The sequence below is a fragment of the Impatiens glandulifera genome, chromosome 1 (genome assembly GCF_907164915.1).
Source record: "Impatiens glandulifera chromosome 1, dImpGla2.1, whole genome shotgun sequence".
NCBI classification, from domain to species: domain Eukaryota; kingdom Viridiplantae; phylum Streptophyta; class Magnoliopsida; order Ericales; family Balsaminaceae; genus Impatiens; species Impatiens glandulifera.
The window spans coordinates 152,013,575-152,064,975 of NC_061862.1; the positions used below are offsets into that span (position 1 = coordinate 152,013,575).

Here is a 51,401-nt window from a genome sequence, read left to right on the forward strand (position 1 = left end):
CGTGGCCTCAGAGGAAAAATAGGGTCCCACCATCTGATCCAGCAGCTGTCTCTTCTGACATTTTTCTCCCTCTTCTCCAGCAGTTGCATACAGACAAAAAAACATATTATAATATATTATTATTATTATATAATTCGAATGATTTAAATAAAGAATTATAAGATAATGAATAACTAAATAAATATAAAAACTAGATATACATAAGAAAAAATATACAACATATACTTCAATTTTAATATAGGAAACACTGCCCCCACAAGTAATGATTTCATTTTAAGATATTTTTAGTATGAATCAAATAAAAAAAATTATTAAATAAATTAAATTCTTCACAAATATAATATTCTAGTAAGTTATTAATAAAAATAATAATATATTTTAAATAAATAGAATAAATTTTAAATTAATCTATTAGAATAGCTTAGTAGTAAAAGTAAGTGTACAATTAACCAAATATTACTTTATCAATTTTTATTTAAAATAATTTAAATTTAAATAAATATTATTATTTTGTGTTCCTTTTAATTTTTTAATTAAAACAATATTTTTATAATGGGAACTATATGATTGTTATTTAATTATTATTATTATTATTATTATTATACAAAACCACTCATAAGAGCGGTAGAAAAGGACTCGTTTGATCTTTGGGTTTTTGGGATAAAACCCAGGTTTTATCCCAAAACCCAACCTTCCCATCATCAATCAAATCAATCATTTTATTAATTAAAATACCCAAATTACCCTCTACTTAAATATTTATTTTTATATTAATAAAAAATTATTTTAATATATATAATATTTATTTATATTTTAATTATTTTAATATAAATTAAATTATAAAATTATTTCATTTTAAATAATTTTATTAATTATCTCAAATAAAAATAAAATCACAATATAAATTCAATTATAACATACCCTATTAAAATTTAAATAATTCAAATAAATAAATAATTATACTAAAAAATAAAATTATTATATTTGAATAACATATATTAATTAATTTATAAATATATCTCATATAAATTAAATATTTATAAAGAAATTTATTCTATTTTTATATATATAAACTCATTCTAAATAAATATATTAATTAATTTAAGTTAATATTTTTTTTTAATTTAATAAAATCAAAATATTATAATGTAATTTAAGAAAATAATAACAATAAAATTAAATGACATTTAAATTATAATTATAGACCAATGAAACTATTTTATTTAATTTTTTTAATTAATTATAATAATTAAAATAAATTTATAATATAAATAAAACTATAACATATTATATTATCTCATATAATATTTAAATTTTAATAGTAATAATTTATAAAATTAATATTTATTTAAAATTTTATTTTTATATTAATAAAAGTTAATACTATTATATGTATAGTTTTTAATATTTATTTTATTATATTTTAAAATTTAATTTAATAGAAATTAAATTATTTCATTTAAAAAAAGTATTATTAATTATAATATATATATATATATATATTAAAATTTTATTTTTTATTAATAAAAGTTAATATTAATATATGTATAGTTTTTTAATATTTATTTTATTATATTTCAAAATTTAAATTAATATAAATAAAATTATTTTATTTAAAGAAAGTATTATTAATTATAATATATAAATAAATAGAGTTTTTTATTAATAATAATATTAAAATATTTAAAGTTTTTTAATATTTATTTTATTATATTTTAAAATTTTATTTAATTTTATATAAATTAAATTATGTCATTTACAAAATATATTATATATATATAGAAAGGGTAAAATTAGTATAAATTTTAAAAAACCTGGTTTTTTATCAATTCCATCATACAAGGGTTATTTGGACAAAACCCAGGATTTATCCAAATAACCACTTCCTCAAACGAGCTCTTAAGTACATCCAAAGCATTTACTATTGTTGAATATTCTTGGAAACTCATTCAAACAACACCTTAGGGGTTATTTGAATAAGAGAAAAAAACAATAATAGTTAATAATTTTGAAAATATATATATATATATATATATATATATTTATATATATATATATATATATATATTTTTTTTTAACTTAAAAGTCTTTATATATATAAATAAAAGGTGTTTTAGTATTCTAATTAATGAATGAAATTATTTAATTTATGAGAAAATAAATAATGTTTGATTTTTTTATTATTTAAATAACTTATAACCATTAACCAACAAGGCCTTAATTTCTCTTTATTCCAAGAGCTCATAATTAGTTTTCTACTTATTCATACAAAATAAGGAATTATTTATTATCCATTTAGGTTATTTATTATTATTATTTTTAAATTATAAATTATATAAGAAATAAGTAATTTGTTCATTAATAATGAACCATTTATTAAACAATGAAGAAAATGTGAAGACGAGACAGGTGACAATTAATTTCGTGGCATTTTGTTCTTTTTGGGTCCCACCAATTGTTCCGTACATATATAATTAAAATAAAATAAAATAAAAGGAGATGGTTTTGTTTGACTGATCCAAGAAAAATAAATTGGTCTTGCTCCGATTTCCCATCAAAACCCACCTCTTCACTTTACATGTCTATCTTTATTCTCTATTTTTCGGTTAGTTTTTATAATAAATTTTATTAAATAAATTAACATATTTAAATAAATATAAACTTTATTCGAAGTTAATTTGATAATTTACAACAAACAAATAAGTGTATAAACACAACTAATATTAGTGTTTTGATCAATTATATATATTCATCGTTTTATGAATAAGTTTAAGCAAATTATATGAATTAAACTTGTAATTTGGTTTTCCTTAAATCACATCATTTGTGGTTATGAATATTAGAACTAAAAACATGTCAAGTGATTGTTCGATTAGAATTATTTAAATAAAAATAATAAAATAAAAATTGAGTTCGAATGAATGTATTGTTGTCATACATATTAAAGTTAAATTCTACATGTAAAAAGGTTGATAAGTTTTAGGGTAATTTTATCTTGTCATAATTTTTAAAAAATATCTATTCAATTTGCTAACTTTTTGTATTAACAAAAATAAATATTGATTTTAAATGTTAACTTTTTAAATTAAAATAATATTAGTTCGATACGTTAATTACTATTTTTTTTAAATAGTTCGAAATTTTAATATTCTAAATAAAAAAAATATGATTGTAAATGATAAAATAATAAAAAATTTAGTTTAAAAATATAAAAAATATAAATATTTAAAATTATAAATTTTAACTGAAAAAGTAAAATTAGGAATTGGAAAATAACAATTGGTTCAAATTATATTTAAATTTTAATTTTAATTATAATTCTTAATCTTAAATGGTTTATCAAAAAAAAAAAATTTAATTAAAACATTTGAACTTATTTGGACGCAAATCTATCTCCCAATTTAGAAAGCGCTATCTTGGCTCCCAGTTCACGCCCAAATTCAAAACGAATATAAATTTGAACCAAAAACAAAATATAAACTTAATTACAAAAATTATTATTTTTAAATATCTTGTTTAAATATCAATTTAAATAGAAAATGTTATGAAAGTTATTTTAATTATATATATTAACAAATTTAATAATGTTTTAATTTACAATAATTCCTCAATTATTTCTTCTAGTTTAAATCTAACTAAATGTTGGACTATTTGGAAAGATTATAATTATCTTACCATTGGTTATCTAGTTATTCAAAATAAGACTAGTATTATTATTATTATGGGACAATTGGTATGGTACTTATAATAGTTTTACGATTTAGACACAGGACACGTAGTGTAATGAGGTACACATCCGAATTCAATCCCGATGAAGATTTTTATGTTATCCTTATTTACGATTCGTCGGGTACTCGATCTTTGATGGGTACCCCAATTATCCGATCCAATATTTTTAAGATTATAGAGATTGATTTTTTTTTTATTAAATAATAAATAACTTTAAAATTAGTAATATCAAAATGTTTAAAAAAATATTTGAAAATATTATATTACCTACCCATTTAGAAGTTGAAGAAGATAAAAAAAGGGTTATAAATAAAGTTAAAAAAAATATTAAAATTAATAAAATTGAAATTGAAAAAAATAATAAAGTAAAAAAAAAATATTTTGTTATTGAAAGAAAGGATGAAAAGTAATGTAAATTAAAATAATTTTTTTGAGAAAATATTAAAAAAATAAAAATTGAGTGAAATATGGATATGAATAAAATAAATAATATATTTATAATAATATTTGTCAAGATGTATTTAAAAGGTCAATTAAGTGTTAATAAGAAAAAATCATTTTAATATTAACTAGCATTTAGTCCACGATTAATAATATAAAAAACTCACAATTCGTTAAGTATCCATTTACTCAACATCATTATATATATTATATATATAGATTAGTTAGTTAAAAAGTTGAACTTATATTAATATTAAAACGTTCCGCGTTTATCAAATTTGGTGTTGAATTTACAAAATAAAGTTTTTGTAGCCTAGTTGGTTAAAGAGTTGTATTTGTTTTTGTTAGGTTGCAAGTTCGAAACACACCTTTAACATTTTTAATTTTATTTTTAACCGTTTTAAATTTAAAGGCGGGTCAACCCACAATCCGACCCAAGTATTCAAATTAACCACAACTCTCGACCCGGCAATTCGGACATTTAAAAATTAAGCATCATTATATATATAGATACGGTCGAATATCGAGTTTTACTTCGCATAATTGACAATTCTCATTCTGAAATCGATCAAATATTTTTTCCTCTTTATACCTGATTCAAACCCTAATTTAAAATACCTAAACTCGACCAATAGATACCAACAATTATATGTATACCCATTGACATCCTATTTTGACATCTCAAATTCATTTGGCTTTAAACTTTTATGTATGGTGCTCATATGGATTTTGTATTCTTTCAGATTTTATAAATTTTTTAACATATATTGTTTTAAAATTCTCTGTCATATTATTATCATTATCAATATAATTAACAAATCATTATCATTACAATCATTAGTTAAAATATAAAAATATTTTTAGTTTATTTTTATTAAATTTAAATTTTAAATATATAATTAAATATTTTAATAATTTATCTTAAAACTCGTTTGATATGAGTTTTTATGGGATTCTAATAAAATTTTATCAAGTTAAAAAAAAAATACTTTAATACATCACTAATTTCATTAATTAAACTAATAAAATACTTATACTTTATTTTTATAAAATTTAAATACAAAAAATATTATAATAATTTAATTAATTAAAATCCAAATAGCTTACTTCTACATAAATAAATAAATAAATAAATAAAAAGTTTTTTTAACAAAAGAAAAAAATTAAAAATATCCTTAAATAACTAACATTAAACAAGCTCTTAAACATATATCAGATAACTCAATTTTTAAAATAAAAAAATTTAGACAAAACTCATAAAAATCTTAAAAAAAAAAACCCAAAATCAAACAAGCTGTAAGAGATTTTTTATATTATTTTTATATACAGTTAGGCCTCGTTTGATCTTTGGGTTTTTGGGATAAAACCCAGGTTTTATCCCAAAACCCAACCATCTCATCATCTATCAAATCAATCTTTTTATTAATTAAAATACCCAAATTACCCTCTACTTAAATATTTATTTTTATATTAATAAAAAATTATTTTAATATATATAATATTTATTTATATTTTAATTATTTTAATATAAATTAAATTATAAAATTATTTCATTTTAAATAATTTTATTAATTATCTCAAATAAAAATAAAATCACAATATAAATTCAATCATAACATACCCTATTAAAATTTAAATAATTCAAATAAATAAATAATTATACTAAAAAATAAAGTTAATATATTAATAAAAGTTAATACTAATATATGTATAGTTTTTAATATTTATTTTATTATATTTTAAAATTTAATTTAATAGAAATTAAATTATTTCATTTAAAAAAAAGTATTATTAATTATAATATATATATATATATATATATTAAAATTTTATTTTTTATTAATAAAAGTTAATATTAATATATGTATAGTTTTTTAATATTTATTTTATTATATTTTAAAATTTAATTTAATATAAATAAACATATTTTATTTAAAAAAAGTATTATTAATTATAATATAAAAATAAATATAGTTTTTTTTTATTAATAATAATATTAAATTATTTAAAGTTTTTTAATATTTATTTTATTATATTTTAAAATTTTATTTAATTTCATATAAATTAAATTATATCATTTACAAAATATATTATATATATATATAGAAAGGGTAAAATTGGTATAGATTTTAAAAAACCTAATTTTTTATCAATTCCATCATAGGGTTATTTGGACAAAATCCAGGATTTATCCAAATAACCCCTTCCTCAAACAAGCTCTTAATAGAGAAAGAATTTGATAAGTTTTAAATTTCTTCTGTATATGTGCTGCTATTATATTTTAAATAGATTGAGAAGGTGCTATATTACAACAATTTAAAAATAAATTACTTCAAATAAATAAAATCAAACATAAATTAGCGTTTAGCAAATCAAGTAAATTTGCAAACAAAAAGAGATAAACTATAGTAATTAATCATATTAAAACCTTAAAATTTGGCTTAGATTCAGTTTATAAAATAATCTACCACAATAATTTTAAATAATAAATTACAGAGAAAAATAAAATAAAATATATAATCAAAAACATTTTCAATTTAAAATACAATTTACTTTCTACTCCCTTTTCATAATCTTTATATTTTTTTCTCTATAATTTTTTATTTTTATTCATTCATTTATTAATATTATTTTTCATTTATCTTTCTAATTATTTATATAAATTTATTTAATTATTAATTAAATATATATATTTATTATAATAATATAAATTTAAACAAATATATCTTTTTCTTGTAAGACAAATTTAAAATTATACATCTTTTCACCTGTTTGTATTTATAATTAGAAATAATATAATACTATTTTATTTTTATAAATAATTAATTAAGTATTTTTTTAGATAAAACAGAATAAATAATTAAGATATTAAAACAAACTCTAAATAGACGAATTTAGATATTTCAGATACTTAAAGTTATTATCAAAATTAAAGAGATTAATAATATTATATTACTTTTAGTTTTATAACTATTAAAAATATTAATAGGTTAAATTTGATAAACTTCTATCATGAATATATTTAAATTAAATAAAAATTAGACAATAAGAAAAGTACATACAAAAATAATATACAAAATTTAATTATTTATTTATTTTCTTTGTGTACTTATTTAATTTAATTTTTTAGTTAAATTTAAATTTAAAATTATATATTAATAAAAACTTATAAATTAATATTTTTTTTTTAAAATTTAAGTATTAATTAATATTTAAAATTAAGTTAATAAAAAATCAAATTATTTAAAATAAAAATATTTAAATATATAATTATTTAGTTAATTATATATTACTTATTATTTATAAAATATTATTAAAAAATTAAAAAAATATATATTTTTATATATAATATTCAATATTATTACAAATCTAAAAATTAAAAATAAATAAGTTACTTCTAGCTTAATCAAACTAACCTTTAGGGCTCTTGAATTATGTTATTTAAATAATCTAATTTATTATGTAATTTCAGTTTTTATTTAAAAAAAGGGTTGAGTGATGATAATTTAAAAAACATGAATATTCTAATTTTTTTTTTTTAGAATTTTAATAATTTAATTAATGAATTAAATTATTTTGAGTAAGGACATATCATAACTATGTTTGATTATAATTAAATTTAAATAAAAAATACAATCGAACTAGTTTTTAAAATGGAAAAATATTTAATTTCTTAAATAAAGTAAACTGAATAAGACGAATGAAAATAAACCTTATTTTATTTTATTTTTTCAGAAAGCTGTGGATGTGATGCTGCAATGGAACGAACTTCCGAGTGTCAGCCTACTCTTTCTGTCAGTTTTACTACTTATCCGATAAATCTAATAATTATAATATTTGAGCGAAGCTGAATTTTAAATATTATATTTCAAAATATTATCTTTATCTAAAATATTTTCAAGCCTATAAAAATTACAATGAAATGAAATAAAATAAAATAAATGAAACTCAACATGTCATAAATTCTTATTTGTTTAGAATGTTTTGACATAAAGAAACTTAATTTAAATAAACATATAAATTATGATAATTAAGTTGTGTAGAATTAGTTAGAAATAATTTAATATTGGGGTAGTTGATTCAACTTAACCTGAATTTAATATTCATCTATCTATTCGTGGTTCGCTTTCCAAAGCAAGGAGAGACATGTGGATGTCTTCTACTTCTTTCTGCTTATTAATTTAATACACTAAAAACAATTCAATAAAATTGCAATTCTGGGCCTCAATAATACTTTAAGAAGAAAATAAATAAGAAGAATAAATTGGGGAGTTTAATTTGATAGATCAAATCAGGTGTAGAAAGTAAGAAATCTGTTTTTTTTTTTTTTTTTATATTGTGGAAGCTTTTGCTAAAGTAGACATTAGAAATGGATAGTGATGTATAGGGATGTTCAAAGTCTCTTATTTATAAATGAAAGTAAACAATTTAGTTAAATTGCCCAAATAAATATTAAATTTGATAATAAATACACAATAAAAAAAAAATTAGAACATTAGTTTATATAAATCAATACCTCAAGACAAAATATTCTAAACAAATATTATTTTTTAGTTTGTTAAAAAAACTATCATAATACCACACAACCATGATAATTCAAAGCGTTTTCATATCTAATCGAACTTATGACATATAATATCTTAAACCGACTATTACCACGGGACTAATTTGATTTGATGGGTTAATAATATCACATTTCTCTTTTTAAGTGGAGGAGATGTGAGATTATTGTTAGGATCCAGTGTGGTTTCCAAACAAGGCTTAAAGGTTGTATTATTTTTCTGGCTCTCAACTGTCTTTTCTAACAACAGTATTTCTGAAGTGCCATTGGGCTTCCCCCTAGCCACTGTCTCCATAAAAACAAACTTTGCTCCCTTCTTTATTTCTCTCACACACACTAGTGTGAGAAAAAAAGAATAATAATAATATAAAAAAGAGAATTGTCTGGAAAATGAAAAAAAATAAATTTGGAAGCTTTCTCTTGAGCAATTCCCTACCCACAAAGACAAAGCTGCTATTATAACTATTAAAGAACCCCAACAAAACAACACCCCCACAGTTCTTTCTCTCTTTCTCTCTCTTCATGGACTTGGATATGAAGCAATGGAGATTCCACCATGAACAGAAGCAAAAGCATCAGAAGCAGCAGGATGAGTCAGACCTAGAACAACAACAACAACAACAGCCAACAGGTCCAACACCTTCTGGTCCAGATTCTGCCCTCCCTTTGTTTGTACCTGAAATCACCAACAACTCTTTGCCTCTCTTTCCTCCCCCAACCTCCTCCACCACCACCACCACCAGTAAGTGGATAGTTTTTCTGTTTTTGGTTTTTATTCATTTCCTGATTTTATGATCTGATTACTATAGAGATGATGATGATGATGCCAAGCAACAACAGCTATTTCAGCTTGACTCAATGGCAGGAGCTTGAATTACAGGCATTAATCTACAAGCATATGCTCGCCGGTGCTGCCGTCCCACCTCAACTCCTCCACCTCCTCAACAAAACCCTTCTCAGATCATCTCTCCCTTTTCCCCTCCAACACCCTTTTCACCAATATCCCCATTACCAGTCTCCTTGTAAGTAACATCCCACCCTCATATCTCTTTCTCCACTTATCTCTCTCTCTTTCCTTCACTCTTTAAATCTTTGTTTTTGTTGTTCTACAGTGTTGCAAGCCAGTGCCGCCGGACATTGGGGAAGACCAGGAGGACCCATGGATCCTGAACCAGGTAGGTGCAGGAGAACTGACGGTAAGAAATGGAGGTGTTCCAAAGATGTGGTGGCTGCCCACAAGTATTGTGACCGCCACATGCACCGTGGCCGCAACCGTTCAAGAAAGCCTGTGGAAACCTCCTCATCCTCTTCTGCAACTACTGCTAATTCCCTAGCGGATTCTCCAACAACTACTGCTCATCTCAATCAAAACAGGAGGTAGGTGTTTTCTATTTTGGAAACACAATCTAGTGATATTGATGAAATTCATTCATGTTCATGGTCCTCCTCCTCCTCCTGGTTCCTTTGGGGGACCATCTATCTAATAATGTCTTCTTTTGCTGGGCCCTTTGTTCACTGTAATTTCAAGGACTTCTTTTGATGCCCTAGCTATTCCCCTTATTAGGGAACACATAACTTGAGATGATCTTTGTCTAATTTTTTTTTTCTTTTCAGAACCTTAGAAGTGGGGACAGAAGAAAATAAGGGTATGTTTGGAATGCAGAACGAAGTGGCTGTGGTTTCTAAGGAGCTGAAACCTGCTGGGGACCGTGTTCTACGCCACTTCTTTGATGATTGGCCTAGACCACCACTTCACCAAACTGAAAATTCCGACGACACTGGTCCTGTGACCCTCTCCACTTCAACTAATGTGTCGGATTTCTCACTCAAACTGGCCACAGGGCATGAAGATGATACTAATAACAATACTGAACGAGATCTGAACCAATTGAATTGGGCTTCCGGATGGAGAGGAGCAGGACCGATGGGCGGTCCACTTGCGGAGGCTTTGAGGACCTCAACGACTGATTCGTCGCCAACTAGTGTTCTACACCATTTGGCACGACATCCTAACTGATTGTGTGTATCCAGCATGTTTTTCTAATAACAACAAACAAATGGGGGAATGTCTTTCTAAGTTTCAATCTCTTTTGAGATTGCTTTGTGATGTGTCTAATGTCAGTTTGGAACACCTTTTATGTCAGATTTTCTAATCCTAATAATGTGAATCCGGATTGGGATTACATTTGAGAACTAAATCCAGTCGTTACTGATTCATTCCTATGGTTATGAGATCAATTCTAACAATAATATGAAACCAATGTGAGAATAATGAGATTTTCAATTGAATTTAGAAAAAGGTATTCAACCATTCGATAGAGAATCATTAAATTCATGATTGCTAAGCTAAGGTAAAATATCATACGCAATTGAATGATCTCATTGCTGTAGTAATTCATACCTAAATCATAGCTGCTAATGATTTACCAGTCCTCCCAAACTGCATACTTCAATTTTGTGAATGCAAATAGTATTTCACCCATACCTTTGCATTTTCTTACTTAAAACCAACCTCCTCTCGACTTCTAAAGGCTTACTTAGGCGGTGGATTTGGTGAATCTACTGTCAAAGCATAGACAACAGCTGTTCTAGAAGGCGTGTATATTTGGAAAGATCGAGGGCGGTTGTCGTGCCATTCTTCCTGCATTGACAATGACTGGTTTGATAAGTATTCATGTTTTTGTTTGTAGGATATAAAAAACAAATCAAAACATGTGGATTATTTTTTTACCGAGGTGAAGTACTCTGCTTGATTATTAAGTCTGTTGAAGCCACCAAACAGGGTACTATCCGAGTCCAAGACAATCTAGAATGACATTTAAAAGTGATGAAATATTGTTGTTTCAAAGAACATCATATTCTATCTATGATTATGCAGGAACCTACCTTATATTTTCCTGACTTCAAGCAACCAATTCGATAATCTGAATAGCTGTTGGTCCAGTGAAAATTGAAGACAAAAACCAAGTTCCCTCTTTCAAAGACAACAATCTTATCATCTTCATCCTTCCTTGATATATATTGGTGTTCTGATGTCATGAACTGCATCATTATAAATTAAAAGAGTTGAACATTCATTTGGAAGATCATTTGTTTTTCTTTGGCTTAAAAACAAATGTCAAGAGAATTTAGGAGGCTAGATTCAAACAATAATAAGCAAATTGTGGAGGCACTTCGCATTCACACCTATGACAAGTTTGTTTTTCCAAAAAAATTAAAGTAGAGTAGAGAACTCATGACCCCTGAAAGATATCGACCAAAGCTCAGGATAGATAGGTATTTGAAATAAGAAAACATACACCATAAGCTTCTTCAAGGTGCTGCATGGCTTGGTCAAATTCTTGCAGTCCATGATATCGCAAATAATTTGCATCTCCCTGCATATAAAAAGAAGATAAGATAATAATAACCATACTAGATAAGAGAAACTACTAAATTCATTATTTCAGAACCCAAGAGTTCACTTCATCACAAGATAACAAAATTTCAATAGGTTCAATCATTCAGTGGCTATGAAAGACAAATGCATACTTACAAGATCAAATCTGCGTCGGCATTTATCAAAACTGTTGTTATTTCCAGGGATAATCTTGCCACTGGAAAGCTTTTGATCGCCCCTGGGAAAATCTATCCACTCTGAAAGGAAGTTATTGAAAAGGTTAGCTAAACCATTCCATCTTGAACTGGAAACTAACTTATTTCATGATGGTTGATAATTAGCAAATGAATGAATCTTTCTTACCAGGATGACCAAATTCATTTCCCATGAAATTCAGATAACCTTCTCCGCCTAATCCCATGGTAATGAGACGAATCATCTTATGCAATGCTATTCCCCGATCTATTGAAGGGGTAGACGGTTTATTCAAAGCCATGAAGTCATACATGTCCTGGAAGTACACAAAGGTCAATATATAATCAGATGTACAAATATGACCATGGTACACATCCTAGGAGTACACAAAGATCTATTCTATTATTAACCCTTCTTACATCTCAGGAGGTGCATTTTTGTTGTAAGTTTAAAATTGAGTGTTTTTCACTGTGCTAACATCATAATCAAACTATTTAGACGATTAAAATACTACACATTTACAAAATTTGTTGATTAACTATTCCTTGTAATAAAAGTTCCAAATCAATATTTTATACAGGGAAAGTTTCCTCGACCTTTTCCAATTACATTTTTATAGGGGATTGAAGTTCTCTTTTAAATCATTTCCAACTATAAGGCCATTGAAGCTGCAGATTTAACTTTTAAGTCACTGATTTCTAATAAAAGTAAAATATTTCCTAACCTACTAAGGTAGCTAAAGTGACAAGAGTGGGGTTACAAGTTCAATTTTCCACTCAGAATGCTTTAAGTTGAAGTGGGAGTCATGGCTGTGGGGTTCATGCTAACTTCTAATATTAAAAAAAATAAAAAATCCTATGATAGCTTGTTGAAGAAATATTATCTTTTTGTGTGAACCAGATGAGTAAGACCTCACAATATGATAAATGTTTGGGGTATAGTTCACAATAAAGCATATAAATACTTCCTGAGCTCCCTAAATTTGGGGTATAGTTCCTATATGAACTTTGACACAATATCAATCTATTGAAAGTGAATATTTTTAACTTGCAAGACTGAGTTTCTTTATTTTCTTATTATGATCTATTAACAGCAAAGTAGTTGTACTGTAGTAAGACATGGCCTATTCAGTTAGCATGGACTAAGTTAGCTGTATAACCTTGTCCATTAACCAAAATGCAATGGTCTTGTCCCCCACTAACGCCTGATCATGGCTTTCAGCATAAGAAACACATTTTTCCAACCATCTTCTATTGGTTAGTGTGTAAACAATGTCACCAACTTTCCAATCCTCATCCATTTTCCTGAACCAGATAAGTAAAGATTTTATTACTTTTTCAGCTGATATGAAGAAAACTTAACTAAGACACATTGAAAAAAAAAACATGCAGAGGAAAACAGCAGTTAACTACAGTGCGAGTGAGGATACTGTGTCATTACGAGTCCAAACAAATGAAAACAAAATGTTGCTCTCAAATCATAAATGATTCTACATGAGTAAGAGGGCTATTATGGAAGATAACATACTTGAGAAGCTCTATCCATTTATCAGCTATGGCCATATGCAAGCGATAGTCAAATCCAATGCCACCATCTTGAACAGGAACACAGAATGCTGGCATTCCACTTACCTGACAAGTAAGAATAGCTGCTGAATCAGGCAGTGATTTGATAATCCATACTGCTTACATACAATAAATTAGTGATGGTGACGAAAGTGTTATTTTAATGATGGGTGAAAAGCAATAGGTCATAGGTATTAAACGAGTATGCAAGTGTGTTCAACATTTTAAGCTGTGGGTTTTCAAGGAATACAATATAGAAATATAACATAAACATACATCTTCACCAATTGTAATAGCTTCAGGGAAGAGCCCGTGAATGAGATCATTAACCAGCATCAAATAAACCACTGCATCAATGTCAGTTGCAAAGCCGAAGTACTCGTTGTAGTTTCCTGTGAATACAACCTAATATAATTTAACAAAGTGAGAAGTAAGCACATTTGCATTTAAGGTAGTGATATTGCTAAGCTATCTAGAAAATAGTCAATCAGATTTAGAAACTTGTTAAAGACAATCTCCAAAAGATACATATGCATTGACAGGAAAAGGAGAATTTCCAAAAAGATATCACAAGAGAAATTTTAATTAGGTTTCGCAGAGCCTAAATTGACTTTGACATGAAAATATTTTTTAATGGTAAAGTGTCACCATGGTTTCTACCTGGCAAGAAATCTGTATTCAGGATATTGAAGAGCAAAATGTTACTAATATAAGGAAAAATAACTTGAGCTGTCAGATGAGAAGTACTAAAACGTAAAGTTCATATAATGAGTTAAAACAAAGTATTTTAAGTCAAAATTTCTACAAATACTAATGACTGATATATATGCTGATAAAAGATTTATCATATGATGCTTGGAGGACTAGAAGTCTTCCAACTTAAAGAGACTAAAGCATGTGAATACTAGATAATTTTCTAACGAGGTTCTATACTAGTAGCAGAAGTAGTGAATTAACTTCTAAGAAAAGTTCTATACTAGTTTGCTACACTCAAAGCTCTAGAGGAATCACCAATAAGACTGAGACTAGGTATGCATGTATATAATACATAACTTCAATAGAGAAGTTACAGTTTTAGTAATACATGAAGGACAGGAAGAAAAGGCTAATGGATGGTAACCATGAAAATGGAATTGTTTTTCTTTTTCTTTAATTTATTTTCTGGTGAAACAAAAGGTGCACAAGTCCATCAGAGAGTTATTTGTGATGAGTACGAATAGTGATAGCTGTTTTGAGGCCAAATAAAAAGAAGGGTAGAGAGCCATGAGACTAGGCTATTAAATGCTTCAATAAATGATGTGACATTCAGAAGTAAAGGTCACTATTATAACACAACACTTCGGGAGATACCTGCAACCCATGATGTGTGTACATCATTGAAGTCACGCCATCAAACCTGAAACCATCAAACTTATATTCCTCCAACCACCATCTAGCATTTGAAAGAAGATACCTTGCTACCTAAAAACAGAAGAAACTCAGGTTTTATAAAAGTGAATAAATAAATAAATTGTATATAAAATTTCTCTAGAGCGCCAGAAACATGTAAAAACATACTTCCCATTCTCCATAGTTGAAAAGACGAGAATCCCACATCCAGTGGTGACCACGAGATCCAGAATGAAAGTAGTGGCCATCAGTTCCGTCAAACATGTTCAGCCCATCTAATGTATTATTTGATGCATGACTGGAAAATATCTTATCATCAAACACTGGATCTTTAAAGAATTACATATTGATGATGACTAGAGGACAATAAAAATCAGCAAAAGACAAAATTCATCTTTAGTGAAAATGAATACAAGCAAACAAGCTGGAAAAACTTTAAAATTCCTAAAGGGGTGCCCACTAATCCTTCTCGCTTAACCTCCAGGCTGGGCCTGGACATTCGGTATGTTTTCAAGGATACTAGGAAAACAGGATAGACTGACTAATGTAACCAATAAAAATGCATATTTTAAACTTGCTTTTGGCAAGGAAAGAACACAGGATGAGTGCATTCATTAGTAGAGAAAATCTTTTCAGATTAGATATCCTTGTGCAATACCTACATTACATATAGGCATATGCTATACCTTCAGATGATTTCCCATATGGAAGAGATCTCTTGTTATTAAAATATGCAACATACCAACACGTAAGAAAAAGAGAAAGTGGTAGAAACCTTTTTCTCCAAGAACAGAAAATTCACATTTGTATGCTGTTTTCTAATGAAACCCAACACAAAATTAGTTTATTGCTTGTACAAATGTTAATATCTTCTCTCTTTCTCTCTCATTTATAAGATAAACTAATTTGATCTTAACAAAGAAATGGTGAAAGAGCTTTCAACCACCAAAACCAATGGATTAACAATGTAATAATGATAGATGTAGCACCCACCAAAAGAAGTATTACCTGTGAACTAAATCCATGAGAACAACAAGACCAAGCTCGTGAGCCCTATCTATCATAGATTTGAGATCCTCAGGAGTTCCACAACGACTCGAGGGAGCAAAGAAATTAGTAACATGATACCTATGGACAACATGATACCCATAACTTGTATTAGAAGCAGAAAGTTTTGGTAATAAACATTAACCAGAAAGAAAAATGTCACGGACCACCTCAGAATCCAATACCTTCTCTCTATTGCTCTCACCCAAAGGAGAAAGGGAAAAATGAAGGTAAGTCTAAATTAAGAAATTACCCAAAACTAGCATAGTATGAGTGCTCTTGAACGGCCATAATCTGGACAGCATTATAACCAAGCTTCTTAATACGAGGGAGCACCTCATCTCTAAAGTTGGCATATGTGTTTATTACTGGTTCCTGCATCCCAAAGGAAAATTGTTATAAAAAGTCATTAGATATTCAAATAGAACATTGGCATTGACAAGTTAAGACAAGGAAAATAATATAAAATGAGAGAAGAGATTAATGAAGTAGATTCAAACAGAAGTATAACCGTAAATAGAATTTCAGACCAGGAAAAACTAACAGGACTGCTTTTCATAATAGGTAAACAAGGGAGAAGATATCCCACTTCGCAAAAAAGTATTCAACCAATAGACCAAATTTATATCACTTAAAGCATAAATGGTCAATTTACTTTACAAAAATAGCATCTTTTATGGGAAATCATATAACTAGTGATGACAGTGATAGTCATAAGACTCCAACCATCAAGAAGAACTCAAGCCATCCTAAAATTAAGGCGGGTCCTTCAACAGAGTAATCAGGGAACTCTATGTTCATTTCCCTCCAAAATCATTCTGAAGCCAAGGGTGTTCCCTGCGGCAGAACAACAGGGAAATTCAATCCGTTGTTCGTTTTCTTCCTCTTGCGTCATAATTGATTACAAAAGAGATGCATTGATCCTCTAATTCAAGTTTCGATTTCTTTGGCGCGTGTTTGTCCAGTCCCTCCTCTGTCTTTATCTGCAATGGTGCCGCCGCCCTTTCCAATGTCGGTTCGAAGGTCCTTCTTTAGCGTCCCTTGACAAGCCTCCAACGGTTCCTTTAGTCGACGAACCTGTGAGGATCGGCTCTTAGGAACGAGCGCCATCGCCCTAGCGGGGTAGAGTCATGAACAATACCTCAAAGCCCTTGTGTAAACATAAGTTACTTTATAAAGGTCTCATAGATGTTTGATTATCTACCATCAAACCAATATGCATAACATAGCAACATGGTACAAGTTCTGGTTCAATAACATATAGTTCTTTTTTCCCACTAATTAGCTAAGTGACATGAGTGGTTTCTAAGAGAAAATGTCGCGATTCCCACTTAAAACTTCCTTACATGGAAGTGGAATTCATGATTGTGGGTGTCATTGCTAGCTTCCCATATTAAAAAAGAAAAGAAACATATAGTTCTCAAAATGGATATGATGATTCTCATGACAAGCATAAGCCATCCATAAGCTGTTGTTAAGACTTTCAGTGTGTGGTTTGTTTAATTATGTTGTTTTGCGATGCAAGGGCTACCCCTTAACATCACCATCCCCTCAAATGAAATCTAAATGGGTTGTGCAATAGTAGTTTAAGGCATTAGATACAAGAATCAAACTATTTACATGATTTTAGAAATTACATATGTCAAACACGATTGGCAGAAAAGAAAGTTGACTGGATACCAATGGCTTTTTCAACGTCAAATTATCATTAAAGAATGAAAAAGCATTGAACTATAATTTATTACGTGGAACAAAGGGTTTCAAGCAAACACACCGTGCTACTCATTCCAATGTGTGACTCATAAATCCTTAGTGACTTTGGCTTGTTTGGTCGAGGATGCTTAAAGATATATTTCTCCTGAAGAAAGCATATCAATCATTAGTAAGACTTTAATGAATGTCAATTTTCACAACAAAATGATTAATGCTACCATAAAAGGGAAATGAATGACAAGTTCCTTCTCAGTAGAGAAGTATCATGAATGAAATACATCTTCGCCTTCTTTTTTCAAGACATGTGAGATATGCAAAACCTAGTTAGATTAGCAGACACAGATGAATTTTTATGGTGGCTATCTAGTTTCCTGATGACATATTTTTTTGTTACTGCCTTCATACAAATTTTGAGCTACTAAATTCAAGTCAGCATATTGCATATCTAAATGAATTAAGGATGCACAAGTTACCTCTTCTGGGGGATCATAGTATATACCATTATAGGGAATCTCTCCAGGTGCCTGAACAGAGTATTTGATCCAAGCAGGTATAGAGTCTTTGATACCCGTAAGAGTATCCATCCGAATCTACAGTCCAAATGGGAAAATCATATCAAGCACAAGAACTGCAATGGCCTACTGATAACTGACCACGATAAAAGCTGTAACATATACATATATATCAGCAGAATGATAATTTATGCAAGTAAAAATTGCGAAAAGTAAATGAAATAGTTTTATCCTTTAAAAAGGAATAAATAATTGCATACAGTATTTACAAACACTTTGAGAGAACATGCTTCTAGACATGTCCAACAAACTTATCAGGTTCATAAGTAGTCACCATTAGCATATAGTTAGACTAAAACAAGATAGATGTATGATAATTTTGGGGAAAAATGTACTTAAAATGATTGATCTGAAGAATGAAGGAAAGGCACAAGCTTCCAGACAAAAAAAACTTTCAAAAACAATCCTAAAAATAAGCAAAATTACAACATAAATCCCTCTCAACCTTTCCCCTACCATGTCTCTTTCTTTTCAAATAGATTACCAAATTTTTTAGACAAAATTTTGAACTGCAGAAGTGTTGGAAATTAGAAGAGTTGACTACTTAAATGCACAGCCATCATGTGGGCCACATTATTAGAAGGATATGAAGTAATGTAAGTTTATGGTGGAAATGGTTGATGAGATGCAGAATGGTGAACAATGGTAGATAAGAACATCAGTTGAAGAAGGCATTCAGTACTGGGGTTAGGAGATTCTTGGTTACCTCACAATAAGTATGTTTATAGTTCCAATGCCCAAAAGACTGAGCAAGAATGAAATAATAAAGTCCTAAATGCCAAATAATGATTCTGAAGATATATGAATATTTCCAGGTGTCTTCGGTCTCCATGACCCGGATTAATAAAACAATACTTTAAAAAAAAGGATATATGAATATTTATCTTGAATGAATTTTGTGAATGTAAATCTCAAATATAATATAACTAAGTTATTTTACCTTCACTCTGGATCCATGGAGAATTGCTGGCAAGCCATCAGAATTATTTGGCAGAAACACCTCCCAGACACCAAAATCATTCTGTCATAAGTCATTATGAAACAAGAAAGGAATTAGAAATGAGAATCAGACATAGTTTCAAATTATCTTATTACGTAGGTTTACTTACCTTAGTCATGATATTTGCATCAGGATTCCAATTGTTGAAATCTCCAATTAGTGCTGCAGACTGTATGATGTAGAACGTGGAGATATTAAAATGAAATGTTATCAACAAACTACATCAACAAAAGTCATCAGGCTATGTAAATTGAAGGTGTAGTGAACAACAAAGCTCCCTTCTTATTCTAAGGAGCAATCCATAGTTTCTCTGTCACATAAAAGTTTAATAGTTTAAAAAAAAAGACTATTAAAAAGATATATATGTATAGCCTACAGGATGGTGGGGAAGCAAGAGAGTTGATTGAGTAAAGTCAGACATAGAGAGAGTGAGGACAGGTTAATGGGTAAAGGGATGTTAGGTTGTGTAATCCATATTTTATTTCAAGTGGATTTTGGTATAATATTGAGCAATCCTCACAAAATTATGCTATATGGAATGAAGTGAATGATAGAGAGTAAAGACAAGCATCAACATAACCCTCAAGAAACATAAGGCATGAGCAGCTTGAATTGAAATGATGAGAATACATTAAGTTTCCGTAACTTATTTTCTTTAGGTTATGCCACTTGACATGTATCTTGATAATGAATATCCATGTGGTAGCAGTTCATATCAAAAGGTTTTCCTATATAATTGCGACAATAGCTGCAGTCAGCTATTCACTACCAAGTAACTGGTGTAATTGACACAGAAGATCAATAAACTAACTTCACTATATCAGACCTTCTAATAGAAACAAACTAACCTTAGCTCCTGGTGCCCACTCTCTAAATGTAATGCCTGTATCACTGAAACAACAAATGAATGAAAATCATAACCAATCATCTTGTCCAATGTCATAAAATAAAAAAGTCTCCATTTTAAAGTAGCATGAATGAAAATAGCCAATTAAGAGAGTTTTTTAACCTGCTTAATTTCTTTGATGTGGCACCTAAGGAACACATTAGATACAATCCTCAAAGTAATTTAATCCTTCAGGGAAAATTTTAAATTCTCATAAAAGGGAAATTAAAATATCCACAGGAAATACTGGGATGCAGAATTTGTAGATATAGCAGACAATTAAGAAATAAACAAATCACAAATCTGAGTAACATATAGTTCCATTATCCTGTTCTAGCTTCCTGGCCTTCAAATCCGAGTGCCTTCAAAAGAACTACTAATAATTTGTTCAATACTTGATAGTTGATCTGTGTTATCCAATCAAATTCCACCTCCATTTCTTGTTTTTCTATGTCAAGATAACATGACATCATCTCTCTACTTACATACAGATATATCAGGACACATAATGTTTCTAATATCAAGATATCAGCAATGAGCAACTTGATTTTAAACAAACATTTGAACATGTCAGTGCCTTTCTTAGGATGTCAATACAGCTTTGAAAATGATCAAATGATAAGCTAAAACACAATAATGAGAATTAAGTGATGATTGATCCATAGAAACAACAGAAAGAAATAGCCTTGAAGCACTTCCTTTTTGCAAAATAGACAGTAGGAAAAAATAATTCCATTATACATACTATAATTATTGTATCTTCACTAGATTCTGTGCAAGGAATTAACATTTTCCTCTCAAGAGAAATGTCAACACGACAAGGTTACACCATTAAGAGTATACATAATATATGGAAAAACATATCCTCTTGCAACTCAGGGTTGTAAAACAAAATATGCATAAAGTATAATATATTACAGTTCTATAGATGATAGAAAAGTTATACCTGCGGGTGAAACCAAAATGTTCATATCCAGATGCAAATGCTGCTAAACCCCCTTCATGCCTATCAATTGCTTCACGCATTTTTTTGTATTGTGTATATCTATGGTTAGACAGGAAAAGACATTTGATTGGTCTAAGGTATATGTTATAATTAAGTATTCGCAGATGAAGAGGAAAATGACCACAAAAAACATTACTAGCATGAGGTAAATATTATACTGTTCTTCACACAAGGGCAAGTAGTAACTACATGGCTACAATATTGACAGCTGCATTTCACTGTTAATGAAACGACTCGTGACCTATAACGTATAATCTGATACAGTAATGAATAGAAATTAGTATCAGTAACTATCTGTGGATCAGTTTGTGAGATTTTGGTGCAAAATGGTCTCTTTAATGAGATTTCACAGATAGATACTGATCCTATGGTTGCTGTGAAAAAATAATTCTCCATGAAACAACATCTCGTAATTTAAAATTTTTAACTTACCTATAATCAAGATGTTGGCGGTGACTCTTCAAATATGGGTCTATAGCATAAATCCCTTTACCGGTACCAGGTTCTGGAATGCACCTTCTCTTAATTACTTCCCCTTCATTGCTTATATCCTCATCAAATGGAGTAGACATTTCAGAGGTAGACTCAACATTTCTGTCAAGTTTACTAATCCCACTGCCAGTTTGTGCATAACCAACTTCAGCCAACTTGTATTCACGATCTTCCAATTCCGTGCCATTGATGTCATCATGTGAAATCTGAGAAATTAACTCAAGCACTAGCATTACCAACAGTGTGATAAAAAGTAATTTGGAGGAGGCAAAGTATCAAGGTACTGACAAAACATAAAAACATAAACATAAATTAAAATTAATCACCACCTGAGGCTGAGGATCTCCTGACACAGGAAAAGTGGCTTCCAACTGATCCTTTAATGGTGATGATTCATCACTACTTCCACCAGGAACTAGGACTTTTCCAGATGCAGCAACTATGAAAGATGAGGAGTTAGAACCACACCAAAACTTACCTGCAAAAATCATCCCTATCATGAAACAGCAAATAAGTTCTAAACTATCGAATATATGCAAAGTTGAATTTCTCCCTGTTATGAAGTGTTCAATTCCATGTAAGCTTGAGCTTAGAAAACACAACTTGTAATCTCACTCTTTCAGAAATTATATTAAGAAAAGTGATTACATATATATTGACCTTCATAAAACTTCTCCTTGCTTACCAGTAAGACTTATAAACTAATTTCATAGTCTTGAGAGCAAAATATTGTATTTGAGCAAAATTGACGGACAATGAATAATCATCAATGTAGTTAAAAGTAAGCTGATCATCTAGTGCTTCATTTTGGTAGATACTCCAATTAAGCTTAAAATTAGTTAAATCCTAATTCCAATTCTCAAAATCAAACTTCTTAAAAATTCGGTTTCAATTTATAACGCTATTTCGATGATATCATTCTCAATCTAAAATTGACAGACAATGAATAATCACAAATTTAATTAAAAGTAAGCTGATCATCTTCATCTTAATCTGTTGCTTCATTTCCATATCTCGAAATCGAAACTAAAATTCATAAAAAGAGAGAGTACCGGATGAATGTTTCTTCAATAAGAACGATACACCATTTCGTTTTGAATCTCCGATTGAGCTCGCTCTTGACGATGAGTTACAAAGAAATGGAGCCGAGTTCAACCGAGTTCCTCCTGGTAAGGTGTAAGCCATTTTCCTTAGACCTCCGGATCTCCAGAGAGGAGAGAGAAAGAGGAGAGAGAAATTCAAGTATCAAGGTTTGCGAAGAAATCCGTGACAGAGGAGGAGGAGGAAGACGATGGAAGTGATCAGAGAAAGAGTGCATGGGATTAGGGATGTGGGGTCCAGGGAAAACTCCGGTTCAAGACGTCCTTTTTGGCGTGAATTACTAACTGACGGTTCGGATCTGCCGCCACGTGGATTATTATTACTAGTTGAAAATATCATAATAAAAGCTTCTTTACTTTAGTAAAATAAATGATTTAATATTGATTTTTAATACTTTATTATAATAATTAAATAATCAAGTAAAATACGTTATTTTAAAATATATATTTTTTTACATACACGGCTTGTTCAGATTGGTAATAATTATAAGAAGGTGAGATTTTTTTTTTTTTTTTTTGATAAATATACTTATAAGAATATTAATATATAAACCTAATTTAAAATAAACATAAGATTATGAGAAGATTGAAATAATTTTTTTATTAATTTGAATTATTTAATTCAAATCAAGTAATGTCCTATAATTTTTTTTTATTTAAATAAATTAAATTTAGTTTTGAATAACATATACTAGTTTGATTTGATTTTATAAATGTAAAAAAGTCCGATTATTTAATCATCTATAATAGTTTTAGGCATATAAGAAGACTAAATACGAAGGCAAGGCAGAAATATGAGCTTAAAAAATAATAAGAAAATTATGTATAAAATGAGTGTGAAATAAAAATAAATTGTTTTTTGGGTGGGCTAAAAATTCGTCCAATATTTAAATAGAGGATATAGATGAGTGATAGAGGAGGGAATGAACAGGGAATGATGTGTCACTACATTACTGGTTGGAAGGAAAAATATAAAAGGTGAGAAGAAAGAGAATAAAATTTTTTTTTGTAATTTTTTAAAAAATCAAATTGCCCACATCATTCCCTCTCTCAAATTTCTCTCAATCATTTCTCATCTAAATATTATATGTATAATTTATGTCAAATTATTAGACTTTTTTAAAACACTTAGAATTGAAATAATAAATGCTATTAAATTTATTAATATATATTTAACTAATAAAAATTATAAAATATTATTTTATCTAAATTAATATTTCAATAAGATATTAAAAAAAATATATAAATTAAAAAAAAGTTATTCAAATACATAGTTTCAGACATAAAATTTCACTAAACCCTAACTTTATTTTTAAGTAAGCTTTTAAAAGCTTACGTAAAGTTTAAAGACCTTATAATAAAGGTATATATATACCTTTTTGCAAAGCTTTGTATTAGTCTATTATAATTTGATGATGGTTTATTTACACATTTGTGCAATCGGGGAATCTTTATTAATTTTATTTTCAACTTAGTATCTCATTGAAATGAGTAATGAATTGTATTGCCAAAACATTAATGTATTACTATATAACTGTATAATTAATTTTAAAATTCAATTAAAATAATTTTTCACCGAATCTAAATGATACTTAATATAATTTATTTCTTTTCTGATTTTGATTTCAGTTTTTATTTTTTAGCGCATCATAAATTATATATATAAGGCTTACATAATTTCTTCATATAATACTTACATAATTTCTTCATTATTTTATAAGAATTTATTTCTCCTATCATAATTATTAATTTATTTACTTATCATAATTAATAATTTAATTTTCATAATTAATTTTTATTTTATTTTATTTTATTTATCTCTCATATAAATATATTTTTTTCTTCGTTAATTTTAAATAAATATATATTTTTTCATATAAAATATATATTATCTTATTTATAATTTTATATTTATATATTTAATATAAATATTTAGTTATTTTAATAAATAAATATTTATAATATACATAATAATAATCATCAAATTCTCTTTATAATAATTAACCATTTATATCTCTTTCATAATTATTAATTTCTTATATCTTCTCGTATATATATTATTTTATTAATTAATTTTATATAAATTTATATTTAATATTAAATATTTATTTATACATTATTTTATAAGAATTTTTATCTCTTATCATAATTACTAATTTATCTCTTCAATCATAATTAATAATTTAATTTTCTTAATTAATTTTTATTTTATTTATCTTTCATATAAATATACTTTTTTCTTGGTTAATTTTATATAAATATATATTTTTTCATATAAAATATATATTATCTTATTTATAATTTTATATTTATATATTTAATATAAATATTTAATTATTTTTATGAATAAATATTTATAATATACATAATAATAATAATAATAATAATAATAATAATAATAATAATAATAATAATCAAATTCTCTTTTATAATAATTATTAATTTATATTTCCTTTCTTAATTATTATTTTTATTATTTTATCTCTCATATATATTTATTTATTTTTATATATAAATATTGATAATATATAATAATACTATATAATATATATATAATAACGGTTTAATATAATTTATTAAACTCACATCAAAATGAAAATTTATTTTCTCTCATATAATATATAAATATATATTTATTTTGTAACTCTAATAATTAATTTATTTTTTCATTTGTTTAAATATATAATTTATAGTCCTACAAATAATTTTAATATTTTTTTGTAATAAAATAAAAAATTATATATATTTTAGTTTATTTTTTAAAAAAATATTTTAAATTAAAATTACAATCTTTTAAATATACATTTTTCTCTCATATTTATAATATATCTTTCCTAATTAATTTTAGTTTTATTTTTCCACTAATCTTATATATATATATAAATTTTAAATTTTTTAACTCTAATAATTAATTTATATATATATATATATATATATATTTCATAGTCTTACAAATAATTTTTTAATAAAATAAAAAATTATACATATTTTAATTTATTTAAAAATAAATATTTTAAAATTACAAAATTTTAAATATACATTTCTCTCATATTTTTAATATATCTCTTATAATTTCAATTTTTATTTTCTTTCACATATTATATTACTCAACAGCAAAGATTTAATATATTTTTTTCTAATTTTATAAATTAAATAAAACCCATTTTTTAACAGCCGTGGTTTAGGCATTTATGTTTAATATATTTTTTCTAATTTCAGTTTTTATTTTCTCTTATATTATATTATATATATATATATATATATATATATATATATATATATATATTTTTTTGATAACTCTAATAACTAATTTATTTTTTATTTTCTTATTTCTCATTTATTTATATATATATTTTATAATCTTACAAATAATTTTAATATTTTTTTAATAAAATAAAAAATTATATTAGATTATTTAAAAATTAAAATTACAAATTTTTAAATATACATTTTTCTCTTATATTTATAATATATATTTTCTAATTAATTTTAGTTTTATTTTCCCACTAATTTTATATATATATATATAAATTTTATAACTTTAATAATTAATTTTTTTCCCTCATTTATTTATATATATATATATATATATATATATATATATATATATATTTCATATGCCTACAAATAATTTTAATACTTTATTATTAAAATAAAAAATTATATATATTTTAATTTATTTAAAAATAAATATTTTAAAAATAAAAATTACAAATTTTTAAATATATCTCATATTTATAATATATCTTTCTTTAGTTTTATTTTCCACTCATCATATATATAAAAATTAATATTAAACCTTTCTTTATCCCTTACAATACTTTTTATATTTTTTAATAAAATAAAAAAGTTATACATATTATAATTAATTTAAAATAAATATTATAAAAATTAATATTAAACCTTTCTTTATCCAAAAATCTATATATATTATAAATTTTAAATAAATACATTTTTTTTTTCCATCTCACAAATAAATTTTATATTTTTTTTAATGAAATAAAATATTATATATATTCTTATTTATATAAAAAATAAATATTTTAAAAAGAAATAATATTTCTCTCACATAAAATTTATTCATAATTTTTTTTATTTTCTCTCGTATCTTATATATATATAAATTTTATATTTATAATAATAAATTTATATATTATATATATATATATATATATAAATAAATTTGTCTCCATATTTATTAAAAAAACAACGTCATACAAACGGATTACAAAATAATATATTTATTAAATTGATTTAAAATAATTTTTTAATTTGTATTAATATATTGTTATTTTCTCTCCATTATATTATATGTATCATTATTTTAACTTTTTTTTTAATTTAATATAATTATATATTAGATTTTAAAAATATTTTTATCTTAATAATTTTATATCTTATATAATTAATTAATTTTCTTTTATTTATTATATCTTTTATATATTATTTTAATCTTTTTTTGATTAATTTAATATAATTATATATTATATTTTAAATATATTTTTAATTTAGTTTTTAATTCAAATTTTTAAATAATTTATTAAAAAAATTATTTTTATACATCTTCTTATTTAGTATTTATATAATTAATTAATTTTCTTTTAATCATTATATATTTTATCTATTATTATTAACATTTATTAAATATATATTATATATACATAACTCTCTATTTTTATTAAAAAAACAAATTTATTAATTCTCTACATCTTTATTCTCTATATAATTAATTTTAATTTATTAATTACATCATTTATATATTATTCCATTAATTCAAATTTTCAAATAATTTATTAAAAAATTATTTTATACCTTCTCTGTATATTTATTATTTATATAATCAATTACTTAATTTTCTTTTATTTATTATATATTTTATCTATTATTAATTAACCATGATTAAATATTTATACATACATAAAATTTTAAATTAAATCAAAAAGTCACAAGTAATTTAATGGTTAAAGTGTTCACATTTCATATTAGAGACTAGAATTCAAGTCTAAAATTTGAGGAATGAGAGAATAGAATAATAGTTAATATTGAGAGTGAATACATACTTGATACAATGACATATGTAAGTCTCTATGTAAATTGTCACGGCCCAATTTTCATGGCCCAAGAAGAGGAGGAGGCTTAAGCCCTCTTAAACCCAACCCAAGGAAGATTCTAGACTGGAAGGAAGCTGGAAGTTCCTTGATTAGTGCATCACTAATTGAGATATAAAAGGAAAGTCTTCATTAGGAATGTCCTTGATTGATAATTATAAGGAATCCCTAAATTAGTGCACAATCAATGTAACAGCTATAATTAGCCCTATAAATACCCTTGATGTATTACATTGTAAATCACAAAGTATTTTTTATCAATACATTACTTTCTCTCTCTAAAGTTCTTGTGTTTATTCGAGTGTTACTTTGAGTAAGGCTGACTAGTTATTCAATCTTACGAAGATCATAACTAGTGTCGCACGGATCGTTGGTGAAAAGACCAAGCCCGTGACAATTGGTATCAGAGCTGAAATGACGAGGAGATCGGAAGAAAATTCAAATGTCGTGGACGAAGTAGAGAATCTTCCCCACGGGACCGGAGAAGAGGGTAGGAACTCTCGCAAAGTTCAGGCAAGAGGAACCAAACCTACCAAAGAAAGAGAAAGATCAAGAGACGTTATCGTTGACATTATCGCCAGGTTGGAGAAGGTAGAACTCACCGTGACGTACGGACAAGATAATGCCGGAGACCTAGAGGAACGTATTGCCGAGCTTGAGAATGAGAGAGACGAGCTCCGAGGAGGAATGCAAGGTGCCCTAAATGAAGGCTTGTCCAAATGTCAAGAGCAAGCTCAGATCGTGGAGCAGACCCTCCTTGGCGAAATCAGTACCTTGACGGAGAAACTCAAGGTAATGACTTCTAAGTTACAAGCTACCAAACAGGATGTGGCGTTACTCAAGAAGGCGGTGGCGCAAGAGTGCGGGCGCGCGCCTGTAGGAGTCCCCAATCCGATAAGGATAGACATTCCAAGGCCTAAAGCGTATTTAGGCAAGAGGAATGCGAAAGAGATCGACAACTTCCTATGAAGTCTGGACCAGTATTTCAAAGCACTCGGCCTAGTAGAAGAGGCGAGAAAGATAGATACTACCATGACGTACCTGGAAGACACCGCGATGCTGTGGTGGAGGCGAAGGAGTAGCGACATTGAAAAAGGTACGTGTTCTATCAATACCTGGGGTGAATTCAAGGAGGAACTCAATAGACAATTCTATCTTGAAAACGCTATTCGAGAAGCAAGGGCCAAGTTGCGACGGCTCTCACAAAGAGGGGGTATCAAGGAGTATGTCAAGGAGTTCATCGCTACTCTCCTTGAGATCCCTAACTACTCAGACGATGAAACCTTGTTCGCCTTCATTGATGGTCTACAAATGTGGGCGAAGCTGGAGTTAGAACGACGTGACGTCCAAGACCTGAGCTCCACTATTGCAGTGGCCGAATCACTTGTCGAAATGAGAAGGCAAGACAATACAAAGTCGACCCACGACAAGAGTGACAAGGGGAAGAATGGTAGAGATCGTTTTCACAACAAGGAAGGCTCGTCGAAGTCCAACAAACTCAGTGGGGGAAGGGATCAGGACGAGAAAAGTGGGGAGAGACCCCAAATAAAATGCTTCTTTTGTGAAGGCCCCATAAGGCAAGGTATTGCCCTACGAAAGACAAATTATCCGCATTACTGGAGGAGCAAGAACGCCGTCAGAAAGACGCGCGATTGGGGTCACTACATCTCCTCAATTCCATTAAAGCAAGTTCGAAGAACCAAAGTCCGTGAAGAAAGGACGATTGTTCGTAGAAACTAAAGTCGGGAACCACATTGTTAAAGCTTTGCTAGACACGGGGGCAAATAACAACTTCCTAGAGGAAAAAGAGACAGGAAGGTTGGGGATCGATTACACTAAAGAACAGGGGTGGCTTAAAGCGGTCAACTCAGCACCAAGTGCAACATACGGCGTTGCTCGTAACGTAAGGGTCAACTTGGGGGAGTGGACTGGAGTCCTCGATTTTTCCATTGTCGACATGGATGACCACAAAATGGTCATCGTCATAGAGTTTCTAGACAAGGTAAATGCTTTCCCACTCCCTTTTGCAAATACTATGTGTATTCTGGAACCCGACAATACTTGCATGATACCTTTAACAAGGGAAGGCAAGATAGAAGCAATGTAACTCTCTGCCATGCAACTCTCAAAAGGTATGAAGAAGGCCTGCCCAACATTCCTTGTTAGCCTGAAGGAAGATGGGAAAACCGTGTCCCAAGAGAAGACACCTCTAGAAGTCGCGAATGTTCTAGAGAAATTTCAAGATGTGATGCCCGCTGAGTTGCCGAAGAAACTACCGCCCAAGAGAGAGGTGGACCACAAAATAGAGTTACTCGAAGGTACTAAACCACCAGCGGCAGTCCCCTACCGCATGACACCTCCCGAATTGGAGGAGCTGAGGAGACAATTGAAAGAGTTGTTAGACGCGGGCTATATCAAGCCGTCTAAAGCACCTTATGGAGCACCGATACTTTTTCAAAAGAAGCATGACGGGTCGCTACGAATGTGCATCGATTACCGGGCACTCAACAAGTTAACAATAAAGAACAAGTACCCTATCCCACTGATTGCTGACTTGTTCGACCAACTTGGTGATGCGAAGTGGTTCACAAAGTTGGATCTGCGGTCGGGATACTACCAGGTGAGAATAGCGGAAGGAGACGAGCCCAAAACCGCATGTGTTACGAGGTATGGCTCTTTTGAGTTTCTAGTTATGCCTTTTGGTTTAACAAATGCTCCTGCCATATTCTGTACCTTGATGAATCGAGTATTCCAACCCTTCTTGGACAAGTTCGTTGTGGTGTACCTAGATGATATTGTGATATATAGCAGAACACTGGAGGATCATCTGCAACACATGCAACAAGTTTTCCAGGTACTAAGGGAAAATGAACTATTTGTCAAGAAAGAGAAGTTTGAATTCGCAAGTCCAGAAGTGATGTTCTTAGGGCACATCGTAGGCAGGGGCCAACTCCGAATGGATAAGGCCAAAGTAAAAGCCATAGAAGATTGGGAGCCACCAAGGAAAGTTACCGAGTTGAGATATTTCCTTGGCCTTGTCAACTACTATCGGAAGTTCATAAAAGGGTACTCGTCCATCACAGCTCCGTTAACGGACCTATTAAAAAAGAATAAGTCGTGGAGCTGGGATACAAGATGCAATGAAGCGTTTGAGAAGTTAAAACAGGCAGTGATGGAAGAACCCGTATTGATACTACCGAATCACACCAAGGCTTACGAGATCCACATGGATGCCTCAGATTTTGCCCTTGGTGGAGTGTTGATGCAAGAGGGCCACCCGGTCGCCTATGAGAGTCGCAAGCTCAATGACGCTGAACGTCGGTACACGGTTCAAGAAAAGGAGATGACTGCGGTTGTCCATTGTTTACGCACATGGAGACACTACTTGTTCGGGTCTAAGTTCGTCGTGAAGACCGACAACGTAGCGACAAGTTACTTCCTCACACAGAGGAAGCTGACCCCAAAACAAGCAAGGTGGCAAGCTTTTCTTGCAGAGTTCGACTTTGTTATGGAGTACAAACCAGGGAAAGAAAACTTGGTAGCTGATGCCTTGAGTAGAAGAGCAGAGTTAGCTGCCATCACGAGTCCTGACTTTCCTTTGATATATCAAATCAAAGAAGAATTGAGCACGATCTGCAAGCCAAGAATGTAAAGGAATTAGCGAAGAAAGGGAAGACTCGCCAATTTTAGCTAAGGGATGGAGTGCTCGTCACAAAAGGAGAAAGAGTCTATGTACCAAAATGGGAAGGATTGAGAAGATCCATCATGAATGAGTGCCACGACTCAAGATGGGCTGGGCATTCAGGTATTCATCGTACATTGGCGCTTGTGGAACGTGGGTACTATTGGCCCCAGATGAGAGACGACATTGAAGTTTATGTTAAGACATGTCTTGTATGTCAACAAGATAAGGTGGATCAACACAAGACTCCGGGGTTGCTGGAGCCTTTGCCAATCCCAGAGAGACCTTGGGAAAGTATTTCCATGGACTTCATCACATGCCTACCAAAGTCGGATGGATGTAGCAACATCATGGTCGTAGTGGATCGATTTAGCAAATACGGAATATTCATTCCCATGACCACAAAGTTCTCAGCCGAAGATGCTGCTAACTCGTTCTTCAAACATGTGATGAAATATTGGGGCATTCCAAAATCCATTGTGAGCGATCGAGATACTCGCTTCACTGGAAGATTTTGGATGGAGATGTTCAAACTTATGGGTTCCGAACTCAACTTCTCAACCAGTTTTCAACCACAAACCGACGGACAAACAGAAAGGGTGAACGCATTGCTTGAGTTGTTCTTAAGGCACTATGTAAGCGCCAATCAGAAGGACTAGACAAAGTTGTTGGACATAGCTCAATTTTCATACAACCTCCAGAAAAGTGAGTCAACAGGCGGGAGTCCTTTTGAGATCGCTACAGGCCAACAACCTTTAACACCACACACTTTGGCGATGGGTTACAAAGGCCCAAGCCCCACGGCCTTTAAATTCGCAAAAGGGTGGCATGAAGAGGCCGACATAGTACGAGCTCACCTTGCTAAAGCCGCCAAACGAATGAAGAAATGGGCAGACACGAAGAGAAGACACTTGAAGTTCGAAGAAGGAGACCAAGTGATGGTAAAACTCCTCCTCCATCAAGGGAGACGATTTTCCAAGGTCCACAAGGGGCTTGTAAGGCGATACGAAGGCCCTTTCCTCGTAAAGAAGCGAGTAGGAAAAGTGGCCTACCGCCTAAAGCTACCATCACATTTGGAGATGCATCCCGTATTCCACGTAAGTTTACTTAAAACTTATCATGAAGATAATGAAGATCCTAGTAGACACGATTCAAAGAGAACTCCCACAGCAATCACAATCGTACCCGAAAGAGAAGCCGAAGAGATACTGACACATCGGGCGATACCAAGAAGGGGTACCCATCCAAGTTACGTCGAATATTTCGTCAAGTGGAAGGGGTTACCAGAAAGCGAGGCAAGTTGGGAAAATGAATTAGTATTATGGAACTTCAAAGACATCATCCAGGCCTACAAGGAAGATGCGACGAGGACGTCGCCAGATTGAGTGGGGGAGAATGTCACGACCCAATCTTCTTGGCCCAAGAAGAGGAGGAGGCTTAAGCCCTCTTAAGCCCAACCTAAGGAAGATTCTAGACTGGAAGGAACATGGAAGGAAGTTCCTTGATTAGTGCATCACTAATTGAGATATAAAAGGAATGTCTTGATTAGGAATGTCCTTGATTGATAATTATAAGGAATCCCTAAATTAGTGCACAATCAATGTAACAGCTAGAATTATCCCTATAAATACCCTTGATGTATCACGAAGTATTTTTATCAATACATTACTTTCTCCCTCTAAAGTTCTTGTGTTTATTCGAGTGTTACTTTGAGTAAGGCTGACTAATTATTCAATCTTACGAAGATCATAACTAGTGCCGCACGGATCGTTGGTGAAAAGACCAAGCCCGTGACAAAATGCGTGTGTGAATTTGTGATTGATGGGGGGAGGCCACATATAAGGGTAAAATGACATATGTGAGTCCTTAAATAAATGCGTGTGTGAATTTGTGATTGATGGGGAGATAATATATATAATGATGTTTAAAATTAAAAATGTAGGGTGACATCTATCAAATTTTTACACATTTTATATGAATTATCATCAAATTATCAAAGTACAATCATCACTCATTGCTCCATAGGTTTAGATCTTTCTTAAGTCGACTCTCCTTTCTCCTTAAGTATAGGTAGTACGAGAAGAGGTGGAGGGAGACGACGACGCAAAATCGGAGAAAAATATTCGATCTTGATTTGAAAGTGCATCTGGGTATGATTTGCAAATTTGAGGGTGAGAGAATAATAGTTCATATTGAGAGTGAATGCATAAGAAGACATATGTGAGTCCTTATATAAATGAGTGTGTGAATTTATGGTCGATGAATATGACATCCGTGAGTTCCTACGTAAATGCGTATGTGAATTTGTGATTAATGGGGAGATAATATATATAATGATGCTTATAATTAAATATTTAGGGTGACATCTACCAAATTTTTACACATTTTATATGAATTATCATCAAATTACCGCGGTACAATTGTCTCTCCTTTCTTCATATGTCTAGATCTTTCTTAAATCAACTCTCCTTTCTCCTTAGGTATAGGTAGCACGAGAAGAAGAGGAGGGAGACGATGACGTAAAATCAGAGGAAAAGATTCGATCTTGATTTGAAGAAAAATGGGAAGCGAAAGAAGATGAGGATTGATGGGGAGATAATATATATAATGATGCTTAAAATAAAAAATCTAGGGTGACATCTACCAAATTTTTACACGTTTTACATGAATTATCATTAAATTATCACGGTACAACCGTCTCTCCTTTCTCCATAGGTTTAGATCTTTCTTAAATCGACTCTCCTGTCTTCATAGGTAGCACGAGAAGAGAAGGAGGGAGACGACGACGCAAAACCAGAGGAAAAGATTCGATCTTGATTTGAGGAAAAATTGGAAGCGAAGGAAGACGGGGATTCGAAATCAAGAGGAAGCTGATGATTCTTTGCCTCCGTGGATTTAGAAAAGTTTTTTATTTAAAATTTAAAATTAATTACTTTTTATTTTTACACATTTTATATGAATTTCTCAATAAATTATCCCGGTATTTATCAAAATTTTGCGGTACAATCGTGTCTCTTTTCTCCTTAGGTCTAAGTTTTTCTTAAATTGACTCTCCTTTCACCTTAGGTATCGGTAGAACGAGAAGAGGAGGAGGGCGACGACGACGCAAGAGAGACCTAGAGGAAAAGATTCGATCTTGATTTAAAGAAAAATGGGAAGCGAAGACAAGGATTCAAAATCAAGAGGAAGTCGAGTATTCTCTGCCTCCGTGGATTTAGAAAAAAATAATTTTTTTTAATTTTTTTACACATTTTATATGAATTTTTAATCAAATTTTCACGGTATTTATCAAATTCTCGCAATACAATCGTCTCTCATTTCTCCTTAGGTGTAGGTAACACGAGAAGTGGAGAAGGGCTACGACGACATGACGGAGGAGGGCAATGGCGAAGCAAGAGAGGCCTAGAGGACGATCTTGATTTGAAGAAAAATGGGAAGCGAAGGAAGACCAGGATTCGAAATCAAGAGCAAACCGAAGATTCTCTGCCTCATCAGTATGGATTTAAAAAAGTTTTTTTTTAAATTAAAAATTAATTATTTTTTATTTTATTTTTCCATAACATATCCTTAAGATATTTTATATTAAAATTATATTTTAATGAATAATATTAATATTTTAATTATATATATATATAATTAATAAAAAATATAATTAATAGATTATATATATATTCAAATAATAAAAAATATATTTAAATTTATATTTTGATAAATATTTATTATTTTAATTTATAATATTATTATAAATATATATTTTTTACATAAAAATGATAAAAATATATTATTATTATTTTTAATAAAAATAATAATTAACATTGTTTAAATAATATATATATATATATATATATATATATATATATATATATATATATATAATAACATTTAAGTATAATAAGTATAAGTAGTTTTGAAATCAGAATTTTTTTTTATAGTGTTAACATAAAAAATATGCTTTAATTAATATTTTGATTTTTAAGTTTTCAAAATTTTGAGGGGATAGAATAAAAGCTTAATAATTACGTATAAAAGAGAAAAAACACAAACATATATTTTGTTCAAATATTATTTTCGTCAATTTAAGATAATATAATAATTCACGTTAAATAAAATGGAAAAATGAAATTAAATTAATAGAACGAAAAAACTAAAATAATGACCATATTTGTAATATTTTATTTCAGTTATATCTAAAAAAAATATAATAAATGTGAGATTATATGACTTTACACAATATTAAAAAAAAAAAAAAACTTGTGAAAGAATATATACATGAAATATTAAAATTTCTCAAATTTATATATATTATATATATAGTGTTTAACAATTATAATATTATGAAAATAATACAAAATGGTAAAATTTATGTGATAAAATTTAAATGATTATTAAATTTTTATAATTCACATGTGTAAAGATGTAAGTAAAAAAATGTAACTTAAATGTGTCAATTTTTCATATAATAAAATTTAATTAAGGTATAAGTTTATGTTTATTGTATTTGATTAAATATTTTTAAACTATTAGATATAACAACAAATAATATATTATATAGTGATTCAATTTTTTTATAAAAATTTTGATTGTTTAAATTTTATATTTTAATTATTTGGATTATATATTTATCCGTTTGCCACATAAGAAAATTCTGCTAGTATGAATAATAAAGTATGTTCTTTAGAGTAAGAATGTGCTAAAATACATACAAGGATACAAAGAAACCAAATTAGTGGAAATCAAAACAGTTTATACTTAACTAAAAATTAATTGTAATGGTCAAATCAAATGAATGGTTATTTTTTAAACCGTTGAACCAAATTCTATAGCTCGGTTGGTCGCTTAATAAGCCTTGAACTCTTAAATCCACCTATTATAGTTAAAATAAAATAAAATAAAAATATATATAATATGATAAACATCTTTCTTAATAGTTAAACTTTTTAACGTTTGAAAATATAATATTTTATAAAATATTAGTGACTGATTTATTTTTTTATATTTTTTTTAACATAAATCATCTATTCACGTATACTTTTATTTTTATTATTATTGATATTGATATTCTTTTTAAAACAATTTGTATGTATATTAATTTTGTTTACTAATTATTTTTAACTTTTAATTAAAAAAAATTGAATTCACCAAACCCACGAATAGATCAATAAATCAAAACCCACTGTTTAAATAAAAATAATAATATCAACTATTTATTGGATGTACATTACATCAAACTGACCAAACTGACTACATTCTTAAGTAATTGAATTTAACTATTTTTTCTTAATTATGTGATATGAATAAAAAAATAATGAGTTAATATATATATTTTGAGGAAGAGTTCATAGTTGACTTGTACTTTAAAAAAATCTTATTTTACATTGTTGATATGTTTAATTTAACATTTTTTTGTATGGATTTCTCCAATTAAAATTAAAATTGTGATTCTTATAATAAACTCATTTCTTTACAAAATAATTGTATCTACTATAATTGTAAAAAAAAAAGTATGAAGAAAAAAAAGGTGCCATTTAATGCTTAGAAAAAATAAAATTTGAGACGAGCAGGTCTTGATTATATGTTGCTTCTTACATCATCTCCAATGCCCAATTATATATGCTACAAAATTATTAAAAATAAATAAATAAAACAATTCAGATGAACAGTCAAAATTAAACTAAAGATTAAATCATTAAAAAATATTTGGAATTTTATTAATTGATCTAGAACCACATATATTCTACATATTAGTATGTGTTTATCATTAAAAAAAAAAGACATTATCATTTTCAACAAGAAAATCAATTCTTATTATTATCTCCTTTGGAAATTAAGGTACTTGATTCCACAAGCAAAGACAAGAAAAAATAAAACAACCCAACCAACATGAGCAACCGCAACTGCTGGTAGGAAGTTATATTCGAAACCAAACTCCGATTTTAGATACATCTTTATCGGAATACTATCTGAACCGGGCACCTCCAATGGCGACTCTCTATCGCCAACCTGCGATGTCAGTAGCCCGTATAGTGTCCAAGCTATCGGAGACCCCCAATAATACCACCTCCACCAAATTGGTATTTGCTGCATTAAACGTTAAAGTTTGTATTAATAGAGTTCTCACATATAACAATAATTTGGGAAAAGGAAATTTGACAAACCGGTCTAGGGATGAGGAAACCGGAGAATAAGTTCCAAAAGCTAAAACAGAAAGACATCAGGATGCCCGCAATTTGGAGGCCAGGTGTGAGTGCGACAACCATCATTCCAAACATGGTGAAATAGATGAAGCACATTACGATAAATAAGTAGAACCACAAGAACTTTGTAGAAGTCCATACAAAACCGATCATGGAGTAGAGGATAAGAGTGTACACCGCCGTTTGTATTAAAATGTATATTGTTTCTATGGCGACCTACAAAAAGTTTGAATTGCCTCATTAGCAGCAAAAGGAAAGACTATTTCCAATTGAATTGTGAAATAATCCATTAATTACCACCTGAGCAAATGCATATGACAAGGATGAGTACATCCCGGCTGCTCTTTCGCGGTAGAATACTGTTCTCTCAATAGCTACAACGGGCTGAACTGACAAAGCGTTTGTCGCTCCAAGGAAAAGAATGGCTGAGTAGAGAGCTCCAAAAAGATTCATCAAATCTTGTTCTTTCGATCTGTCAGCAAGGGAAATCTCCAATAACATACATAGAATAGAAATATGAAAGAATATATAAGAATGTGTTATTGTTCAAAGTGGAACCAGGAACCAAAATAAGCAAACTCTTTCAAAATGAGTTACTATGCAAATATCAAGGTAATGAGCCTTCAGAAATGATGATGAACTAATTGATTCGCCGTAAATTTCTTTTTCTCAAAGCAAAATATGTTAAGGGACTCACAATATCTGCCCTTTGTTCCAGAATATTAAGCCAAATATGCAAGCGATAACTATTGTTACGAAGAGTCGAATGGCATTATATTGCGGATTCCTCCAGTAAGACCAGTGTTGTTTCCAGAAACAAGCTTGACACTGAGAGGTGAATGATTGAGAATACTTGGTTGGGAAATAGAGATCCTGGGAACCGGGTGACTTGGTACTGAGTTCTTTAATGAGTTCTTGATTCCTCCTGAATGTTCATCATCGGGTATTAGAGAATAACAATGAACCATGCATGAAAATAATGTATACATACATCTCGCGTCGTTTGATAAAACTATAAATGAAGTGTTAAGTGCTGACTTATTTGAGTGTCTCAAAATAAATACTCAATAAACCAAATACAACTGTTTACTTTAATAGGTAAGTTAATTTGATGAGTTACATACAGATTTCACCCTTATATTAAAGTAATTTAATTATTTTGTACGCTCTTACTATATTGCTGGCTTAAGTCATTTATAACTTAATCAAATGAACTTAATTCAAATAAATAATTAATTATCTAGATTATACTTAAGTAACCTTACTTACTGATAAAGCGATGAGTTTGCATAAACCTCTGCAAAATCCAAATTGAATTGGGATTCCACGTGAGGAGACGTAACTTCCAACATCCATGTTGCCGGATTGTAACCTTTTGTAATCTTGGTAACCCCTTGGATAGTCTGCAATAGGTTATTATTTGCATTAAGTTGTATATATCTAGATTTTGTTCGTTTAAGACTGTTTTTCCACTCACTTCAAAGTACTCAATTAGCTTGTGAGACTGTTGGCCTAGAGGTCCGGCATAGATGACTTGACCTCCTCTCTTCATCAAAAGTAACTGCGAGAATTTTAATTACAAAAAACATTGAATTAGTACGTTAACTAACCCTATACCTAATTGTTTTTCATTTTTATTTTTATATTTTTTGAATGAAGGATGCTAGCATGGCTTCAACTTAAGGCGTTTTAAGTGAACCATACCTAATTGTGATGCTCTTAAGGAATGAATTTTCTCAACGAAAACAAAAATCAAGGAATAGATGATTATGAGAACTAAGGGCAGGAGATTCCTTTCGAATCTATATAAGTGTACAATTGTTGCTTGCATTTATAAATTTTGGAAGTAGCAAGAATAATGAAAGCAATTAAAAATATGAAAATGTGTACAAGAATGTGCTATTGCTGGAGCAAATCATTCAAAAATGAATTACTATGCAAGGAATTGTGGTATCGATCCTTCCAAAAGATGATGATGATGAACTAGTTGATTTACAGAAAAAATGAAGACATATATAGAGTTCTAACTATATATTTTTTGTGGATGTACCTAGAAGTAATAGTTTTATGTTTACGTGTTTCAGAAAAGTAAGTTTGTAGTTAATTTTAGTAAAAGGAATTTCATTTTTCCGAAAGCAAAACTGATGGTACCTCATCAAAAGCCTCGAAAATGTCTATGCTAGGCTGGTGAATTGTGCAAACAACGGTTCTTCCAGTGTCGACTGTATTTCTGATAGTTCTCATGACAATGGCAGCAGCTCTTGCGTCAAGTCCAGATGTCGGTTCATCCATGAATACTATAGAAGGATTAGCAACCAATTCTACAGCTATTGTCAGCCTCTTCCTCTGTTCAGTGGAAAGACCATCCACACCAGGAAGACCCACTAGAGAATTCCTTATTGGATTAAGCTCAACCAACTCCATCACTTCTTCAACAAACACCTTGCGTGTTTTAGCATTCACATCTTTCGAGAGTCTTAGCCATGCCGAGAATAGAAGAGACTCATAAACCGTAACATAAGGTGAATGAATGTCGTTCTGCTCACAGTACCCACTAATTCGAGCAAATGTTGCTTGGTTTTTAGGATAACCTGAAACGCTAATGCTTCCTTCTATGTACCCACCTGTCTTTCGTCCAGCTAGAACATCCATTAGAGTGGTTTTCCCAGCACCACTAACACCGACTAGGGCTGTCAGAATCCCAGGGAGGAAAGCGCCACTAACATCTCTTAGTAGTTGCAGACAATCTTCTTGAATTCCTTGACTTTTCATTTCCTGATGGTAATGATGATCAAATAACAGAATATCTCAATAATATCCCTATACCGTTTTACATTAAATAAGTGTTATAGAATGACTTACAGACGGCATGTCCAAATAATAGTTGATGTGGTTGAAAGCGAGTGAAAGGGGTTGGAAGGGCAAAATCATTCCTTTTCTTGAAACAGTTTTATCTGCCAAGTTGGTTGGTGTCGAGTCTTAAATGTCCAAATGAGACTGACAAGACAATTCTTAATTTCAATATCTAAGATAAACTACAATGCAAACCTTCAGAAGAAGAATTCTTGTTCTTGTCAGCATCTTCCTCTAAGATAACAACTTTTGAATTCCCTAATGCTAATAAAGAAAAAAGAAGAAGGCAAACATATATAAGTAATAAAGTTATTGATTGAATTGTGAATCGAATAAGATGACTTACGGTTTAAAAATGTCAACGCTGCAATGAAGAAAAAGTTGAAGAGAACGGAAAACCCAAAGAGTGCAGCAATACAAACCCAAAACATGGAATCGTGTGTGTAGAAGCTTCTTGACTTGAGTAGTACTTCTCCAACCGTAGATGCATCAATCCTCGTATCCACATTTGGCTACATATTAGAAGTCGATCGAATGAGAAAAATTCCAAAAAATAAGAAGGTTGTTAAATGAAAAACATACAGTGCTCCATCTCTTGTCTAGAAATTCATTCATGACAACGGCATTCTGACCATACATCATAGGAGAAATATAGTAACCCCATATCATAAAAGGCTGAATGTCATCTACATAACAAACAAACAAAAAACACTATGAAATTGAAAGAAATATTTTGAAACCAAGAGATAAACAGATTCAAATTCAACAACTTACTTTTAGCAACTACAAAACCTCCAAGAACAAATACCAAGAGCAAGGTAAATGACCCCAATGTACTTGCCATAACCATTGTTCTTCCCACTGCAGCAATAAAACGGAAAAGGGACAGTGCCATTTGATGTATTCCAAAGAATGCCAAGAATTGCCGGAAGAACCTGAACAAAATAACCATTAGCAATCAACCATATTCATGTCACAGCTTCTAGAAGGATCTTGAAGAGAAGATAGTAAATCGTTTACCTGCTTGCAGCCGGAGCAAATCCTATTGTGTAATATGTTAGAACAATCCATATTAATGATTCAGTGAAAGACACAGGAATCCTAAGAATCCAAATTGGCAAGGCAAAAGCCCACGACGGAAAAAACAGGAAATCTCTCTGCTTATGAAATACCGGGAGCCTAAAAACAGTCATCCCTAGTTCCGTCATACCATTAAACATCACATTGATAAGACCAAAGAAGAGAGCTCCAAAATATTTTCCTCCATCCTTCAAGGAGCCATATGGCATTGTAGACCTCCAGAAAACCGTCATACATATCAATGACATAATCGTTATTTGAATAGTCTTGAATATGTAAATAAAACTATTCCGCTTCATTAATAGCCATTCCCTGTCAAAACAAGCTTTGAAAATCTCCTTATTAGAGAGACCATACTTTTCTTTCACCAATGCTGCTGGATGAGCCTTGGATTTATCATAAGGAAGACTAAGTTCGTCTGCTAACTGTTGGCCAATGTGGAATCCATTGAAACCATCCACGAATTCTGAAATAGAAACATATCTATAAAATTGATCTTTTTTGAACCAATATTGTTCTTGATCTTTCTTAGACGTGACCTCTTGTAGAAAGTCAGCCACTCCTTTCCTTTCGGGACATTTAAAACCCATGTACTCAAAGAACTCAAGAACATTCTCTCGTGGACCTTGATAGACAATTTCACCTTCCGAAAGTAAAATAATATCGTCAAAAAGATCATAAGTCTCGGGGGCAGGCTGTAGAAGAGAAATAACCATAGTTACATCCATTATATGTACCATCTGCCTCATGAATTTGACAATTTGAAAAGTAGTTGTACTATCCAATCCAGTTGATATTTCATCCATTAGAAGAACTTTTGCTGGTCCAACCAACATCTCTCCTACAAGGTAACATGGACCATTTTCTTTTAGAACATCCCCCCTCATTTTACCAAGGTGCTGTCAGTGATAATCAAACTCGAGACATCACCTCTCAAGTTTCAGACTCTTTCACTTGAGCTACCATAGGTGAGCTTCCAATTAAAAACAAGTGTTTTGAGATTTTCTAGTACAATTTGTTCATGAAAATAAAGGATATACCAGTGGTCACGCGCTTCTTTTGTCCTCCAGATATGCCACGCCTCATTTCACTGCCAACCATTGTATCAGCGCAAATTTCCATTCCAAGTATCTGTTTGATTATATCAATTAGAAGAAGATTAAAGCTTATAAAGAGCATTAGACCTGAAAAATATAAGCAAACCTTGAGAACATAATCTGTAATTAAACTGTTTTCTTGTCCTGAAACTGCTATGGCTTTCATGAATGCATTGATATCAGGATCTGGTTGAATTCCTGCTGCTTTCTCTCGTCTCGAGAGTTCAACCAATAGGTCATATCTTGTTCCAACTCCGAAACATCTTCCAGAGAAATCCAAAGTTTCTCTAACAGTCATTTCTCCATGGTGAAGATCGTGTTGACTAATATAAGCAGAGGTTCTTTGAGGAATAAAATCTTGTAACTCTTCTCCACAATATGTAATTTTCCCACAAGTCTGCAAAATATTTAGAGCATTTCACTTTCTTCTATTAAAAACACAACATTTTCCAAATTAACTTGCCCTAGAAGAATGAACAGTGTCATTGAATACAAACCCTTAAATTTTTATCAAGCTTTCCAGCAATGGCTAGCAACAATGTTGTCTTCCCTGCACCAGGGGGTCCAAGTAGCAATGTCATCCTGAGAATCAATCAATCAATCACTCCATAAATGATGAAAAATGTGAAATTTTGATCATTGGGAGAAAGAAAACCCCAAATTTAACTATGAATGTGAAAATGAAAGTGAAGATTGCGATTTCAAGATGATGGGTATCGTCAATTTTTGATGATATAGAGTGGAAATTGAAAAGAGAAGTTGTTCTAGCTCATTCTAGTACGTACCGAGATGGTTTGACAAAGCCGTTTGCATGCTTGAGAATCTGAATTCTTCTTTTCTTTGAAGGGGATAGACGAAATAGCTCGAGAATGCTCTGAAATGAAATGACAATTATGTAGCTCAGATGGTGAAGACGATGATAGAACTATGATCGCCATAGCATGGAAATGGAATGAAGAAGAAAGGTGGAAATATTTGTATATTTGAATCTAAAAATATATTAAAATTTTAAATTTATTTTTGTTTTATGTTTATTAAATCTGAATTAAAGAGAAAATAAAAATAAAAAATCTTTATCAAATGATAATTTTTTATTAATTTTTTTTTTATTTCAATTGTCTATAAGAAGTTAAGTCATTGAACATTTAATATATCATTTAAATAACACAATTTAAAACTAATAGTTTTAGGTCTGATTTTTATTTGAGACAAATTTGAATCGTTTTTAAGAATAAACAGTTAAAATTTTATTATATTGGTATTGGATTCGAACAATCAAATAATTTTAGATTTTTCCTGAATTGATAATACATATGTTATCTTATCTTAACATGTTATTTTTATTTATTTAATTAATTTATCACGTTTTAAATTAAATTATATTTAGATACATTTTGAACGTATTTATTTTGGATTGAGTACTGATTTTGAAATTTATGCATTTTAATTTGTAAAAGTTGAGTTAAGTGACTAAAAATTGTGTAATATTAAGAAAGATTTGAAATTTATTTAATAAAGATAGATTTTGTATTTATTTTTAAAAAATTTTATAAGGATGTCACTTTGTTTATTGTCTATAAATTTGGATGTATATGTGTTTAAATTTAATAATTTTTCAAGATATACGTGTTTAAAATTGTCGAATATAATTTTGAATGTCTTAAAAAATATGTGATGTACGAGTAAAATTAAAAAAAATAATAATTTTTTTTTTATATTTTATGATTACAAATATGATAAATTAATTTAAAAAATAGATATTAAAATAAAAGGACGGCTAATATTTTTATAGTTAAAACTCTATACAATAGATTCAAAATTGGAGTCTCTTTCTTATAATGAAAAAATCCAACTTTAATTGAGCCATTAATTTTTAATAAATTTATAATGCAAAAGCTTGTTCCTAAGAATTTATTTAAATAAATCTAGTTTATTTAATAAAGTGATATTAAGAAGTTGATATTTTTTATTTATAAAAAAGAGTTAATATGTATTAATATATAATTATTTTTTAAAATATAATTATTTTAATTTGTTAATAGAGTAATATGATTAATGAGAGAGTGAATGAAATAATATTTGATTATTGTTAATTGTTTTAAAAAGATTAACCCAAGTTGAACTAACAAAGTTAAAATGAGAATAAATTAACGTGATCTAATCATTTAATTCTTTAATACAAAATTTAACATTTTAATATATAAAAAATATAAAAAAATAAATAAATTATTTTATTTTTTAATCAATCACATTATTTACCGTCCCAATCATTCTCCCTAAATAAATTGAAAAATATTCACATACCCAAAATTATCCTCACAAATTCATGCTTATTAATGATATTGGTTCATTATGATCTTGGAAGGTTTACATTTAAATATAAATTCTTTGATATTTTAATTTAATAAACTAAATGTTTTCTAATTTTATTTTTATCAAAATGTAAACAAAATAAAATATTTTGAAATAAAGTTAAGTTAATAATATTATATCTCCATAAAATCGTCATTCTAAATTGTCAATGCCTAGGCTTCAACACCCATTTCTTAAAATAATGTGGTTTGGAACGTGGAAGATCTCCTCCAATTTTTTCTAAATAATATATTATTATTATTTTTATTTTTATTTTTATTTTTATTTTTATTTTCATATAAGGTCTTTTGGTTTGAGATTATTTGAATCTAAATTATTTTTAAAAAAAATGATTTATTATTTTTGAGAAAAATATTATTTTTTTGGTAAAAAAACTTAAAAAGTATTAATATAATAATAAAAACAGAATTTAAAAGAAATAAAATATATTTAAATATTTAATTAATAGATTTAGTGATATAATTGATAAGAAAGTAAATAAAATAATATTTAATTAGTTAAGAATTAAAAAAATTATCAACTTTACTTTTATTCAGTTTAGACTTAATTAAACTAAGAGGCTCTCTTGAAAACATTCAGATTTCATATTCATAGTTAATATTTTTTGAACCAACAAATATTTTGTAAATTTATTTGAAAACATATTATGCCAAGTAAATATAAATGAGATAATATTTTAATTACACATATACTCATACATTTAATACTATTTTATCCTTTTAACTTAACACTAAGTTTAACTGAACTTGTTTAATGTTGAATTATATATAATTTTTATAAGATTTTTTTTAATAAATTATGATAAAAAAATAGGTTATTTAGATTTTTATTAATTAAATTATGTTATTGTATAATAAAATTTAAATAACCTAAACTATTCAAACATTATTTTTCTCTCCCTCATTATTTATATTCACATCAATCAATTTATTATCTAAAATACTAAAATATTTACTATTTTAAATTATTACTTTTTATTTTATTATTATATATCAATACCTTTTAAATTATTTTATCAAAACTATTCTCACACCCTCATCATTACCAATCATTATTTATTTTCTCTCCTAAATTATTAAAATAATTCAAATCCAAACAAGACCTTAGATTAGATTGACAAGTATAATATGAGAATTCGTGCTTACGATTATTTTTAAAAGTATTTTTTTATTAAACTACAAAATAATGTAAAGATCTAGTACCATTTTGAATAAATATTTTGACTAAATCAATAAAAACTTATAACTTTTTAAAAGATTAACAAGAGAAAACTTAACAATATGAAAATAATTACCTCAATAAGATTCAAGGAAGCATTAAAGAGCGTAGGAAGTGCCCTACTTCCAACATAAACGTCTCCTTCAATAGATAGTTTCTCATATCGAACTTCAATTCTCGGGATTTCAATTCCAACCCTAAACCACCCATGAAAGACGTCACATAACAAACAAAAAATCGCATTAATTCACTCGTTTTATACATAATTTTTTAATAATGAATTTACCGATCAGTTCTTTGTCGGAGTCTCTTAAGAAACTTTTCATTGTCTTGTTCAACAATCTGGAATACACTTTCCATTAACTGTTTCCTTTCCTGCCTCCCAAGTTTGGTGACTTCAACTTCTTTTTGAACAACTTTCCCGTTATCAAGAATCATGTTAAACATTCTCTTCCTTAGTCGGTCGTAAGTCGACAACTTTTCGATCGCCGCCCATTCCAGTTCTTCCTCGTCATCCTCATCTTGTCGCTTGTTCTGTCTGAATAAGTCACCATCATCATCATCAAGTTTCCATACCTCCATGAATGTACTCTTCTGTTGGACGATTCTAAAAGATTAGTAATGAATAAAGTAAACTTCAAGTGGGAAAGTGGGAATCCTTAAAACCTGACCCATGATATATATAAAGAACAAGGAGAATTATATGAGGTATGAGGATTTAGAGCTAGTTTGATTGAACCCACTTAGCTTATTATAAGTTTATTCTCATTTACTTTTTATAATATTCAGTTGAAAGAGAGATTGCTCCATAGCCAAACTAAATAATACGAACAAAGTAATTAAAAATATCAACTATATCTATTAAATGGTTTATCAAAAATAAGAAAAAATACAAACATCTTACCCAATAAATTATCGAACTTAAAGATCCTTACAAAAAATGATTCACTTCATGACCGAATCTACCGACTTTCTGAAACGAATCTAAAAAACGTTATAATAATATCATTATAAACATATACGAATTGAACAATTACGATAATTGAAAGTTCGACAATTTCTCCTAAACTAGATAGTCTATAAAAAAAATAATCGGAATAATAACTCAAATATGTAAGTTTGTCATATCAACCGGCTCAATCCAAACTTACCACCAACTACTCAAGGACTTGGACATCACCAAATTAATCTCAGTCACACTCCACAAAAAAAAAACTCTAGATATTAGTCAACATTGACTACTTAAAATTAAGTGAGTCGCCGATTTCACTTTTTGTGAAACATATAACAACACGACTTACCATAATGCAACATTTTTTCATACACGGGCGCTCCATCCAAAAAACGAGATATTTAATGAAATTTTTTACTCTTAAAACTTCTTCAAGAAAAATTATATATGGAATAATATTATCGAACAAAGTGTAACAGTGCCCCCACATAGATATTATATATTTTTGCTAACGTATAACGTTTTGTTAAGACGGGGACACTTGTTTGCGTTATATTAAAAACCAAACTCTGTTAGGGAAGAAATTCTCTTTCATGTTTAATCTCATTTTATATCTAATTCAACTAGGAAACTACTAGACCGATCGATGATTAAACATGTTTTACATGTGACATTTCTACATATAGCAATGAAAGCAATCTCAAGATAAGTTAATGCCAAACTTTTGACACTACACCAAATATTGTCCCCAAAATTGATCAAAGATTCATTCCTACGATAAATTTGGATTGCTCACATAACTCTTTCAAATAGAATAAATTAACTACAAATGCTAAATCTCACTAAATGATTAGACATTTTAGTGAATCAATACCCAAATATACTTAATATTAATTATTGGAATAAAATGAATAATAGCCTAATCAAACTGACATTTATAAATATAAGTATATAGAATCGATATATATATATATATATATATATATATAGTCAGTGTAAATTAACCAATAAATAATTAGTTAAAAAATCCCAATAAAATAGTTGTTGCAAAAAATATATAAAACATAAATTAAATAGTGATTTAACAAGATACGATGATGGTGTTGGTCAAATGGAGACTGAATATTATTATATTTATTAAAACAACATACAAAATCATAGCATAGAATTCTTGAAATTATTTTAAAAAATGGTTAAATGTTTCAGAATCATATATAGCATAATCTTCTTAAATTGATTTTAAACAGAGTTAATTAACTTTTAAATTATATTAAATTAATAATAGAAATATTTAATCTTTAAGTATATTTTTTTTATAATAATATCTCTTTAAAATATGATATCTTATTTATTTAAGATAGCAATAACTTCACTGTCACAACTCACCGTCCACGTTTCAAATTAAGTTAATAAAATATTTAAAATAAAATAAAATAAAATAAAATAATGGTAAAGTAACTTAATAAATGATCAAAATGCTCTAGTTTTAAAATAATAATAAAAAAGATTTCACTTGTGTACAACACTACAACGTGCCACGTGGGAACAACTATTTGTCATTAATGACGGAGTACGTTTTATTTCGTTTTCCACTAATATTTAACAATAAATTAATAAAAATAAAAATAAAAATAAAAAGATAATGGTTAAATTATCAAATTTAATCTCTTATTAAAGTAAATTGTAATTTTAGACTTATCTTTCAAATAGAATAAAGTTTCCACATGATACGATGTTCATAAGAATGAATTTTAGACTATTTTTCAAATGGAATTGTCAATTCATTTTTCGTTAAGGTTAGATTTGATGTTTATGTTTATTTTTTTATATTTTTTATTTTTTATGATCATTTTTTGTTTATGTTTTTATTATTGATTTTAAATGGTTAATTTTGTTGTATTTTTGATGTATTTTGTGATAATGTGAACACTCGTTTTTTTTTAATTTTAATTGTTTTTGTTGTTATGCTTGAAGAACTATGATTTATATCCTATTGTATTGATTTAAAAAAAATATTTAATTTAAAATATATAGTATTTTAGTATTTTGTTTAATGAATTGAGTAATGTAATAAATAAAAAATGATGTGAAATATATATATATATATATATATATATATATATATATATATATAAATATATATATATATATATATATATATATATATATATATATATATATATATATATAATGATGCTTAATTTTTAAAGTGTCCGGATTGTCGGGTCGAGAGCTTTAGTTAATTTGGATATTTATATGAGAGTAAATGGATACTTGGGTCAGATTGTGGGTTGACCCGCTCATAAACTTAAAACGGTTAAAAATAAATTTAAAAATATTATTTGTAGGTTTCAAACTTGCAACCTAACATAACAAATACAACATTTAACCAAATGTGATTGAGATGTGGTTTTTCGAGGGATAATAGACCGATATCATTTGAAAGTGGTTAAAGAAATATGAATCAAATATTTAATTGACCAAAGTGTGAGGTCACGATGCTAATTAATAAAAAAATATGAATCAAATATTTGATTGACAAAGTGAAAGTGTAAAATCACGAAATGAGAGATTATTCAGAAAAAATATGTGATGAAACATGTGAGAAAATAAGTTGTTTTATCGAAGTGAATAAAATGTGGAAGGAGAGCGTTATATTTTTTATTTTAATCATTTTAAACATTGAATAAATATTATTATAATTTTTTAAATTTTTTTTATTTTTATCCTTATCCGTGTGAATCATACAAAAATTTTCCTAGTAATAATGTTTTAGTAATGTTTAATTAAATTAAATTAACGAACAATGGGAGATGAATTTACATAAATATATGATATTGGAGGTGAGTAATTAAACCGTACATAATATACCAATTCCAAAAATATTCTGACGTTATAACTTTGAATATATTGTTTTGATATAAAAACGATTTATTATGATATCATATATAAAGTATATTTAAATTATGGAATCAATCACAGACCTACCAACTTAATCTTTAAATAAAAACCCTTTTTAAAATTGGTATTATTGTATATACAATCCGTGATATAAAGTTTTCATTGTGATGTAATATCTAGTATGGCCAATTTAAATTCTAAAATTCTACTCAACTCGATTTATCTAAATTTGGGATCTTAACTCATCATCCGAGAAAAACACACTTCATATTTTTACATTTATTATATAAAATAGTATACAAATAAAAATGTTTGGTAGTTTTTTTAGCTATAATTTTTTTCATGAAAAAAATTATTATGAAATTTTACAATTATAACTCATTTTAATTGTGACATTCATTTCTTGATGTTAAATCTAGAAAATCGTCTAAAACAATTGGAAACATATCAAATGATGTTAATGCTCATATTAAAATTACAAATACAACTTAGATTATATTATGTAGGGTTTGGAATTGTTTAGGTAATACACAAAAATAAATAAGTAGATCAATTAAAGGCAATGAACGGATGATACTTTTAATGTTTATATATAAAATGGCTGAACTTCAAGTTTTTAGTAAGATATATATAATTAGTAATCACATGTAAGGAATTTGGTGTCATTACTCATTAATTATATCGGAAATAAGGTGGTAACACATAAATAAACTTAAAAAATAAAACTTATGACTCCTATTATATCTTTTTAAATCTATCCAATGTTGCACGTCATCCTCAATATATATTAAAATGCTAATATATCATTTTCAACACCATTAATGACCTCAAAAATATAATATATATATATATATATACTAGTTTATTT

General features: G+C 28.7%; 3 protein-coding genes across 3 annotated transcripts; 1 reads left to right on the top strand and 2 right to left on the bottom strand.

The window, feature by feature from the left end:
• Positions 1-9,139: 9,139 nt before the first annotated feature.
• On the top strand, positions 9,140-10,921 carry LOC124915532 (growth-regulating factor 3-like). The gene is made up of 4 exons (XM_047456270.1): positions 9,140-9,473; positions 9,541-9,753; positions 9,844-10,108; positions 10,346-10,921. Exons 1-4 carry the CDS (start codon positions 9,254-9,256, stop codon positions 10,746-10,748), a joined length of 1,101 nt encoding a protein of 366 aa, XP_047312226.1. The 5' UTR covers positions 9,140-9,253; the 3' UTR covers positions 10,749-10,921.
• A 152-nt stretch (positions 10,922-11,073) lies between these two features.
• Positions 11,074-23,211, bottom strand: LOC124920183 (1,4-alpha-glucan-branching enzyme 2-2, chloroplastic/amyloplastic-like). The gene is made up of 22 exons (XM_047460611.1): positions 23,028-23,211; positions 22,316-22,453; positions 21,916-22,186; positions 21,424-21,522; positions 20,440-20,482; positions 19,701-19,760; positions 19,532-19,612; positions 18,493-18,609; positions 18,081-18,164; positions 16,560-16,681; positions 16,268-16,387; positions 15,428-15,557; positions 15,221-15,331; positions 14,147-14,275; positions 13,833-13,936; positions 13,465-13,609; positions 12,474-12,621; positions 12,267-12,367; positions 12,031-12,108; positions 11,618-11,773; positions 11,463-11,537; positions 11,074-11,372 (listed from the first exon to the last, which is right to left on the bottom strand). Exons 1-22 carry the CDS (start codon positions 23,158-23,160, stop codon positions 11,265-11,267), a joined length of 2,553 nt encoding a protein of 850 aa, XP_047316567.1. The 5' UTR covers positions 23,161-23,211; the 3' UTR covers positions 11,074-11,264.
• A 14,326-nt stretch (positions 23,212-37,537) lies between these two features.
• LOC124911319 (ABC transporter G family member 39-like) lies at positions 37,538-47,262 on the bottom strand. Its single transcript, XM_047451791.1, has 19 exons — positions 46,967-47,262; positions 46,757-46,877; positions 43,875-43,963; positions 43,587-43,671; positions 43,196-43,507; positions 43,033-43,123; positions 41,933-42,833; positions 41,687-41,847; positions 41,495-41,598; positions 41,259-41,424; positions 41,096-41,176; positions 40,922-41,037; positions 40,211-40,834; positions 39,537-39,620; positions 39,329-39,462; positions 38,757-38,984; positions 38,360-38,531; positions 38,021-38,275; positions 37,538-37,943 (listed from the first exon to the last, which is right to left on the bottom strand). The coding sequence occupies exons 1-19, from the start codon at positions 47,260-47,262 to the stop codon at positions 37,674-37,676; spliced, it is 4,290 nt and encodes a 1,429-aa protein (XP_047307747.1). The 3' UTR covers positions 37,538-37,673.
• Positions 47,263-51,401: the final 4,139 nt, after the last annotated feature.

Excerpts from the sequence above, each read along its gene's own strand:
- LOC124915532 (XM_047456270.1), top strand. The coding sequence starts at position 9,254 with ATGGACTTGGATATGAAGCAATGGAGATTCCACCATGAACAGAAGCAA. Across the intron at positions 9,474-9,540 it reads CTCCACCACCACCACCACCA|AGATGATGATGATGATGCCA; the intron begins GTAAGTGGATAG and ends TGATTACTATAG. Across the intron at positions 9,754-9,843 it reads TCCCCATTACCAGTCTCCTT|TGTTGCAAGCCAGTGCCGCC; the intron begins GTAAGTAACATC and ends GTTGTTCTACAG.
- LOC124920183 (XM_047460611.1), bottom strand. The coding sequence starts at position 23,160 with ATGGCTTACACCTTACCAGGAGGAACTCGGTTGAACTCGGCTCCATTT. Across the intron at positions 22,187-22,315 it reads TTTTCCTGTGTCAGGAGATC|CTCAGATTTCACATGATGAC; the intron begins CTCAGCCTCAGG and ends TTGAGTTAATTT. Across the intron at positions 11,774-12,030 it reads ACCTTGAAGAAGCTTATGGT|TTCATGACATCAGAACACCA; the intron begins GTATGTTTTCTT and ends ATAATGATGCAG.
- LOC124911319 (XM_047451791.1), bottom strand. The coding sequence starts at position 47,262 with ATGGAGGTATGGAAACTTGATGATGATGATGGTGACTTATTCAGACAG. Across the intron at positions 42,834-43,032 it reads AAAGAAGCGCGTGACCACTG|GAGAGATGTTGGTTGGACCA; the intron begins GTATATCCTTTA and ends GTTACCTTGTAG. Across the intron at positions 41,425-41,494 it reads TAGACAAGAGATGGAGCACT|CCAAATGTGGATACGAGGAT; the intron begins GTATGTTTTTCA and ends TCTAATATGTAG.